Source organism: Mastacembelus armatus, chromosome 15, assembly GCF_900324485.2.
Source record: "Mastacembelus armatus chromosome 15, fMasArm1.2, whole genome shotgun sequence".
Classification (NCBI taxonomy): Eukaryota; Metazoa; Chordata; class Actinopteri; order Synbranchiformes; family Mastacembelidae; genus Mastacembelus; species Mastacembelus armatus.
In genome coordinates, this window is record NC_046647.1 from 22,628,475 (window position 1) to 22,699,792 (window position 71,318).

The 71,318-nt window shown below is 45.7% G+C and overlaps 2 protein-coding genes and 1 long non-coding RNA gene across 5 annotated transcripts; 2 read left to right on the forward strand and 1 right to left on the reverse strand.

The window, feature by feature from the left end:
- The first annotated feature begins 425 nt into the window (after positions 1-425).
- On the forward strand, positions 426-13,482 carry LOC113131669 (TBC1 domain family member 12-like). Its single transcript, XM_026309202.1, has 13 exons — positions 426-2,083; positions 6,410-6,545; positions 9,375-9,499; positions 9,699-9,781; positions 10,137-10,254; positions 10,349-10,455; positions 10,593-10,676; positions 10,756-10,850; positions 10,985-11,056; positions 11,310-11,438; positions 11,536-11,645; positions 12,542-12,800; positions 12,891-13,482. The coding sequence occupies exons 1-13, from the start codon at positions 714-716 to the stop codon at positions 12,960-12,962; spliced, it is 2,760 nt and encodes a 919-aa protein (XP_026164987.1). The 5' UTR covers positions 426-713; the 3' UTR covers positions 12,963-13,482.
- Positions 11,458-45,390, reverse strand: LOC113131670 (uncharacterized). Of its 3 annotated transcripts, XR_004463230.1 has the most exons (9): positions 43,693-45,390; positions 42,397-42,472; positions 41,427-42,292; positions 39,965-40,202; positions 17,535-17,904; positions 17,092-17,208; positions 16,153-16,188; positions 14,766-14,849; positions 11,458-13,086 (listed from the first exon to the last, which is right to left on the reverse strand). It is a non-coding gene; the product is annotated as an uncharacterized LOC113131670 (long non-coding RNA). The 3 variants fall into 3 exon arrangements; XR_003295834.2 differs by lacking the exon at positions 16,153-16,188 and having other exon boundaries at positions 44,917-45,390; XR_003295835.2 differs by lacking the exon at positions 16,153-16,188.
- A 9,247-nt stretch (positions 45,391-54,637) lies between these two features.
- cyp26c1 (cytochrome P450, family 26, subfamily C, polypeptide 1) lies at positions 54,638-62,252 on the forward strand. The gene is made up of 7 exons (XM_026310231.2): positions 54,638-54,830; positions 55,536-55,855; positions 57,444-57,668; positions 58,477-58,752; positions 58,880-59,038; positions 59,217-59,606; positions 60,441-62,252. The coding sequence occupies exons 2-7, from the start codon at positions 55,649-55,651 to the stop codon at positions 60,783-60,785; spliced, it is 1,602 nt and encodes a 533-aa protein (XP_026166016.1). The 5' UTR covers positions 54,638-54,830; positions 55,536-55,648; the 3' UTR covers positions 60,786-62,252.
- The last annotated feature ends 9,066 nt before the right edge of the window (positions 62,253-71,318 follow it).

Sequence of the window (71,318 nt, forward strand, 5' to 3'; positions counted from 1 at the left end):
GTCAGCTACCCAGCAGTATGGAAAGTACTTCAAATTCGAAGTACATAAGGTAGTTAACGTCAGCTACCCAGCGGTATATAAAGTACTTCAAATTAGAAGTATATAAGGTAGTTAACGTCAGCTACCCAGCAGTATGGAAAGTACTTCAAATTAGAAGTATATAAGGTAGTTAACGTCAGCTACCCAGCAGTATATGAAGTACTTCAAATTAGAAGTATATAAGGTAGTTAATATCAGTATATAAAGTACTTCAAGTATACCACAACATTTTTAACATCTTTTTTTGGGACTATTTCTTCCTCCGCCAGCGCTTTGTTTATGCCGGGCGCTGCAGTGACGCGGTCTGACCTGTAGGTGTCGCTCTAAACTCTTCAGCGAATCAAAACACGGCGGGGAGGGGGGCATGACGTCATTGTCGGGGCATTTTCAAGATGGCGGTGGACTGCAGCCGGATGGACGCTCGGGGTTTTCGTTAATCCTCCCGGTGCGACGTTGACTCCGCGACACGGAGGAAATATCGGTAATTCAGTCGCCAGTGATGAGCTCGGTGCCCCCGGTGAGTGTCAGGTAACGGTGACGTCTCCCGGGCTAAAATGGTAGCCCGTTCCTCCGAGAACAACAGAACCTGCTGCGGAGCTCGGCCCACGGGGCAGGGGGGCTGGTTGCAGGATCGTACGCCCGGGGCCGAGGCCCGTTCGGCGGACTGAGCGGTCATGGAAACGGAGACCGGAGTTTCGTTTTCTGTCGATGTGAACGAGAACGAAGAAGGGGGACCGGGAGTAGAGGGTCAGAAACCGTTAGCGCTGCCAACCGGTGTCGGCGGGGGTCGGGAAGCGGGGAAGGGTCATATTTACGGGACCGGTAACGGGAGGAATGTCAACAGAGACGCCCCGGTACGTCCTCGCCCACACATCATGTTGGAGAAGCTCCTCCCTGGCCAGTTGGCGGACAGATGCGTGGTTTCGGGGGTCTGCGTGGACCACGGCAGCCTGAACGGATATACCGAGTCACTGGGTCTGGAGGAGCCGACGACGGGGCCGCTGAAAGGAGGAGACCGAGGAGGGTTCGGACTCCCAGGGAACACAACCGCTTCCTGTCCAGCTGCGCTCGGGGCTCGGGTTTCAGCGGAGACGGACCGGGGGATGCGGCGGCACCCTGCGGGGGAAAGCGTAAGGAAAACCCCGGATTCTGACGACGTCACCCCGGGAGAAGAGGAGGCGACGCTCGGTGCCACGGACACCGGCGGTGTCACGACCTCTCTGCCATGCACGGGGACGCCCCAGCGGAGCTCCTTTGTGTCGGCTGTCTCGGATGTAAACATGCCCAACGGGGACCTCGACTCCGACAGCCCGGGACACGGCGACCACGAAGCGGACATCGCTTATTTCAAACCGACCGGGGCGTTTTCCAGCCGGTGTCTGGACCAGAGACTCGGTTTTTGCGACACCGGCTGCACGGACGTGAAAGTTTCCAACGGTGGGTTACACATAGTGAACTCCGCCAGAGCCACATGTGACCGGCCGGACCCGGACCACTCACCTGAGGACAGCACCCACATTCATTTCGACCTGCGGGCAAGGCCAGAAAACGGGCCCGGGTCGAGTTTTTGCCTGAGGGACCAAGGTGGCTGCAGCGGGCCCTTGGTCTTTCACTACCCGCCGGAGGATGCACCGGCCGAGATCCCTAATTTCTTTGACCCCTCCATCCTGGGACCAAGTGCCAAACCCCCCTCGTCCTGCCCGTCCTCCCCCTCCAGCCTGAACCTGGACAGCCCGCTGTCGGACGCCAACACCAGGGATGAGGAGGATTTCAGCGGCTTCAGTTTACCTATCAGGCCACACAGCTTGAGGACTAACCCCAACCCGGTGTCCCTCAGCTGTGACGCCACCCCGCTGTCCCCCGACGAGGATGGGGGCTTTTATTTTACAGGTGAGGGGTACCAGGAGGAGGACTTGAGGAACGTTTTGGAAGCGGGTCGCAGGCAGAGCGCCCCGGACAAGCTGCCGGACCTGAGCGAACAGACGGACAGCTCGGACCCCAAACTGCTGCCAAAGAGATTCGGCATCGCAGATTTCTTCACCAGGTAAAACCCAGACAGACACACTCAGGTGATCGTGACACAATCACCAACAAACTAAATAAGCACAAACCCAAACACAGAGAAAGAGATTTGACCTCAGGACTTTTCCCATCTTTCCTGAACTTTATACTAAAAAACAGCACAGTCAGTTTGGTGCATCTGTCCCTTTAACCATGTCCAACAAACACCTGCTGCTAAAGCTGCAGCTTCTCCTGTTTTTATACCAGGATCACAGGAAAACACTGATGTTGGCAGAGTCCAGACTCAAAACTCACAGGCTCATAGACAAGATAAAGTGTCAGATCCCTTTTTCCTCTCGGCTTCAGTGTGTGTGGACAGTTTTTAATGTAAACGCAACACAAACAAGCTGTGGTTGATTATTTTCTCCTGAATGAATCGATTCAACCTTTAGGCGTCTAAAAACATCACTGGGTGATTAAGAACGTGGAACCAGTTTTAGTGTTTTTGCTCAAACTGTGTTATTGATGAGTTTAGTCATGTGACCACTGCAGCCTCAGTTCTGTGTCTGTTGGTCGAGCGTCAGTGGAGGTGAACGGGCGATGGAGTAAATGTTTGCAAAAACCTGAACGGGTCACGGTCTGGTTGGGCCGTGCTGGGCTCACTACGGGCCTGGTGTTGTGATGGGGGGTCGTACGTGATGATATGTGAACATGTAGCTCTCTTTCTGTTTGTTGACCGACCTTTGACCTTGGGGCTAAAGGACGGGGACAGGGGTAGATCCCTTTTCCAGTAAAAGCAGCTGAAAGTCCCAAAACCAGGAGAAACGCACATTGTTGCACGTGAACTTGTGTAGAGCAGAGGAACAGCCGCGACTTTCAGATCAACTGAGTTTCAGAACCTTTGGATTCGTCGCGGAAGTGCAGAACCCTTGTGGGCTCTTAAACTCGGATCAGAACGATGTTGAAGTGCAAATCAGGAAAACAACATTGTGAAAGTTTTTTCCAAGAGTCAACACGACTGGTTCCACGAGATTTTCAGTGTTTGACTTCCAGCCACTGACACACATCCTTGTGTGCAGCAGAGGATTGAATATGTTGTGGAATCTGTTCCTCTGTGTGCACACTCCAAGCGCCTGCAGAGACTGTTCTGCATGCACAGAGACTTCCAGCTGTTTAATCAGACATCTGGGTTCAGTCTGTTATTCCTAGTCCCCTCACATGTTTCTCATATCCAGCGTTGACAATCACAAACATGTGTGTTTTTGTCCACATGAACCTGCAGGACTTCGGCTTCTTCTTGTTTTGTTTTGGCAGACTCGCTGTGGGTTGGACAGTTACCGTTGGTAAAACTGATCATCGGTTTTTGGCACAAAGGGATTAAAGAGGATGTTTTCTGGGTGGACTGGCCTTTTTACAAATATCTGTGTGTGTTCGTAGAGTGTGAGCTGCAGCCCGGGGCCTGTTGCATGTTAAACGTGCCCCGGCCGTGCACGTGTGCAGCGAGCGATGCAGCGGGACTCGGCGAACGGGGACTCTGTCCTCGGGGCCTAGCCCCCAATCGCTGGCCCTGCTGCTGCTCTTCTGCCTTGTGTTCCTGAGCTGATTCACCTCCGCACAGCTGCCGTGATGCAGCACAGAGGCGCCTCTGTCTGCTCACCGGGCATGAACGACACCAGCTTCTCTCAGTTCCTGAACAGTTGGTGTTTTAGACGCGTCAGGTTATCTGATCGCACGCACAGCTGGTCGGCCAAAAACATTTAGAAGTACACGTGAAAAACTCTTTGAAACTGACTTTTAGATATGTTTTCTGTCCTCAGACTAAAATATAAAGTGAATAAATGAAGGACAGATTGGTTTAATCACAGCTGTTGTCGTTAACTGATGAAATCTGAACCAATCACTGTATGTTGTGCTGATTAAACTGGAACTACTCTGCTGTTTATAAAACCTTGACATGTTCTTATCACTGCGTTATTGTAACTTACTGGACAGACCAGTATCAGACCTGTGGTTCACTGGGGACTAGAAACAAACAGTCTTCACTGAGCTGAGCAGGTTTGTTGAGGAGATCAAAGCGGCGGTGGCGGCGGCCCGGAGCAGCCAGGTCTCGGCCTGCTGATGTGAATTTGTTTCTGCTTTGTATATCTGCACTACAGATCTCCCACTTCCCCTTTTTGATGGACCAGTACAGACTACGGCCCCCTGGTGGGATGGAGAGGTATTTTCTCTCTCCAGGTGGAGAACGTAGGTGCTGGTTGGGGTCTGTGTGGTGCGTTCAAGGGACGGTTTTGGCCTAGTCGAAGGTGACGTTCAGGGACAGCTGGCCTTTCCCACCGTCGCTGGTTCTTTGCTGTTTGTCCGGTGTGTGTCTGCTCTCGGGCTGAGGTCGGCAGTTGAAAAACAGTGTGATAAAGAGTAAAGTGAGTGGAACAGTTCTCTGACAGTGTAAAATATATATGGGGAAGTGAAAGAAGCCAAGCAGAGGTAGGAGGATTCGGTTCAGAGCCAGAGAGGTGGATGTTTCTGTTTGGTTAAGTCCCGTCTGTCTGGCAGGTGTAGGAAAATGTGTGTTTGTTGAATCTGCATCGGGCCTGGTTTTGGTTTGGACGTGGTCCTCGGCAGCTGGCTCGAATGTCATGGCTTCTCAGAGGAAATCTGGACAGACAGAGAGGAACGCTGAGGAGAAAACAGGCCTGCAGGAAAACCTCCACGTTGGCTCTTTGGTCCACGGCTCTGACTGCAAAGCCACACAGAACACACAGAAATGCTGCTTTTTCCATCTGAAGCTGTTTAAAAAACACGTTTCACTGCCAGAGTTTGGCTCCTGTTCTCTGAACATTGACTGATTTTTTTTTTTTTTTTCTCTGGGATCATTTCAAGGTAAAATAACTGAAATTACAAAGCTCCAAACCTAATCAACCGTCTCCTCCTGCAATCACAGCGAGACAAAGCTGATGGTTTAATCAGCAGCAGAATAACTGAAATCACTCTGGGCTTTAGGAAACACATTATTTAGCTTCAGCTCCCTGAATAAAGAGGAAACTGCTCTGAAGGAAACACTCGCTCTTTTAATTAATGAAGAAATTGGTACCGATTGCTAACATGGCTCAGGCTGTACCTGCTGCTCCGCCTGTTGTTCAGGTGTGTGACTGATCTGCTTCTGATCTGAGGAGCCGCTTGATGTTCCCGACTCAGACTGAAGCTTTTTGTGTTTCGTTTATTTTACGCTGCGTTATAAATAGTGACAACCTAACCTGTTGCAACTCGGCTGCATTTTTCCTGCCAGCTTCTCCTCTTTGTAGAAGCTGGGGGGCCCCAGAGCTGGAACCTCAGGGGCCTCAGTGCACCAAAAAGTCCAACGTGTTGTCGATTGTGACTCATTTGAACTAAAGAGCCTTTAGTCAGTAAAACCAGAGCAAATGTGAGTTTCAGAAAATTACTTCCTCTTTCTGTTTTTGCTGTTTCATTCGTTGCTCTGCAACAACAGCAAGTGAGAACAATGGAGCTGAGCAGTGCATGCTGGGCTTCATGGAGGGCCATGACTTCTGTTTGTCTACTTGTGCCGCAGTCGTGTGTCTGGCTTTGCTCCGGTCCGTCACAGCTCCACTTCTTTCTAACTGATCCTGTAGTTCCTCTTCGTCCTTCCCCGTTTCTCTTCCCACCTGCTGCCCGGCAGGCTCTTCCACAGAAACGCACAGAAAACTGTCGATGTGGCAGCTTTGTTTCCTGCAGCATCACATCACAAACTGCTGCAACTGCAAAGCTTTGGCCACAGTCATTTTCCTTTGACGTCTTCGCTGTTTAGAAAAGCATTTGTGCCTTCATGTGTTTGAGGAACCGGTTTAGTTTCCACAGTTACACAAACGCCTGGAAATGCTCTTTTGTTTTTTTGGAAACCTTACTCTCATCCTGGAAACTGTAACGTTGAAAAAAACAAAGCATGAATAAAGTTTACTGGTGTTTTCTGTGGCTTTGAATCAAGGAGCTACAACTACAAGATGATTGATTACTTCACCAAAATAATTGGCAGTTGTTTCATTAATTTGCTTTGGGGCTGTTGGTAACGTGGCCTTCACCTTCACCTCGACGAAGGTCTGATGGTGTTTTCTCTGTTCTGTTTTAACAGCAAAGCGACTGATGGAGAATATAATCAGCTGAATGACAGATGAAGGAAATAAGTAGTTTGAGCTTTAGCTCCACATTAGTTTTTCTCTGATATGACAAACGCTGCATGTTGAGTTTCCTAGTGATGAGAACTGGACCCTGGGGAAAAGATTGTTGATTCCTGGGAAGAGCTTTTTCTCCAGCAGACACTGTTTAATTCACTATGAGTAGAAACACTGACAACAACCTTTGTTCTCTCTTTCAGGAGCCTGTTTTCTAGGAAATCCAAAGAGCCCAAAGCGCTGTCCCATAATGCAACGGGGTGGCGACTGTTTGGCAAGACTGCAGCGAGAGAGGACGATCTGGCTAGAGACCCCACCTGCACACCGTCCACACAGCAGGTTGGCTCCTGAACACACACGTTGACACCATCACCACACTGACATGTTGGTTTGTCTGAGAAGTGGCTCATCTTCTGCACCGACAGTCTCCACCAGGAGGCTGCTGAGCTGAAGCTCATGGGTTCTGCTCTGCCAGTCCAACGTTCCCATTGATTCAGTTGTTTCTGACGTGTTTGGCTCCAGCTCGTCCACCGTGACAACATGCTGCTTTTCTCTCGGCCCGTCCTGTAACTGTAAACTGGTAAACGGGTGTTTCAGACAGTTTGTCAGGCAAAAGAAGACGACGACGTCATGTGAAAGACATTTTCCTATTTCTGACTCCAACACTCATGAGTTCAGTCCCAGAAGTAACGAGGAGCTGAGTGTGTTTGCAGCAGCCTGCAGGGTAAACCCTCTCAGAGCGTGTCGAGTAGGTGTGACATCTCTGTTAGTTTGAAAATGAAGTCCAGATGCTGATTGTGTTTTTGTGGGGACGTCTTGCTGTTTAGTCGAGTCTTTCCACACACAGCCTGCAGCTGAGGACGCAGATAATTACCACCCACCTCACACACACACACAGCTGCAGTGTAGCTGGTGGTATCAGGACACACACTCCCTGCAGCAGCAGCTTCCTGCTCTCGGCTTGAATTTAAATCAGTGAGGTTTGATTTTTCACATCAAACAGCGAAAAGCGTCAGGCAGCAGTTGACCTGAAGCCTCGGTGTGATCCACTGTCGATCCTGCAGCTGTCGGGCTTCCTGTTCTCTGGGAAGACCCAGAGCAGACACCGCTCGCAGCAAACTGCCTGAGAGCCGTCGGCCTCTGCACTCTCTCTGCTCACATGTTGGCAGCCAGAGTCAGATGATTCATCGGGAAAAGGGGGCTGGTCACATGTGGTCTGGATCCAGCTGGGTGACACGTCACATACAAAACTGAGCAGGAGGGGGAGGAGGAGGGCTGACTTCACTCAAACTGCTTCCTTTGAATTCAGTTTGAGCAGCAATTATCTCAACCAGCCTTTACTGCCAAAATGAGTTGAGCATCCTGACTGTGGTCACGTGTCGTAATCCTCATTATCTAACTCCGATTCCTGCACGTTTCTCATCCTGATGACACTCTACTACAAACTCTGTCCTAAAAATAAAACTCCAGCCTGTTTCTGCCTCATTGGACGAGGGCTCCTCACCCTGTGGTGAACCAAACCAAACCCAACGTGCAGAAATACAATTTGGGGATTTATCTTAACTGCAAAAGCCTGTCACCCCAAACAGACGATCTAAACAGAGACCTCTGTCACCAGCATGATGCTCCAGGCACGTCTTGCTCTTCTGAAACGCAGCCTCATCTGATACAGAGGGACCCACATGAGCTGAAGTCTTTATGCTGCAGCTGGTTTTCATAATTTGGTCAAGGTCCCATATTTCCTGTGAAGGCAGATCTGTGTGCATCATCGTACCAGGATGCTTTATTGAATAGTGGCTGCAGTTTGGGGGGAGGCCTGCACGAAGGCAGCTCCAACCAGAAATGCTTTTCACACTTTGGTGTGGAAGAACTTGGCTCACCGGTGCAGAGCTCAGTGCCGGTGACCGGTGTCTGTGTTGGACCTCATTGACTCTCTTGTGGCTGAGTGGGAGCAAATCCCTGCAGCAGGTTCCACATCCAGCTGCTTCCAGTTAGAGTCTGGGCTGAGTCGCCTTGTGCAGACCACCGTGATGACTCACCCGCCTCACTCTGAATATCAGCGTATTGTCTTACCCACATGTGATGTAGATAGTTTAATTATATAGAAATCATTTGGTCACATTTCCTACCCCTCAGCTCTGCTGCTGCTTTCAGGACACTTTTATTAAAGTCAGCAGAAATATTATTATTTAGAAACCTTTACAGTTTTACTGATTCTGGTCAGAGCAGCTTTCCTGGTGCAGTTTACTTGGAGTCACCGGCTCGGTCACATGATTCCACACATAGACTTTCACTTCATGGTGAAACTGCTGACAGAGCTGTAGCACCTCAGCAGTTTGTCTCCCTCTGCTGGTGATGCTCAGAATCCACATTATAAAAGGCTTCTTGTGTCACTGACCCACAGCTGTGAATGAAGCACTCTTTGTTCAGGACACACACACACACACACACACACTCTTTAACTCTTAGACAGGGGCACAAACATTAACATTCATTAGCAGCCTGCACAGCCCTCATCAAAGTTCACATCTTCCCTCTATTTACATTAAAGCTTTGTGCTGTCTCCACCCAGCAGCAGGTTGTGGGTCTGAACCCAGGTGGACCCGGGGCCTTTCTGTGTGGAGTCTGCATGTTGTCCCTGTGTCTGTGTGGGTTTTCTCCTCCCACAGTCCAAACACATGCAGGTCAGGATTAGGGTCTGAACCCAGGTGGACCCGGGGCCTTTCTGTGTGGAGTCTGCATGTGGTCCCTGTGTCTGTGTGGGTTTTCTCCTCCCACAGTCCAAACACATGCAGGTCAGGATTAGGGTCTGAACCCAGGTGGACCCGGGGCCTTTCTGTGTGGAGTCTGCATGTTGTCCCTGTGTCTGTGTGGGTTTTCTCCTCCCACAGTCCAAACACATGCAGGTTCGGTTGGTTGGTGACTCTAAATTGTCTGTAGGTGTGTGTCAGCCCTGTGATTGGCTGCTGGTCTGTCCAGGTGGACCGAGTTTTTTTTGCTGTTGGTTTAAAAGCCGAGATCCAGTGTTCACCTTCATGTTGCTGCAGGTTGCAGCTACTCTATACGTATCAGTGAGCAGCAGACATGCTGTTTATCTGTGGTGGCCTGGCTCAGACAGGGACAGGGTTTCAGTTCTGTGTGTCAGCCTCTTTCTTTCCTTGTCCACAGGAGGAGGAGGTGAAGGACTCAGGTGTGTCTTCGTGCCCTCAGCGCCTCCCGGCTGCAGTGAGGAGGAAGAACCTGGAGTTCGAGCCTCTGTCCACCACAGCTCTCATCCTGGAGGACCGGCCAGCGTGAGTAGAGCTAACACACCCTCCGTCACTGGTCCAGTCTGATGACGACATACTAATTTTAGATTTTACTAAGCAGTGTTTTTAGGGCCATCATGATCGATTTTAACAGAAGATGAGAGTGTCTTATTAAATCCTGGTGTGCAGCAATTCAGTTTGAACACTAGTTCAGTTTTTAAGGTTCTCTGTCTCTGTCCTTCAGGAACCTGCCTGCAAAATCTGTGGAGGAAACTCAGAGGCACAAACTGGAGTATGAGGAAATGGTGGCAGGAGCCAAGAGAAGAGGTAGAGACACACACACACACACACATTTACATACACCACGCCTTAACCTTCAGACAATCCTTCAAAGTGTTCAAGTGGTGAGGACCAAAAAGTCCTCACAATGCAGGAACGTTATGGTTTCAAAGTGAAGTTGCTCCTCACAAACAGGATGCAGATACAAAGTCTTATTTATAACCTGCGTCTGAAATGATCTTTTCTCACTTGCCAAAAAAAACAGCAAAGATTTTCTTGGCAAGAACATTTTCATTTGTCGGCACAGAGCCATTGTCCTGCTTTGATTGGCCCAGGCTCACACAGACATACGGTGGCCAGCAGGGACAAAATTAATCTCCACCTGCATCTGTGTCTGTCCCAGAGTTGAAAGAAGCACAGAAGAAGAAGCGTCAGATGAAGGAGAGACACAGACAGGAGGACAGCATCTCCAACGCCATGGTCATCTGGAACAATGAGATCCTGCCGCACTGGGACACCGTGTACGTCTCCACAGCTTTGTCCTTCTTGTGTGTGTGTGTGTGTGTGTGTGAAAACCTTTTTATGTAGTGTGTTTATTTGTGTATGTGTGTGTAGGAAGGGGACGAGGCGGGTCAGGGAGCTCTGGTGGCAGGGACTTCCCCCCAGTGTCAGAGGAAGAGTGTGGAGCCTCGCCATCGGCAACGAGCTGAACATCACGCCAGGTACAAACTGCCTCAACGCATCAGTGACCAAATGTGGATTCATCCGCCACTGAAAATAGTCCTGAGGGAAACCTGATTTATAGGGCCCCCCACACAGGTACCATTTCTAACCGCGATGTGTTTTCCTCTTCGTGCAGAGCTGTATGAGATCTTCCTGTCCAGAGCCAAAGAGAAGTGGAGGAGTTACAGTGAAACCAGTTCAGTGAACGACAGCGAGAGCGGTACGACACAGCGCCCGTCTGATACGAGCTGTAACGCACAACACATGCTCAAACTGAAATGACCTGTGTTTTCTCATAGATGGAGGGGCGTCTCTCGCTGACCGAGAGTCCAGTCTGGACCTGATCAAACTGGACATTTCCAGAACTTTCCCGTCTCTCTTCATCTTCCAGAAGGTAGCGGACCACCTGTTTTCACGGCTCATATTTTCATCTTTAGTGTTGTGTCATCTTCATCACCTTCACGTGACTTTTCTAATTTTGTGCGAATGAATCCTCCATCCTTAGCAGTGTCTCTCCTCTTTCTGCAGGGCGGACCTTACCATGACCTCCTCCACAGTGTCCTGGGGGCGTACACCTGTTACAGACCTGACATTGGCTACGTGAGTGTTTTTTCTTTCGTAAGAGTTGACCCCCAAAATACTTATTTACATAAAGATATAGCCCACGTTTTCTTAAATCTTGAAAAACATATAAAATAATGGAGTTTAGCTCAGATGTAGCATGTGGCCGATGGCTGGTTTGATAAATACACAGTTTTTGGGCTCAGTATTTTAAAAATGAACGTCATACACTGATGGACACACATAGTCCATCTGTAATGAGGATGTGGCCTCGGTGTTTGTTGGGTTTCAGGTTCAGGGCATGTCTTTCATTGCTGCTGTGCTGATCCTCAACCTGGAGGAGGCCGAAGCCTTTATCACCTTCGCCAACCTGCTCAACAAACCCTGTCAGATGGCCTTCTTCAGAGTCGACCACGAACTGGTACACACACAACTCATAATTCATGTTAATTTATTTATTTCATTCTGTATCATCGTTACCGTAAATATTGATATTTTTTTAATCCCTCCTGTGGCAGATGTTGAAGTATTTCGCAGCCTTTGAGATTTTCTTTGAGGAGAATCTGCCTCGTCTCTTCAGTCACTTCCAGACCAACAGTCTGACCCCAGACCTCTATCTGATCGACTGGTGAGCAACCAAAGACCCTGATGGCTTTTTGAACCAAACAGAGACAGAAAGAGTGGGAGTAGAGAGTAGGATAGGTAGAAGGAGGTAAAGGAGAGGGGATAGACTGAGGGGGTGGAAAGAAGATAGAGTAGAGAGAGGTGCACAGAAGAGTCGAGAGGGGTTGAAAGAGGCAGAAAAGAGTAGAGGAGAAGTAAAAAAGAGGTAGAGAGAAGGGAAGAGAAGAGGTACAGAGAGTAGAAAGGTAGAAGGGTCAAAAGAGGTAGGAAAGAATAGAAAAAGGTAGAAAGAAAGGAGGGGATAGGTAGAGATCGAGCAAGGTAGGTAGATAGGGTTAGTTCAGAGTGAGGGGGTGGAAAGGAGTAGAGATTAGGATAGGTCGAGGGAGGTAGAGAAGAGTAGAAAAGGGGATTGGGAGGGGAAGAGAAGTAGAGATTGGGATAGATAGAAAGAGGGACAGAAGTGTGGAAAGAGTAGAGATTAGAAAAGTAGATAGACAAGGCTAGAGCAAGGGGTACAGAAGAGTCGAGAGAGGGGGTTGAAAGGCAGATAAAAGTAGAAAAGGAGGTGGGGAGAGAAGAGTGGAAAGCAGTAGAGATTAGGATAGGTGGAGGAGGGTCTATAGACGGCTAGAATGAGGTAGAAAGGTGGAGAGAGGTAGGAAAGAATAGAAAATGGTGAGGGGTTAGAAAGAAGCAGAAAAGTGTAGATAGACAAGGCTAGAGCAAGGGGGTACAGAAGAGTCGAGAAAGAGGCAGATAAAAGTAGAAAAGGAGGTGGGGAGAGAACGGTAGATAATGGTAGAAGAATTAAAAAGGGGTCGAGAGTGAGGGGGTGGAAAGGAGTAGAGATGGGCAGTAGAGGTGAAAGTAAAAGCTGTGCCACCTGTCCCCGCCCAGGATCTTCACTCTGTACAGTAAGTCCCTCCCCCTGGACGTGGCGTGCCGGGTGTGGGACGTGTTCTGTCGGGACGGGGAGGAGAGCTTGTTCCGCACCGGGCTGGGCATCCTGCGTCTGTACGAGGACGTCCTGCTGCAGATGGACTTCATCCACATTGCTCAGTTCCTCACACGCCTGCCGGAGGACCTGCAGCCACACACGCTCTTCAACGCCATGGCCAACACGCACATGATCAGCAGGAACGGCCGCTGGGCTCAGGTCCGTAGGTTCTGTCGTCTGGTTCTGGAGGCTTGAAAGCAGCAACGACAGGATGATGTTGAAACAGTAAAATGTTCTGTTTCCTTCCAGGTGTTTTCTGCGCTGATGAAGGATGGAAGCAAAGAGCTGGACAAGAACTCCAGCCCAGCTCTGAGAAGCTAACACTAGCTCACGTCCCTGCGGTGGCTACAAAGCTTGGAGAGAATCCATCCAGATGCTAAGGTGGGAGCTGAGGACCAGACTGTTTGGCTGAAGATGACCTGTTAGCCCGAGCATTTTCTGGAATCTGGAACAGATCAGAAAACCGAGTGGCTGGTCAGTATTTCCCCAGACAGGAGATGATCACTGGTTCTGTCTTTGACACATGGAAAACTCAAACTGACTTCCAGACCACGTGTCTGGGACATGAAGACCACTAACACCAAACTTTACGCCCCGCGTGACTCTCACAGACTGCAGGTCTAACGTTCGGTGCTAATTGTTTTCTAAAGGCTTCTGTTCTTATTGTAGGTCCTTGTGCTTTTGATTTCACTCTGATTAACGTGCTGCATCGTTTTGGCTCGAAACGACGGGACAGTCCACCAGCATGGCTGATGCTAACATACTGATTTAGCTGATCAATGAATTCTTCTCCCACTTTAACCTCGTAGCTTTTTAACTTTTCATCTGTAGACAAAAAAAAGTAGAACATTTGAGTGAATCTTAAAAACTAAAATAAGACATTTTGTAATTAGTGTTTCTAATCATTAGAAATAATACACGTTCCATCAGTGGAACTAATCGATGACAGGCAGAACCTAACATACCCATCATGCATTACTCTAATTCTTTTCCACTTGTGATAAACTATTTAAATATGTTTTTCTGAATCTAAAATCTAACTGGTACGAAATGAAGAAAATTCACAACAGGGAGGGTAAGAACAGTGAAGTTTTCAGGGTTTTTTGGCTTAAGGAGCATTCAGTGATATTTGTTGGGTTCCAAACGTCTTGTGGAACCACAGTGAGCCGACAGTAAACAGGGACCCACTTTAGTGCGGGCCCATCGCAGCTTTCAGTCAGTTTTTTTTTGTTTTTTGTTTTTTAAAGCAACCAGATTCCCCTCGGAGCACTTTATTCTCCCGACGCTGAGCAGTTCAAACTGAACTGGCTGCACTTCGACTAGTTTGGGCCTTTTAGCCTTCGCAGCAGAACTGAACTCTTTACTGTACAGAGCAGCAGCAGACTGGACCTTTGTCTTTGGGAATAATCTTATTGCACATGAAGAATTGTTGCATGTCTTTTTTTCCTCGACAGCACTTCTACACTTGATTTTAGCCGCACGTACGAGCCGACGGCAGAACAGAACATCTCGCTGACAGATCAGTAAACAGAACCCCATCCCGCTCTGGTTCTGACAGATCCGGTTTATCAGAGAATCTGCTTATCATGCTCTCACTTGTTTACTCTAAAAGAAAGTAGAGAAAAATGTGATTTAGAGCTTCCCAAAGCACAAAGTGATGTTTTCCCTTCAGAGCCGCAGTGACGACTCAGCTAATCAGAGAAAGAACTGAATTATTTTTGGAGTCGAGCGAACGTGGCTCAAGGGGGAACCAACAAACCAAAAGCCAAAAAAGTGAATAAACATATCAGCACTTCAGACCCGGTGTGTTCTCTGCAACCGGGACGGACAAAGTTCTTCATTTTACGGACTAAAGAATTACTTTAGAAAACAAGTGGCAGATTATCTGATGGTAAGAATCTGCAGCCCAACTTCACCAAAGCACAGTCCGATTGTCCCTCGACTTTAGAATCGTTTTTAAAATAGCTGAAGAAGAACAAATTGTCAGCTGCAGCTAATTTCTAAGAGCACACACTAATACTGTGCAGGCGTCAGCGTCACACACACACCAACGCTGTCAGTAAAATCAGGTGTGAAGTGCTGAAACAACAAACTTCAGTCTGGGCTGTTTCACACAGTACTCACCCAGCAGCACGTGAACAGGCCTCGAACACGTCGACCAGGCTGCTGCTCCGTTGTTGGGTTCTCAGTGGGAACTGGCTGCAGCTCCTGAGGAAAGGAGGGGAAGATGAGGAGGTAGGGAGGAGGAGACACAAGAGGAGACAAGAGGTCAGATGAAGGAAGTGACAGTATTTTAACTGGTGTAGTATTTGTACACTTTACTGTTTATAGCAAATCTGAAGGGAACGGTGGTTGCGAGTCAGAACGACGAAGAGCAGAACGTGTTAACGCCAAATCCCAGCCAGCAGCCACAGACCAGTACCCGTGTGTGCAGTGTGGTTTTTGGGTGTTGAGCTGCCAGACGATATAAAGAAGCATTTTAGATTCAGTGAGATCTTTTTTTTTCTGTTTCTGTTTCAAGGTCAAACTACAAGTTGCTGACATTTGTTCAGGCACAAACCTTCTTTAGGAATTTCAAACTATTGACAGGAAATGAGGTCAGACGCTAAATCTGAGCTGGTCACACAGGAGCTGGAAACAAATCAAGCTGCTGTTTCCACCTGCGTCACCTGCTTGGTTACCAGCAGCACTTTGGGTTTCTGCCTGCTCACTTTAACGTGTTACTGAAAAACTGGCAGCAGAAGCTTCACACTCTGCTCATGTCCTTAAAACCTGCAGTGGGTCCACACAGTCTGGATCATTAGGAATCCCAGCAGGCCAACTAGAAAACAAGACGAGCACTTTGTGGCCACGGGTACACTAATTACACCGAGTATCACAACACTCAGAGAAACATGCTCATTAACACACAGCAGATGGATGCATGTGATTTGAACTGATCTACTTTCTATGAAAACACTTTCAAGCCTTTTCTAAGCCTCATGTAAACACTGCACACCCTGAGTCACTGTTGAGGGCTGAAACCTTTACATCTCCAAACCGTGGGCAGCCTCAGGCGTTAGCACAGATTCAGGTCACAGAGGTAAAACACTTTAATTTTTTTTCTGTTTTAAAATCAAAATGTTTGAGTTTGACCAAAATTGAGTTAAAATCTGTTCATAGCAGTAAATTTAGTCTCAGGCGTTCCTTTAGGGACTGCCTATAGCTAAGGAACTGGGTTATTCTGTACATTATCAAAGTTTTGTTCTGGTATTAATATGCACACTATGTATCTGGGAACATGCCGATTCATAAGTATTCAGTTTTCACTGAAGTATTTTTTCACCATAATTAGAAAGTAGTAATTAAAAGTCGGTGTTATCAAGTGTTACCATCAGAGAAACTCACAAAAAGACCTAAAGACGTGATCAAGTCAAACACGTCCACATATGAAACCGTGTTCGTTCTTCTACAGACTCTACACAGTTTAGCAAATAAACGTGCAATATGGTTGTTGACAGAACGTAATTACCCAGAATCCTCAGCAGGCTGGTTTAACGTTGTCTCACTCCAGATTGTTGAAGAAATGTTGGGAACATGAGATTAATGTGACACTTCCATCTTGTCATTTTATTTATCGTTGCTTTCTTTGGTATTTTATACTTTCCTGTAAATTCATTTAGCTTTTGGTTTTTTTATGTGTTGTCTAATTTCAGTGTACAGTGTTTTTCATAATGCCTTATAGGTAATGTAAATATAAATTTCATATAATGGCCACTAGTTAAATATGTAAATAAATATCTCTGCAAACTGAATTCTGTCTCTTTTTTAACTGTTTTTGGACTAAAAATGAGACAAATGAAATGATTAAACAACAGGAAGATAAATACACACAAATTACTGTGAGCATTTTCATTTCACATTTTCACATAATGAATTCATCCTTAAGATCCAAAAATATAACATTTTCCTAAACGGACCAGGCTCCAACATGAGCAAAGTCATTTTACTTTACTGGTAGTTTAAGTACAGTAGATTTTGATACTTGTGTACTTTTACCCACAACAGTATTTTTACCTTGTAGTATTACTATTTTTACTTAAGTAAAAGATCTGAGTACTTCTTCCACCACTGTAAAAATGTAATAATCCTACAAAAATAGTAAGAATTCATAATTTAAACAACCTCAGTATTAGCAGTTTTACATAACTGGTTAATTATATGAACAGGTTCATATTTATTGCTCTTAAATAAAGATCCTCCTCTTGATTAGCTGTAGTTTATACAGGAAGTTTTGTACTGAGAGATAATATTTACTTGTTTTTTTAAATGTATTAATTTTAACAGGTCATTTTTTGACGTTTGCTCAGCAAAGTTATTACTGGAGTTCCAACATAAACATGAGATTTTCAGCATATAAATAAATGAAAAGAAACCTGAGAGCAGGCTCTGTTCTAAAGACGTTTCCCACCTCAGACCCACAGTCGGTGTCGGTACCGTGGGTGGTGGAATGTGCTGCTGTGCCCAGCTCAAGGCACCAGATGGAGCCTGAGGTCCAGCTTTATTCTTCCAGCTCTTCATTCCAGTCCTGGCACAAGGAAATGAAACGGTTCTGTCAGTGCAGCTCTACACGTCCACACAGAGAACCCATCTGTTCAGACCTACTGATGCAGCTTACATTGACTATGCTACGCTTCTTATTATCATTACTGTGAGTCAAAGACTTACTCTCAAAGCCTCATGGGAGTTGTAGTTATTGCACTCTAAACACTGCAGTTGTTTAATCTTTAATAAAATGAGGAGGTGTTTAAATGTTAATGTAGAACACTTGACTCTTCTGGAAAGAAGACTTGTACCTAAATTCTCAGTGGAAACACTGTTAAAGAATCAACTCTACAAATACAGAACACGCACCTTATGTCCGAGCTGTGATCCTTTTAGTGCCTGTTTACATCCAGGAACAGGTCAAATTCTGTTGCTAACATTTCGACTTCAGCACTGAAGTGAGCGTGAACATCTGTGACTGGATCCAGGCGTCACAGCCGTGCAGATAAGCGGGACCATACTGGGGGATCTCAGGTATTTCCGAGGCCTGTGGTGGAGGGTGGGACGACGCCGCGAGGGGCCTCACGCTGCTTCTGATCGAGGGGAAGAAACTGAGGTATTTGGCGGCGGTCTGGGGGCCTTCCTGTGGAGGTGGGGCTGGAGGGGAAGGAGCCTGGTGCCGGGGGCCTCTGGGGTACCACAGCAGGAGGCAGGGAGGCCGAGGTCAGGTCAAAAGACCCTGCATGGAGGGGAACAAACGAGTCTTTAAAGAGCCAAAAAACAGCAGCGGAAAGATGTAAATGGTTCGTCACAAGCACATTATCACATAAAACATCCAAAAACACAAACCAACTTTGAAAAAGATATTTATGTTTAGTATTAACGTAGTTCAAGTCTTTTAAAAGATGCACACTGACCAGATGTGATGCACTTTCCTGCATTTCATTTAAAACTTCCAAGAAAAAAAGGTTTTAAAATGCAAAACTAAAAAAAAAAAAGCCAACTTGTTACGGACCTTTTCTCCCTCACAGGGTTTGTCAGTCAGTCAGTCTGATCAAAACCTTCAAAGAAAGAAGAAAACTGTAGTTCTACTTTATTATTGATGATATTGATGCTGCATTTAAACCCCCGTGACTTTTTCATTCTTAGCTAGAAACTGCAGGGATGCAGCAAAGTGAAGTGCAGCAGCTGACCACACCTGTAATCACTGCACCAAACTACATCTGCAAATCAATTAGAACTTAGACCACATTTCTGACAGACACCATCATTGATAAGGCCCAAAGGTTTGGTTAACTATGACTGACCAATCACTGTTTATTAACTGAAGCTTCAGCCCATTGGTGGGAAACAAGTCAATCAGTTGTTGTGTTTAAAGCAGCTGCTGAGGAGGGAAAGGAGAAGCAGGAGGTGGTAAAAAGGTACAAAGACGGGGGAGGTGGTGCAGATGACGGGTCAACACAGCGTTTCCTGTCCTCCGGGACGTCTGGTAGCTCTGGATGACTGGATCACTCATCTCTCTTCCTGCACTCTTTCATCTGCCCTTCGCTCTCTGCCCCCTCCTGCACTCATCACTCCCTCACCACAGACTGTTTGGCTTCGGTCCACATTAACCCCTGGCCAGTCAGCCCCTCGCCGTTACCATGACACCCACACTGACAGGTAGAAACGGAGAGTTTACCTGTCAGCAGTTCCTCTAAAGACCGCAGGATCCTGCACCATAACCGGGGTCAGGCTGGTTCTTTTAAGTTGAAGACTTGGCAAACTCAAATACATTTTCTGAGTCTGAAGAGTCTGTTTTCAAATCCACAGGACTAACAACATCTGCAGCTGCTCCTGTTGGAGCCACTTTGTACCTGAGTCAGTCACCTGTGCAGGTGACATGACGTCTACTAGCGTCTCCCTGGGTTAGCGCTAGAAGCTGGTGGAGCAGTGGAACCAGAGACTGTAAACAGTGACGGCCGTTCTCAGAGTCTGGAGCTGGTTTTTGGAAAAAGACGGGCCTCCCATTGTTGGTGAGGAAGAACCATGTGAGCCAGGTCAGCGGTGTGGCTCCCTGCTGGGTTTTTAATAGTTTTTGGACAACAATGGAGGTCTACGGCTCAGACCGATAAGCTGAGCCAGGTTCTGGATGCACAAACATTACACTAAGGACACCACATTCATTGGTGCTGTCAGTCTCTGGATGGGATCTGGACTCAGGGACACACAGAATCAGCAGCTGCTGCCTTTAACAAGGATAAACTGATTCATTCATTTCAACATGAAAATTTGAAACCATGACAAGAAACAACAATTTCAGAAGACCGTAATCAGGCCTGCGTGTGGCTGGAGGACCTGAACTCAGGTGTGATAAACCACAGTTAAGTTTTAACAGGGGGGCAAACACTTTTTCACACAGGGCCATGTAGTTTTGGATTTTGTTTTTCCTTAATAATAAAAACCTTTATTTAAAAACTGCATGATGTGTTTACTTGTGTTATCTTTGACTAATATTTCAATTTGTTTGATGATCTGAAACATTAAAGAGACAAACATGCAAATCAATAAGAAATCAGGAAGGGGGCCAAGACTTTTTCACACCACTGTAGATGAAGATCCTCAGGTTTCAGGACTGCAGTTGGAACCTGGACTTGTGGCAGAGCTCAGAACACGAGCAGTTGCAGAAACATCCGAGCCGGGTGGCCTCGAGGCCAATTCTCTTTAGCTCCCCTTTCACTCCTCACACACCAAATACCGCGAGGTGGGACGGAGGGAAAGCTGCTAGGCGCCGAATTGCAATTAGACGCTCCATTATATAAAGGCATATTCAGATAACAGGGGCACCGATGAGGTCAGTACGTGCCTTTTGTTGTGGGATTAATGAGATTTTTAATAAAACAAAAAATGCTTCCTTTCTTATTGTAATGACCTAATGAGTGCGCCGGTGGCGCCGGGCCATGTTGGTGGGAAAGTCCCACCGGTCGTACCCGTCTCTTGGTGGCCTCCCCCTTCCCTCCGTCATTTCCCTGCACCTGCACCTCCCCAATGCTGCCCCGTGCTTTCCGGACTCCCTCCTCCAGTGTTTGTATTCAGAGCCGGGGACCAAACAAGTGTTTAATTACCATAAAATGCTATCGGCATCTAGCCCTGTAGTACAATGGATGGCAACATAGAGCTCATTGATGTTATCAACAAGGGGACCACTGGTCAATTGGGTCATTGATTTGGATTGTTTGACAGACCCAGAGCCAAGGCTACAGGAGCAAGCAAAGTTCAAAAATCCCCCTCAGTTGAATCGAGAACTTTGTCACAGAATCTGTTGGAAGGGGCTGTCAGGAGTGATTAGAGGGCATGAAAGGGCTCAGCGATCAAACGGGGCCTGTCCCAACGCTGCGCATTTAATTAGAATTTGCATGTCTTTGTTCCTGACCCCTCAGCAGGCATGATCTGATTACAAGGGTGAACAGTTAGCACCAGGGGAAAGGAGGACTCACAATGAGCGGCCGTGCTTATTTGTCTAACAAAACTGATCGGCTTGTTCAAAACGAAAACAAATCCCAGCCTTGATGGGTCAGCGGACGAGAAACACCTGGAGCGATGCTCAGGTTCAGGTGTGGCTGAAGCAACTTCCTCTGTCTCCTGCCTAATTTCTGTCTCCCACTGAATTGTGGGAGTTTGGGAAGCGTAAGGGGGGGGTGGTGAACTGCTCCCTGGCTCATTAACTGGGAGGCACAGCGCCCTTTGACCCCTATGATGCAGGGTGACAGGGCAAACGAGGAGAGGCGATTGGCTCGCAGCTTCAGCAGTTGAACATGCCACCAGTGGTGTTCCAGAGTGGAAAAGGGCAGCGTGGAAGAAAACGTCCTCTCTTGTTTTTCCTTCTTTGTTCCCTCGTCCTGTCGTCCTGATTTAAGGATTGAAACAGCAGAAAAACTTCACGGGGAGCAGATCTGACAGGCTGCAGAATCAGATCAGCACCAACTAGTGACACCGACTCTGGTTTTCATGACACAAACACATTTTTATATTCACAGGATTTAGAAAAAAGGTTTTCAGTTTGTTTTGGGTCTGTATCTGACCAGTAAAATATCAGAATTCACCCAAAACCTTTGGGAAAACTCAACGTAGAGAAATTTGTACTTACTCTCCAAGTCAGTTGTCGTCTTCACTTGAAAATAAAAACTTCAAACTTTTGTTCCTTTATCTCTGTCAAACATCAACCAACAGTGAAGTGTTTTTTATTTCTGCCATCCAGCACTGATCAGGTTTAACTTCTTTCCAAAGAGGAGATATTAGCCACTGTTTTAAAATTAAAGCGTCTTTACAAAGTGACTGCGGTGCTTAATTATTGGAGTTCAATTACACCTGGAAGCCACTGCTCCTCCACATTGAGAGGTGACGTGGCTCGGGCATCTGTTCCGGATGCCTCCTGGGCATGTCCCACCGGGAGGAGGCCCCGGGGAAGACCCAGGACACGCTGGAGTGACTATGTCTCTCTTCTGGCCTGGGAATGTCCCCCCGGAAGAGCTGGAGGAAGTGACCAGGGAAAAGGAAGTCTGGGCGTCCCTGCTTGGACTACTCTGATGTATCTGCCGCTTACAGACACAAGGTTGTAAATTAACGTCCACACATCGTTTTTCTTTTTTGCAAAGTTGGAAACTTCCTCTTTTTTGTTTAAAACTCCTTCATGCAGTGGAGTGTCGCAAAAACCACTTTCAGTTTCTGTTTCAAGATGATTGGCAGTTCTTGGCAGTCACCCCCCACTGCATTAGAGGATTTTTGCATAAACTTTGCCTTTCACAACTTGAATGTGGGTCCACTGTTGCACTTGGACTTCTCTCTCTGGCTTTCACTTGATTTCGATCATGGAAACAAACTTGGTCAAAACATGACGCAGGCATCTACGTCTTTGAGTCTGTCCTATATCGTCACAACTTCCATCTGGAGCTGGCAGTCTGCTGCCACTGGTCCACTGGCCCTCTTGTACTTTGGATTACATTGTGTTATAGATGTTTCACAAGAGCGAAAGACTGAATGTCCTGGGAATCACTTTATAGCAGGTCATTTTCCAAATGACAAGGACTGACGTTGGAATGACGGAAGTTGAAATGATATGATTTTGCTCGCAGAGCTCAGCGCACCGAGGTGGAAAACAGGCTTCTGTACTCTCTGAACCCTGAAATAATGACCCTTCTTTGTTCATTATCATCTACTCGGTCAATCATAACACATCAGAAATGGGTTTAGCATTCAGGCGCAGGACAATTGACTTTGTGTGCCCTTCCTCACCAGTAAGCTGTCACAGGGCTTCATCCAAATTGAGGCAATTACCTGCGATGTGCCTCCCCCATTAAGCTGAGTGTCTCCACTGTGTCCTAGTAACAGCGGCAGGACATGGCCTAATCGGCCACAGTGTTTCCCCAGAGTTCACGTCCACTCCGAGCTGCCACGCCGAGGGTGAGCTGAGGGCAGTTGCATCAGAGACAAAGCATCTGCAGCCAGACGGTGTCCAGAAAAACAGCTGCAGTGAAGCTGCGAGAGTCAAACTCAGACAAGTGCAAGAGAAACTTGAGGCTGGTGTCTGGTCAGAATTTACATTTCCCATCATTTCTCTCCAACACAACAACTCATCCTGAACATACTCTTATGTCTCAGTATGTCTGCTGTGATTAATTAATAACTGTCAACTGCTGAGCTGAAGACACATGTCAAGTGTAATTATGGTGCCAACAATTGTCCAGCATACTTTTATCTTCCTCCAATAAAATGCTCAATAAAATAAAGATAAATGCACAAAGAAAGAAAACATCAGAACCAAACTGATCCTATAGTGGAAGGTTGAGTCAATGCTGCATGTTGTTTCATATTTACAGTGGGTACGGAAAGTATTCAGACCCCTTTAAATTTTTCACTCTTTGTGTCATTGCAGCCATTTGCCAAAATCAAAAAAGTTCATTTTATTTCTCATTAATGTACACTCAGCACCCCATCTTGACAGAAAAAAACAGAAATGTAGAAATTTTTGCAAATTTATTAAAAAAGAAAAACTGAAATATCACATGGTCATAAGTATTCAGACCCTGTGCTCAGTATTGAGTAGAAGCACCCTTTTGAGCTAGTACAGCCATGAGTCTTCTTGGGAATGGTGCAACAAGTTTTTCACACCTGGATTTGGGGATCCTCTGCCATTCTTCCTTGCAGATCCTCTCCAGTTCTGTCAGGTTGGATGGTGAACGTTGGTGGACAGCCATTTTCAGGTCTCTCCAGAGAAGCTCAATTGGGTTTAGGTCAGGGCTCTGGCTGGGCCAGTCAAGAACGGTCACAGAGTTGTTCCGAAGCCACTCCTTTGTTATTTTAGCTGTGTGCTTAGGGTCATTGTCCTGTTGAAAGGTGAACCTTCGGCCCAGTCTGAGGTCCTGAGCACTCTGGAAGAGGTTTTCTTCCAGGATATCTCTGTACTTGGCCGCATTCATCTTTCCTTCAATTGCAACCAGTCGTCCTGTCCCTGCAGCTGAAAAACACCCCCACAACATGATGCTCCCACCACCATGTTTCACTGTAGGGATTGTATTGGGCAGGTGATGAGCAGTGCCTGGTTTTCTCCACACATACCGCTTAGAATTAACGCCAAAAAGTTCAATCTTGGTCTCATCAGACCAGAGAATCTTATTTCTCATAGTCTGGCAGTCCTTCATGTGTTTTTTGGCAAACTCTATGCAGGCTTTCATGTGTCTTGCACTGAGGAAAGGCTTCCGTCGGGCCACTCTGCCATAAAGCCCCGACTGGTGGAGGGCTGCAGTGATAGTTGACTTTGTGGAACTTTCTCCCATCTCCCTACTGCATCTCTGGAGCTCAGCCACAGTGATCTTTGGGTTCTTCTTTACCTCTCTCACCAAGGCTCTTCTCCCACGATTGCTCAGTTTGGCTGGACGGCCAGGTCTAGGAAGAGTTCTGGTCGTCCCAAACTTTTTCTATTTGAGGATTATGGAGGCCACTGTGCTCTTAGGAACCTTGAGTGCTGCAGAAATTCTTTTGTAACCTTGGCCAGATCTGTGCCTTGCCACAATTCTGTCTCTGAGCTCCTTGGACAGTTCCTTCGACCTCATGATTCTCATTTGCTCTGACATGCACTGTGAGCTGTAAGGTCTTATATAGACAGGTGTGTGCCTTTCCTAATCAAGTCCAATCAGTTTAATTAAACACAGCTGGACTCCAATGAAGGAGCAGAACCATCTCAAGGAGGATCAGAAGAAATGGACAGCATGTGAGTTAAATATGAGTGTCACTGCAAAGGGTCTGAATACTTATGACCATGTGCTATTTCAGTTTTTCTTTTTTAATAAATTTGCAAAAATTTCTACATTTCTGTTTTTTTCTGTCAAGATGGGGTGCTGAGTGTACATTAATGAGAAATAAAATGAACTTTTTGGATTTTGGCAAATGGCTGCAATGACACAAAGAGTGAAAAATTTAAAGGGGTCTGAATACTTTCCGTACCCACTGTAAATCACTTTAGATCAGCCGCTAACTCAGTCCACAATAAGCCAAAGGACGACTGGGGTAAAGGCAAAATTAGAAAAAGCAGCAGCTTCTGGTCATTTCCAGGTTAAAACAGAAGTAAATATCAGTAAGACTGGCTGCTGTTGCTTCAGCCACACCACACGTCTGATGACAACTCTGCTCTTCCAGGTGACACTGCACACACCTGTGTTACGTCCCGACATGAAAACACTGCTGTCCAACCAGTCCTTTGACAGGAGAGTATTCCCTTCTACCCTAACCCTAATCAGACTTTTTAAACCAGAAACAAGGAGCACACTGAAGACGGACCCACACAGACATGAAGTGCTGAGTCAAAACATCCTGTAAAATAAACACCTGTCGAAACCACAAATCACATACACCTGCAGAAAACCAACTCCCAGCTTAATCTAACTGTAGCTTGTTCTTACTCCGTTATCACCCCGATAGTCTCAGGAGGATGCAAGAGAAGAAGAAATGACACAGAGCGGTAAAAAGGTAAGATGAGCTTAAAACCTTGGCCATGAAAGACATCCAAACATCAGACGACAAGAAAGAGTTACAGAGCTTGTTGGTGTCCAAACATTGGTACCGGCCTGGTTTGTGTGCGTGCATGTCACTTTCTGTGAATGAAATAAAAGCTTGTTTAGCGCGCTGCTAACCGTGAAAAAGGCTAATAGGGCTGACCTGCCGCTCACCCTGCAGCAGCAGAAACAAAATGAGAAAGAAAAACAGAGGGAAGAGGAGCCGGTATTATTCTTGTGCATGAACGAGAAGGGTGAGCCAGGGACCGAACCAGCGCTGGGTGGCGGATTAGTGCAGGCAGTGCCCCCATGAATAATGGAGGCAGGAGGAGCGATGAAGGGATGGGAGGCTCCAACGTCGGAGTTTCTGCTCCACGGATTAATAATCCAGTGTTTTGTCTTTATAATCTTCTATCTGTTCTATTAAAAAGTCAATTAAACTGACATATTGAGAAAGTGCAGTAGAACAGCAGCTTATTTATCTCAGAGCTAAAGCTTAACCAAAACCTCTCATCTGCACTGTAACATGGAGTAAGTTATTCTCTTTCTTATGTCTTAGTGTATTCCTGATTTTTAACTGGTATAAACAGGGTTTCCATTTACAGGCTGGATCACCAAGGAGCTCATAAAGTTCTTCCTGACCCAGTATAGTCTGACACTAAGGGACACAGGGTTCTCAAGGATGTTGGGGAGGAGGATCTGGGAGAAAGGTTCCTTAGGACACCAGGGGTGAGGAAGGGACAAGTATAAGAGCGCACGGCCAGGATGGAGGGTTAACTGTCTAATGAGAATATAGAGTTTTAGGATATAGCCTTATTAGGGAATCACTTTGTAGAACAATAAGGAAGTAAAGACTATTAATTAAGTCTGTATAAGTATCAGCCTCAGCCCCCCCCCCCAGAGAAATACACTGAAAAAGAGTCATGTCTGCTCTCTCTCCATTGCTCATCCACCACAGGTCCTGTTTCAGCAGCTTCAGTCTGAGCTGGTCTTCCTGTCACCGTTTGTGTTCGTCTGTTATCACTGTCACAGGGAGGATGCACACACTCAAACATGATACTGAGGCCACACACACACACACACACACACAAACACACACACACACACACACTCCAGATAACAGCTTCCAAAACTACCAGCGACTGTCAAAACTGGACAGGTCACCGGTCAGATGCTTAAGGTGCTTTCAATACACAACACCGATGACCTCTGGCTTCCTATTGTGTTATTGATACAGATGAAACAGATCTATGAAGGTGAAAGTACGGAGAGGATCAGACGGACGTGTAACAGCAGGCTCAACTCCAGACGAGGCCGACAGGACGTCCTGCAGCTGTTGTGGATTTGTTTTTCTAATCCTGTCAACTCAACACACCTCAGAAGACGACAAGTCTCAGTCGCCGTGGAGATCCCAAACCAGGAAGTTACACCTTATAATAATCAGTGATAGGTTGTTGTGGAAACATGCTGTGGTACTTAATGATGGCTTCTCCCGCTCACTGCAGACTCTGTGCTGTCATCAGCCGTGAGAGACAAGCTACTAGTTACTGACAGAGCAGGGACAGCCTGAAGTGTGTGTGTGTGTGTGTGTGTGTGTGTGTGTGCAGACAGAGTCGCGGTCTGTGATTACACACTGATCGTAAACACACACACACAGGTCCGGAAACAGGTAGAAGCACTTTAAGTGTTGATGTTTCTGCCGTCACACTGTGGTTGAATCAATAAAACAGACAGCGGAGCCGCCTGTTGGACCACGGTGTGCCTCTGACTGGAGAAGGTGCAGGAAAGGATGGATTCTGGTTTGTCATTCAGATCAGGAGCAAAACGAACCGACGATGAGTTGGCAACGTCACCGGGTGTTTTTCTAGAATCCTTCTCCAGCCGAGCGACTCCGCTCACCACACACACAAACAGCACAATGTAATCTACAGCTTTAAAGATGATTCTGGACCACATGAATTAGGACACAACAGGTGTATGTCTGTTGGATTTGGACAGGACAAGGGTAAATACTGTTTCCTGTGTCACCTTCTAATGCAACACACTAAACAAGCCACAACAAGTGGAAGCAGGCCAGTTTATATGCTGAGCAGCTGATGAGGGAACATTACACGGGTGGGCGTGACCTCAGGGAAAAGTGTGAGGGGCTGGGGTTTCTGCAGGGCAGGTGGTTGTTGCAGGATTTCAAACTACAGAACAGCCAAATGCAAAGGCGGGCTGACAATGACTGAACTGTGTCGCACAAAACACCGAGTCAAATTGGACACACACACACACACACAAACACACACACCACCCTGGGGTTAGTGGGTACTGGACAGGTTTACTGGTGCGGAACAGAGAACCAGTGAGGAGGTCTGAGATGCTAACTGACAGGCCCAGTGTCTGATGGGGGTGGAGGCGGGTACTGGTCTTATTAGGCAGCGCTGCGTGGGCTTTGACCTCTCACACACTTCATGAGCTCACTTAATGAAGCCCTGAGCCTCGGAGTCTCGCTAGCCCCCTACAGCCCTGACAATCAGCAGATTGTTGGGATTTACTTTAGGCCTGACACCTGAGTGGAAAGTGGCCACAGCTGACCAGACATTTAGTCTCAAGGTCCAAAGAAACACTGCACAGCAAAGAAACAGTACAAATACACAGTTAGCTCCTCCAGTATTCCCAGTACTCACATCATGCTAATCCTTTTCATGTGTTGTCAGAGATAACCGTGACATTGACTCTGACCATTATTGACTGAACCTGCAGCTTCACACTGAGTCTCAGCTCAGTGTTCAGGCTTTTGGTTCCCTGGTTCTGGGCCTCAGGGTTTCAGCAGCTGTTTCCAGACCTGCAGCTGTAAAAAGCCACTGTCCACTACCTGCTCAGCGGCAAACAGCAGCTGGTGAACATAGTGGAGCATTTAACAGCTAAAGAGCCAGAGATTTCCCTCAGGAGGCGGTGGAGACCAAACCCAGAGCTCAAATTGAGGGAACACTGGGCTGAGACTCTGCAGCTGGACTCAGATACTGCTCCACATGGACCAGCAGAGGTTGGTCTGCAGCTGTTGGAGACCAAACCCAGAGCTAAAATCTCTGTTGTGCCATCAGCAGGAGGCAAAAAATAAGTAACTGCAGGTTTGAGAGATGTTCTACTTGTCCAGAAAAATCCTCAGAAATACTCAATTTGACTTTTGTGTCAGTATTAATGGGTTAATAAACACCAACACTGCTGTCACATTAGTGCATCAAAAACATCTAAACGCCACTGTACAGTCCCTGTGCAGCTCTGGTTCCAGGTCAGTTTTGCTCCCTCCTCTGTATCTCCTGCCTCGTGCTGTCAGGCTATGGCAGCTTAGCATTAAATTAGCTATGCTAAGTTAGTTTTCTCTTTATCACCTAACGAATCAATTTAAACTTACTGCATCAACGAATGAGGAATATGTTACGTTACTGCGGGCTGACGCAGCATGAATGTTGGTGACTGCATGATTACGAATTTGCTGTGAAATGTCTAATGTTACAAAATGTGGCTATGACAGATCTGCACAGGCGGATGTATGTAGCAACTGCAGGGAAAGTCCAGGGAAACGCATGCTGTTAATTTAAAGCAGAAATCAGTAAGAGCAGCAGCAGATTAACCTTCCAAACCTGCTGTTTGGACAGTAACAGTCATCCAGCAGGTTAAAAGTATTGATCTGAAGACTTAACCAGCAAACAGAGTTGAGACATGACTGGAATGTCTTACCAAAGCCACAATTTCATTGCTTCAGGGCAGCAGAGGGAGGGCGATAACCGCTGCAGATTACTGACGATAAAAACACTTCTGCCAGCTAAGCAGGATTGCACAACAGCTAAACTGCTGGAGAGCAGAGGAAATCTGAAACATCAAAATAACCAGATGATTAGAACCACAAAAGAGTGACGGGGCTTTGAAATATTCAATATCTGAAATAACAATAAAATCTGATTTATAGAGCCTGAAGGCAAATTACACAAAAGAGTTTACAGAACAGCAGAGAAATAAAAAATAATCAGAATCAGATTAAAACACTAAGAAAAAAAATGTGAAAATGCATAAAAACTGCCAAAAATAAAAAATATATACATCTATAAAAATGTTTTTCACTGAATTCCTGAAATTTACATCAGCAGCTTGTTGCTTTCTTACTTTTCAAAACTGCAGTTTCTTCTTCTTCAGTTTCACTCTGGAGCTCAAACCCGACACCACTGGGGTTTTATTCCAGCACTTATGGTAAAAACCCAAATAGAAGTGTGACATGAACGCACCATAAAAGCTCCTAAGGTGTCGCCACATTACACCTTCACCCTCCACCTTCACCTCACGTCAGCTGACGCCTGCGAGACTGAAAAGAATCCACCTGCAGCTTCACCGAAGGCCCATTGTCACTGCAGCACAACGCACTGACAACAGTTTCATACCATAAACTACACTGAGCCCAAGTATAACCTCTGATTTAGGGGACTTCATAGATCTTAGAAAGATCAATCATCACAATGAGAACCTTTACATTTACAGAACAATCCAGAATAACCATGTACACACACACACACAACAAGAACCTGATGCCAAAATAACTAAATAAAACATAAACAGCATAATTAACAAAGACTCAAGGTCCATGAACAGAACTGGAAGAAGTTCTCAGATCCTTTACTACAGCAACAGCAGAAATACCAGTAAAAATTCTCTGTTCCCAGTAAAAAGTACTGCACTCCATCCAAAAGTACCATCATCCAAATGTACTTGAAGTATCCAAAGTAAATGTACTCATTGTGCAGAATGGCCCATTTCACATGAATGGATCTGATATCACTGATGGATTATTGTGTTGATCACTTTAATGTTAAACCAACGCAATAACGAGAGAAACAACAGGTAACAGGTGAGCTCTTTACCTGGAGACAAGCTCACGTTGAGGTAGGCCGTGCTGCGTTCACGTTCCCTCGTTCTGTCGGATAATTCTGTCAACTCCACAGTTGATCGTTGGCTCCGAGCAGCGTCTCCTCCAAAAACCAGCGCGGCGACACAAACGTGAACTCGATAGTTTTTATCGTTTGTCGCTTTGTGTCTTTAAAACACCGTGTGGACAACGTGTCCTCAGTCAAACGTGAGTCCAAACACATCGAAGACAACGGACTAAAAAAAACAATCCGCGTGCTTCATGCTATCGCCCAAACACCTGCTGTTGTTCTTCGTCTTCTTCTGCTGCTTCTTCTTCTTCTTCTATGGTTTCTTACGGCATCCACCGCACCTGTCAGTCAGCCAACACTGCCATGATACTGGGTCTGTGTGAGCACACATGGATCCTGGTTAGTGACCACTGCAGTGTAGGTGTCAAACTATTTGACATGACCAGGGGACACAAAATGAGTGAAAATGAACAGCGCAGGTAAAACAATCACAGGTAGATACACTATAGAGTCAGGGGGCATCTGTCTCAGGCTGTTTTCACACCTGCTTTGTTTAGTCCAGTTGAGTCAAACTGCAGAGACCCTTTACTGGACCTGGTCTCAGCCTGGTCCCTGGCAAACTGTGGAAGTGTGTTTGCGGTGAGAACGTGATCTGAGCTCAATCTGGACCAGGTACGAGGAGAAACGTTCCTCTGTGTGCAGGTGAACACGCTGGAGTTCACTGATGTTCTCCGTGGGCCTAAAAATCAGCTCGGATCTCTTAGCATGTGACTGGACCCAGTTCTGTTTTTGTGTTGGGATCAGTGTTTGTGCTTACCTCACTTAGTGTGTTTGTGTGGGCTCAGATCTGTCAGCAGCGGGGTTTCCATCCCACGACTCTAGGGAGATTTGGTCCCAGGTTTGTTGACCAACCAGTAGGTCTTAAATCCCGCCTTGACCTTTGACCCCCACGCTAATTACACATAGCCCGAGTGCTGACGGCCATAATACACCCCAGGCTGGGTGGAAAGTCTCCCAAGGTTGTCTACAAAAGACACGGAAGCCGCGGAGCCAAAGACGCCTTAAAACCTTTAAGCCCGGACTGAAACCCACGACTGCGAGGAGAAGTGGTGATCACTGGAGGGACGGAGGCGTTTCCCGAAGCATTAACACGACCTTTGTCCTGCTTTAATCCCACAGACAAATAATCTGATGCCAGCGATAAGGTGGCGTTGGGAAAGTGACCGATGACTGTTCAGGATCAGAGGGGTCATGGGGGTCTCGGTCAGAAAAGATGTTCACATCCACGTAGAAATTTATAGACGGCAAATACTTTCTATTGTTGAGGCAGAAGTACACAGATAATTTACTGCAGTAACATTTAATTTTAAAGTTACTTCACCTCAAATACACAAAAATGAACACACATATACATGAACCTAGACTGACAAACGCTAAGCACAAAGCTGCTTCTGTAGTTGTCCCTAAACGGTGTAAGACACTAAGACAGCAACATGTTGGGACAATAGGTCATTAGGAAACAATCCCAGGTGTAGGTGTCTTCCCCAGCGATGAAAGCCTTTGATTACATTAGCTCGGAGAGAAATGAAGCTGTGCTCCAAAGTCAACACACACACACTGACTGGAAAACAACGAGGAGGAGAGAAAAAGGGCTGCATGAAAGTAAAAGAGGATAATTCCATCACCTCCGCTCTGTGTGTTGACAGATGACAGGCACCGCAGAGGAAGACGAGGGAGGGGAGGAATAAAGGTCGTGACCTCTCTGCAATCCAGCCAGGCTTTTTGCCAGGCCTGCCAAAGGTGTGAGTCATTTTTAAAGTGTTGCGTTTCATCCTGTGCTCATTCTTAAAAATTAGGACCGAGCACCAACCCTGCCCAGGAATGAATTAATGAATTTGCACCCACAGGCATTTTGACATTCTGTAAAAGTATTACAACATATCTATGTCTTTATACTACATTTAATACTATGAGGTTGGAAGTATCTGAAAAGCAAATTAACCCCAAGTTGGGATTGTTTTAATAATCCACCATTTCAAATAAGGCCAGGACTAAAATTTCATGTAGCTTTACGGCATCTGAGTCGACATTTAGCTGGGTTGTGTTTTACAAAACAAAGTGAAGGTTACTTCACCATATTATCTTAGATTGGCCACTTTTCACAGTTTAATAGCTATAAAAGCCTTAGACGCCTGTGAAGGTTTTAACTGAACAGTAACGATGAATAACACTTTCATCATCTCGTCTCTTCTCTCATCAGGGTTTGAGACACAGCTTAGACTGGTCCCTTTAATCCCGTTAAACTGGGGTTTAATGGGATTTTGAACAGTGTGGGGGCCACGTGTGACTGTCCCCTTCACTGTTGGTCCCAAAGAAACACTTGCACTACACGTGAGTGTGCATGTGTGAATGTGTGTCAAGGTTAATGTATATTCCTGAATGTGTGTCGCATGTTTGTGTGCGGCCTCCTGCAGGTATGCGTCTTCTGCAGGTAGGAACAAATCTGCAGAGTCCAGAGGAGATGTGCTGCCTCGGCACAAGAATCCTTCACATTCTTTCTTTTGTTGTGGCTGAGACATAAAAATACACTTTAAATCATCTTCGTGTCTCTGCAGGTGGCGCTGGAAGCAGATCTGTCTTTTGTTTGGCCACAAATATCACAGAACCTAAAATATTTAGATAAGAGCACAATCGTTTTATTCATTTTCGTTTGTTGTGTGATAAGTGAGCCAGAAGTGTGGAGACACCACGGATCGCACGTACCACACACCGACATTCACCCAGTGTCATCAGTGAAATACCAGACTGATGCACGTCATGAAGTGAACCCTGGAGCCTCAGCAGCTCTTTCAACCCTGTTGTATTCACTTTGCTCTGAGCTCTAACCAGGGAAATGCATCATGTCAGGTTACAAGTCAGACACAGAGAATAATTACTGCCATGTCTGGAGCAAACAAACACCCTGTGATGTGTGAATCCCATCTCTTCACTACATTACTCAGGCTTACTTAGGCTCTAATCCTAATATACGTCCCAAATGTGTCTTAAAGTCCATCTAAGACTTGGTCTTTTTTAATAATCATTACTCAGCTAAAACACTGAGCACACGGAGAAGATGCTACAACTCATCCAAATATTTCACTGTTCCCTGCAGAACGAGGCAGAAAGAAGCAGGTCTATGATGAGAGTGTTGGACTCAACCCGACATCAACTTACACCCCAACATCTGCTCCTGCATCCAAACCTACACTGTATTTTACTGTATGTATGAAATGCACAAGTTTTAATGGCTCCAGTTGGCCCCAAAAGCAACAACACTGCTAATTAGCACAGTTAGCCTGTTGTCACCTCATACTAATTGTACCAACACTTCAACACAACCAGCTGGGGTTTAGCCCCTACCTGTGTCTTCCTGTAAGTCCCTGAGCTACAGTCCAAAACACGATGGAGACACATCAGCCTATCGCTGTCCTGTCCTTCAAACACAACTCTGACGTGCTACACGCCATCCAGTCCATCACATGTCCATTCAGAAACAACTGGTCAAACTTGTAGCTCTAAGGAAACAAAGCTCCGGATGCTGAAATGAAGACCTTACAATGTGTTTATTAATGAACCTGCTCCGTTATATTTCCTGTGTAGAGTTGATGAGAAAGCACAAAGAGACGATTAGATTCTTGTTATTATGACGAACGTGCAGGAGAGTGAAGCTGAATTTGATCTGCTGTTATCTGGAGCTCAGGATGGAGCGTAAACACAGACAGCAGGCGATCATCAGTGCTATCAGCTCACTAACTGCTCTGATAACACAAATCACACACTCAGAGAGGCACCGGTTCACCAAAGAGACGGTCAATACTCACAGAAATGTAACGGATATTTATTGAACTGTGGACGCACCAGCTGCTCAGCACTAAAGTAAAATACTAAAAGGACAAGCTGAGGAAAAACCTACGAACACGTGACTTCAGTGACCCCTCACACAAAGACTCCAGTGAAACAGTGTCATTATCAGTAATTGGAGCAAACCCTCCTCAGGTGTTTGTGTCAGGTTTGGGTTTCACCTCCTCCACATTCACTCCCCATAATCCCTCAGTCAAACATTTAGAGAAGCAGTTAGGTCAGAGGGATTTGCATACGGGCCTGAAAAGGATCTGGAGCCTGTTGAAGCAGATAAGATTGGTGAGTATTTCAATGTCTCCTGGGCTGAAACCTGCCACTGAAACCACACAAACCATAATTAGGCTTCTGCAATTTACGTCTCACAGGGAACTCCAGGCAGGTATGTTGTAAACACATGAGATTATTCAGGTCTTCACTCAAATGTGAAAATGTATAGAAACGTGGTGACATTTATTTCTTTGAATATCATTTCTTACAGGCACTAACAGGGAGTCAGGTGACAAGAAGTGACAACACGTCTCTTTAAACTAATATGAACAAAATCAGGCTCGACTCCTGTGTCGTGATGTAGAGAACGACATCAGACCCCAAAGCTCCATGTATCAGAGCCATGTTTACAAGCTGAATACATAAACAGTGGATTGGTCCTTTAAGGGAAAGACTCAGCTCAGGTCACTTTACTTCTTCTCTGAACCAACACGTGTTAAACAAACTGCAGGGCAGCAGCTAAAGATATGACGAGTAATTGTTGGTAATTAGTGTGTGTGTGTGTGTGTGTTTGGTTAGAAGGAGCACAGAGACGTGGATGAGGATGAACTTTCTAACTTTTAACCTCTGTGCTGCACATCTGCACACAACATCTGTGTGGTCCTATAATTGTAAGACTTTCTAAAAACTTAGTCATTTTTTATTCTTGTCCTCACTTTCCAAAAAATGTTCTCACCTTCTACAAACGGCTTCACTCTTAAACAACGTCTCGTTTCTAGAAATGTCATCACATCCTTAAAACAAAGACCACACACACACACACACACACACACACAGAGTACCTGAGGCGGTTTCAGTGCCTTGATCAGAAGATCTAACCGTGCTGCTGTTATTATGTCACCTCTCATTAATCTTCACTTTGTCTTATCGATGTTATTATCATATCAGCTTCACTGAGGCCCTGGGCACAGACAGAGGGAGACAGAGACATGTTACACTTTACCTGACTCCCACTAATGGACCAATAGGAACAGATGGACCAGCTAGTGCTGGTGCCCGGAGGGAACCGCAGAGAAATCCTCTCTGGGATCAGATCAGACAGGAAGAGTCTAGAGCTGGCTTCATGTAATCGGTTGAATTGTCATTAAAGTTTTTCACAAGTTTATGATGTGGTAATTAATGGTGAGGAGAAACCTGAACACCCACAGTCTGCATATTTCGACACAAACCACTAAAACCTGAAAAGGACATGTGATTCTGTTGTTTCTGCACCGGTGGATGTTTTGCATGATTACATTTTAGGCTGCAAGCGAACGTCCACGGGACCTTTGTGGACACGAGAAGATGACGACCTGGAAATCATTTCAAGATCAGGGAGTAAAAACACACATTCTACTTTTCCATCCCTGAGATCCACTGTAAGCACATCTGTTAGCAGAGACAGACGGTATGGAGAGGCTGAAAGTTGTTCAATGGTTCTGATCAGACAGTGGAGTGACGTTTTTGTGTCCACAGCAGAAACGACAGTACCAAGTGTGTTTATGTGAGTCTGCAGCTTGTTGTGCTGTAAATCTACCACTGTAAAGTCCAGTGCTGTAAATCTAAACTTATCAAGTCAAAGTCAAAGTCAAAGTAGCTTTATTGTCACTTCAACCATATATAGCACACGCCGTACAAAGTGAAGCGAAACAACGTTCCTCCTAGACCACTCCTAGACCACTTATGAGATAATTAAGGAATTTCCAAGTGTAAAAACTCAGAAATGAATTTTTCCTGCATACAAGTGCAATGAAAGCATTACTTACTATTCTAGTTTAGTGGGACTATAGACACATACAGACGTCTTCTCACACAGACCTCCAGACTCTGGCTAACATCAGCAGTCGTCCAGTTGGCAGCCTCAGGCGGCTCCAGCCGTACGGTTGACTGGAGGGCTGAACCCGCCACACCGCTGGGCTCTAATCCTGTTAAGGAGGAAAGAGACAATTACTCTGCTTTGCTTCGGTTCAGCGCTCAGATCCGTTCCTGCTGAGCGCTCAGAGCAATAACAGTCACCTCCACCGCCAAACGGCCGCTGGGGGGTACACTGTAAAAACCTGCTCTGTTTTCACCCCTGCAGATGTTGGTTCTTCTTCTTTATGGCCTTAGATCACGGATCAAGTTAGAAAATCACATTAGCTCAAACTTTACTTGCTGATAAAACACAAAATCTGCACAACGACTCAGAACGTTCACTACACAAACACGCTTCACACAAGTACGCAGACGATAGCGACAACATCTGGTCCATAGTAAACAGGCGCTCACGTGGAGCGGGGGCCACGCCACAAGGGGGCGATATGAGCCGGCTGACGCTCAGAACGTTTGCATGATCACGGTTTAGAGACGCAGTCATACGATGGTGTCGCACAGTGTTTTTAAAGAAATAATCAGGAACACAACAACGAATTGTGAACATGTTCCATTGTTTTGTCACATGACTAAGTTTCACGTATGGGCGACCCATTTCCTGGGATTTTTGTACATGATGAAAACTATTTGAATTATTAGTTCTGTTGTAACCGTGGTCATTTAGTCATGTACTGCTATTTCAAATGATACACAACTGATCAAAGCTCGAACGCTGCGGGGGAATGTGTGTTGTTTCTGTTTATCAGGTCGATGAGCATCGATGCTCAGCTAAACCTCAGAGAGGAGGCTGAACTGAAGGCACCACCATGTCTAGTTATCTTGCCTTGACTGCCCATGTTAGCAGAAGGTGGAAATGTTGGCGGGATGATCGGTTCTTCTCAGAAAACATGTCCAGGAGGAGAAAACAGACAGATCCAGATTCCCTCACTAAAAGACTGACGTTACCAACACCGCCCTCAGATTATCGAAAGCATTTCCCTGGTTTCCATTTATTGGAATATCTACACGGTAAAGATCCTGTCTGAGGTTTAGACAGTATTGATGACTATTACCTGGTCATGGTTGGGAATACAAACGTCTCCTCCCTGTGCCCACCTTTTACTCTCCAAAAATGTGAAAACCTGCTCTTAGTCTGTCAGTTGTGATCAGAAAGGATTTCACTATGAGATCATGTATTTTACCTGCTCAAACACACTCCTTACACAAACAGCTTGTGTCGCCCACACAGACCTACAGTCAGACTCTGGTGTCTGTGGATTACAGGCTGAAGATGTTGGAGACAGACTGAAGGTGAAGCTTAAAAACACAAACGCTGCTAATCACCACGTGTCACAACTCAGGGTTTAGGTTTCAAGAAGCTGCGTGTCACTGCATCAATCTCCATGATCCCCAGCTCATCTCACCTCAGCTTCAAAGCCCTGCACTCCCCTGTCTGTAGGTCAGTCTGTGTCTCTGTCTGCAGGTCTGTCTGTCTGTCTGTAGGTCTGTCTGTGTGTCTGCAGGTCTGTCTGTCTGTAGGTCAGTCTGTGTCTCTGTCTGCAGGTCTGTCTGTCTGTAGGTCTGCAGGTCTGTCTGTGTGTCTGCAGATCTGTCTGTCTGTCTGTAGGTCTGTCTGTGTGTCTGCAGGTCTGTCTGTCTGTAGGTCTGTCTGTGTGTCTGCAGATCTGTCTGTCTGTCTGTGTGTCTGCAGGTCTGTCTGTCTGTATGTCAGTCTGTGTCACTGTCTGCAGGTCTGTCTGTCTGTAGGTCTGCAGGTCTGTCTGTGGGTCTGCAGATCTGTCTGTCTGTAGGTCTGTCTGTGTGTCTGCAGGTCTGTCTGTCTGTCTGTAGGTCTGTGTGTCTGTCTGCAGGCCTGTCTGCCTGTAGGTCAGTCTGTGTCTCTGTCTGCAGACCTGTCTGTCTGTTTGCAGGCCTATCTGTCTGTCTGTGTGTCTGCAGGTCTGTCTGCAGGCCTGTCTGTCTGTGTGTCTGCAGGTCTGTCTGCAGGCCTGTCTGTCTGTGTGTCTGCAGGCCTGTCTGTCTGCGTGTCTGCAGGTCTGTCTGCAGGCCTGTCTGTCTGTGTGTCTGCAGGTCTGTTTGCAGGCCTGTCTGTCTGTGTGTCTGCAGGTCTGTCTGCAGGCCTGTCTGTCTGTGTGTCTGCAGGTCTGTCTGCAGGCCTGTCTGTCTGTGTGTCTGCAGGCCTGTCTGTCTGCGTGTCTGCAGGTCTGTCTGCAGGCCTGTCTGTCTGTGTGTCTGCAGGTCTGTTTGCAGGCCTGTCTGTCTGTGTGTCTGCAGGTCTGTTTGCAGGCCTGTCTGTCTGTGTGTCTGCAGGTCTGTCTGTCTGCGTGTCTGTTTGCAGGCCTGTCTGTCTGTGTGTCTGCAGGTCTGTCTGTTTGACAGACTACGCTGTGGTATCATCTGGACATGCAGGACTCTAAAAGCTTCTGGTGAACCCCTTGATACAGGATCTCCCAGAGCCTGGCATTTGTGCACAAAGCTGCATTTCAGCCACTGATAAACAAAACATGCTGTGGGCTCAGGAACATGTGAAGGCTAAGGTTCCACACATCAGTGCTCTGCTGCAAAAAGATGGATCCCAGAGGGCTGGAGTTCTGGTCAGCTAGTGAGCGGCCACCACGGTCCAACAATGTAACGTTGGTACAGAGACAGTGACGTGATAAATCTTTCAGAATGAAATTATTTTCACGTAGGACAGTGCTCCACCAAACACCACTGACTGGTTGATGATGCGACTGTACTGAGGACGACACGCAGACACTACACAACAGCTTCTCAAACACACAGCACAGACTGAGCATCCAGCTGCAGGAACAGGACCCTCCTCTAGAGACAGCAGGTCTACACTCAGACCAGAGTGAACCTTAACCACAGTGTGTGTGGAAACAGGGTTCAGTCCCCACAAAGTGCCAAAGAGCGCCAGGTGTTACACTCAATTAGGCTTGTGCCATTTTCACATAATTTCTAGGACTAAACAATATGACAGGCAGACACGCAGCAGCCTTGTTGGAGTGTGTGTGTGTGTGTGGTTTATGAGCCCAGTGACCAATGATCTGTGTGCATGTGTGTGGGAAAAAGAGTGTGTGAGAAAGAGAGAGACCAGTAGGGGGACGGCACCCTAGTGCACATTGTTAGAATGATTGACAGCTTTAGGAACCCAACTGGCAATGAAGTGCCAGCCGTGGGGCGCGCACACGCACACGCACACACACACACACACACACACACACACAGCCCCCCCATGCCTGTCTGGACCTGTCAATCAAAAGTGTTTCGCAGTTGTCAACTCTGCATCTTTTGCTCCAGACGTTTGTTTCAGGATGGATGGGGTTCTCTCTCTCTCTCTCTCTCTCTCTCGCTCACAGCTGCCTGCCAGCTCCTCTCTAGGCGGCTCGATACTAAACAAATTAGCAGATAGTAGTCATATTTCTCATTCAGAACGCGCTGGTTGTCCCTGAGCGGCCCATTAATCATACGGAATGACAGGGCGGCCCACGATGAAAGCTACCTGTCACCCCGTCCACTTGTGGTGGTCAGAAGAAGCCGTTCACTTTAACTTCTGCTCTCCTTATTTCTTCTTCTCTTTCTGTCTTCTCCTCTTTCTTCCAGGGTTTTTGTTTTCTCAAGCTTCCGCAGCGCCGACACCCCCACCTCCACCTCCCATAAGAAGAAAAGAAATGAAAGGAAGACAGAAGCTCAGGGGGAAGGAAGGAATGCATTGAGCGAGCGTATGATTGACCCCTTCAGTGCATCTGCATGTGTCAGCAGAGTCGATGTGAGGAAACGAAACACTGGTCGTCACCGAAGAAGCTGCAACTCTGCTTGTTTTTCTTTCTCTTACCTGAACTGAAAGTTGACCCGCTCGTCTGCCTGTTGAGTGAGTTTCGTGACCCGATCAGACCTGTTCAAAATCCCCACAAGGCCCTCGGCTATAAAGTCGGCTTTGTAGTGCGCACTTTGCTGATGTGTGGTTTCCCTGCAGACTCTTTTTCCCTCTGGTTTCCATTTTGTGTATGTTGTTAAAACGTTCCCCTTCTCCTAAAGTGGTTCTCTGAACATCATCAACTTCAGAACTGCACCTTAAATAGAAGGAAAGAAACAAAAAAAGAAGTGAAATACAAGACAGAGTGAACGTCCCACATTTTCCTACTGTCATAAAAACAAGTTATCAGGACTTTACATGGACTAATATTTTACTGCACGCACTGTGTGTGTGTTCGCACACACTGAGCTGTGTGTGTGTTTCTATAAATGAGTAACTTGTGATTTTACTCAGGATGCAGAGTTTCAGGGAGGTTCAGCAGGTCTTGGTACCGGGGCTTGTCCAGATTTGAGAGGCGGATTTTCAGGGGTGCTGGGGTTCATCGAGGTTAGAGGGACAGATTTAAAAGGGAGTCCCGGGGTCGGGCTGATGGGGGGGCGAGGTCGATGCTGATCAGGCTGGAAGGAAGACACAAGTTGTGTCTGACAGCAGCAGAATCCACTGAGCAGAAGGTCAGAGGGTCTTCAGGAGGACAGAGGAGTTTTCTTTTGGGTTGACCTTTTGACCTCGGCCTCCTCAGACAACCGAGCGCTCACTGACAGTCTGAACAAACAAAAATGGCCGATCAGCAGTTGGATGGAGCAAAGAAGTTGATGATTTGTTTTTTTTCTTTTCTTTAGGTCTCGGTTTTTTTAAAATCTCTTCCTGCGTTCTTTTTATTTCGGACTTTGGTTCCTTCTGCTCTGCCACAGTTTAATTCTGCTGCACACATTGTCTGACCACGCTTGATTAATTTAGACAATAAAACACCCTCTGTGTGTGTGTGTGTGTGTGTGACTGATTTCCTAATGTGTTCTTTAACTTTGTCTGACAGACGATTCATCAAACTGCTTCGTAATCACGTTACAGCAGAGTGGAGCCAGAGGTGAGGCAGAGCCGCCACTGCTCTCAAACCTTTGATTTAATCGAGCTTTTATCCAGACACCTTCCAGTCCCATGAGCGCATAGAAAGCAACTACGGTGGCCCCAGAGGGACTTTAACCCGCTCTAATCCTGACATTACTGGTCTGTTCTGTCCCCAGTTTAACCCCAGTTCTCTGGAGAGTTTGGGTCAACACGTAAATATTAAAATTGATTTATTTCCTGCTGCAGAGTCCACCTCTTTATGAGCATCTCCTCCAAGCTGTGTTTTGAATATGGTGTGTTTTCAAGCAAACTGACTTTGCTGCATGAACAGCTTGTGTTATATGTGTGTGTGTGTGTGTGTGTGTGTGTGTGTTTGTATGACTGGAATAGTGTAAATGCTGAATAAATCAGTCACCTTGACAAACGGTGAGACTGAAGTTCAGAAGACTCTTATTTACCACTTCAGGTTTTTTATGACCACAATTCATGGCTTGATACTACTAGAGGTAAGTTATACACTATGTCAAGGATGATTTATTTTCTCAGCCCAGAAACTCTGGACTCCAGTCCCACATCCGAAAGTCTCTTATTCCAGGTCTGAGGAACCATGAGCGACAATACACAAGACCATCCTTTGCTATCAGAACTCAGTTGATGATTGAGGCTGCAGATGGAGGCTCAGCCACAACATCTCATGTGTCTTTCCACGATTCCCTTTTTCCTCGCTTCTTATGTGACACAACAAGATGGGAGTCGGACCATCGGTGAGCGTCTCTTGGCCTATACTTTGTGGTCCTGCTTTTCAGCCTCCTGCACATGTCGGACTGGCAGTGGATTTTGTTGTTGGGAGAGAGATGATCTGATTGGCTGTTCTGCTCAGTGTCTCAGTGTGATCTCCACGATTTCACCAATTTGCTGCAGTTTCACCTCTTCCTTTCTTCGTCCAGCTTCTTCTCAGACGACGAGAAGAGGTGATGCAGAAAACAGCAGCAAACAGCAAACGCTGCTTTGGTTCCACTTTGTATATCTGCACCATAGGTCTTCCACTGCCCCGTTTTTGAATGGCCAACACAGACTATCGCCCCCTGCTGCTGTGGAGAGGTATTTCCTCTCACCAGGTGCAGAATGTACCAGCTGGTTAGGCGTCGGCTGGAGTCTGTGTGGTGCGTTCAATGACACGTTTTGGTCAAAATGAAGTTTCGGGGACGTTCGGGGACGAAACAGTCGGCCTTCATCGCTGCTGGTTGTTTGCTGTCGGCTCGGTGTCTATGCCTTTAAACACTAAGCAAAGACAAGTGAGAGAAATGAAGATGCAGTTCGGGGAATTGGGATATGCCCATAGTGAGGTGGTGAGAGAGAGAAAATCCATCCTTTATTTTCTGCACCTGCTCAGCCTTTTTACAGCTTAATATCCTGTCAGGGGGCAGGAGGCAGGTGCACCCGCAGGTGTCGGGGAAACAGCTGTAAAACACACAAATCCAAAAAGAGACAGGTTGTAGTTCATGATTATGATGGGATAAAAAAAACAGTCTGCATTTTGACAGAAAATTTAGGAATCAGATTTCACTGTGTATATATACCAACACACACACACATACGTGGACACACACACTTTATTTGCTGTCAGTCAAATGTTCCAGTTAATCTGTCTGTCAGTCTCTGAGGGTTTTTACTTTTTCATTAAAGCAGCTTTTATTGTGCTGCCCAAACTTCCTTCCCCCTCTCCTTTCATAGTGATGCTGACCTTCCCTCACCCAGCAGGGGAGCACACGCACACACACACACACGCACGCACACACTGAGCCTCTCCAACACAATTACCATGGAGGGGATTAGGCAGGGCAGCTCCCTGTGCATTTTGCTCGCTCATTGTTCTTGTCGTTTCCCTGCAGCTCGTCTCATCTGTTTGTGTCAGCCTGAGCCGAGCTGGTGCTCCGTCCTACCTGACACTGCTTCATACAGTTAACCTAACTATCCAATTAACGTATTGATAAGACATCAGTGTGCTCCTGATGGAGGCTGTTGGAGAACCAAATCTACTTTTAAAGAGTCTCAGAGTCTGAGGCACAATCTGCGTGATGATGCAAACAAAAATAAACTTACAAGTAACTTACGTTCCCATGAAACTAAACAAATCCAGCTTTACAGCTTTGTCGCTTTAAATGTTTTTACTCTGTGTGCTGAGAACTTTCAACAATACATCAGTGGTTTTGCTGCATTCACATCAAAGATTTCTAAAAAGATTTCCGACGTCTTTAGCAGACAGATTAGCTTCAGGAGGTTATATGTCTTTTAATAATGCTGGTGGCAGCCATTGAAACGTGTGTGTGTGTGTGTGTGTGTTGGTGTGTGAGGGAGAGGTGGACTGTAGATAGAGACTGAGCTCAGTCACTTAGAGCAACGCTGTGTTTAACCAGAGGACAGGAGGGTTTTAAAGGCAGCACATTAGATGGAGCTGACTAACGTGTTGCTGTGTAGGGGTGTACTGTTATACACATATACACACACACAGAGGTGGTTCTGGACCAGACAGCATTAACCTAAAGGGGCAGAATGGGGACAAATATCTGTCAGATGAAAAACTGTGCAGGTGAAGAGCTGAACTGCATCATTAACAACAAACTGAGCTCGACTGGCTGCTGCCATGTGTTGCAGGCTCACGTTGCATTTAGAGACCTCACCTGCTCCAAATGTTATCACTCTATCCAGTGGCCTTTATCAGGTGTTACTGTGTCCACAGATGTAGGTTAGTAGGATCCTGCTCTACCTCTTCACCACCACTGCCACATTAATAAACATGGAGGCCTTCGTCTGTTGGTAGTGAGGGGGAAAGGAACAGAAAGTGGAGGAGAAGCTGCACTAAATTGGTGAAATCATGGAAAGTCAGTTCACAGTGGAAAAACTATCACAAGTGTCCACAAATGGTCAAATGTAGAAATAATAAACAATAGCTGTAAATACTATGTGAGGAGGCTGCACTTTGTCATTTTAAATGATTAATTGTTCATCAGAATTTAACTTAGCAACAGTTAACAGGTTAATCTAATGCAAGATCAAGTGACTGCAAAGGATCATGTGAGCTGACTAACATATTAAAGCGACGACAAGGCAGTCACTGCCAAGGCAACAGCTTTACAGCACACACACTCACACACCACGAGGCAGGTAGCACCTTAGTTGATGGATAGAGGTCAGAGGTCAGTGGACAGGAACCGGAGAGCAGCAAAGAATGTAGAGGTGTGTAGGTGTGTGTGTGTGTGTGTTATAGTCAAGGTTTATGTGTGTGGGCGGAGTACAGGTGTGTATTCACACACTCCATCTGACATGACAGTGACATGGCATGACACTCAGGTTTAGTGATGAGAACGTTCTGGAAAATAAGACGATGGATGATTTTCTTCGACCCAGAGACAGAGGAGCAAGTGCTCACAGATCATAACAGATGAAACTGGAAATCTGCTCCTGGATGACCACACTGAAAATATTCTCAAATACTTGTCCATCCGCTCTACGTTTTGTTGGAGCCTTTCAAAGATTTAAGGATTGTTGAACCTTGATGGTCGAAAGGCTCCAAACAACCAGTCGTTGAAACGAGTTTGAGAAGATGAACAAACGATCATTGCCCCAATCAGACAAACTTCTTCTTCTTCTGTTCTATTTCCTGCAGATTAAACACTTCACAGCAGGTGGAGCCACTTTGCACATGTCATAGTTTAACCTGAAGCTGTAAACACACATCTGGTCAGATGTTTTAAATGTTTAAATAAAAGACATGGTAGAAAATCAGTCCAGAGAATTAACTGTATATAATTTGCAGAACAAATTAGAACCAGTTGATTTGTCACAGCAAACCTTGTGGAATATGTGTGTGTGTGTGTGTCGGGGGTGGAGCACAGATAACTCACCAGTGGCAGGTTGCTTCCTACTGTAGTGATAAATGGATTAGGGAGGAGAGGAAGGCGGACACACTGCTGAGAGACACTTTGTCCTCACTAAATTAGAATTTCACCGGTTTTCCTCACCCACAGAAACAGTCTGCAGGGCCTGAGCCCTGATCAGTGGAGCCGGGGCTGAACAGTCTCATGGCAGCAGGCTGGCACTGTGCATGAGATCACCTTTAATAAAACCTGATCTTAGTTCTGGCACAGGTTTCTGATTTAGTCAGACTGAGGAGAGACGCTGGATGTTGAAGTGGACGGTGCACAGAGAGCTGACAGCACCCGACCTGAAACACACACACACACAAACACACTGAAGTCAGGTGATTGTCCAAAAGAAGTTTTTTGTGTCTAATATTTGAATATCTGGACAGATTTGGATAAAATGTTTTGGTCTCCAGATGGTGAAAAATTCAATTCAAATTTATTTGCATAGCACCAAATCACAATATAATCATCTCAAGACACTTTACAAAAAACTAACAACCCAACAAATCCCTTATGAGCAGCACTTGGTGACTGTGGAGAGAAAAAACTCCCTTTAACGGAAGAAGAAACCTCCTGTGATGGACTGGTGACCTGTCCAGGGTGTTCCCCTGCCTTCCACCCAAAGAGAGCTGGGATAGGCTCCAGCAGATCCCTGGGACCCTGGTTAAGGAGTAAGCGGATATAGAAAATAGATGGATGGATGGAAACCTCCAGCAGAACCGGGCTCAGTCTGGGCGGCCATCTGCCTCGACCGGTTGGGGTGAGTGGATAGAGCAGAGAGAAAAGAACAGCAACAATAAACAACAAATAGACACTGCAGGTTGGTGGGGCCAGTAACTGCACATCAGCAATATACAGCTCCAGGACCAGGGACACCTGCAGAAGGTACAGAGAGAGAGAGAGAGAGGGAGAGAGAGAGAGAGAGCACAACCCTTCAGATCCATTTTTACTTTAGTGAAAACAGAAATAAAAATAGTCCACTACAAATAAAACACTCCAAATGTTACACAAGTACAAAAGTATTATCAACAAAACACACACACACGTCCCTCATATTCCCAACCAGAGATCAAGCCGCAGGGGAAAATACTTACCCTGTGGTTCAGTGTGAACATCATCTCAGCTTGTAAACTTTACACACACACACACACACACACACACCTTAGTTGATCGACCTCAGTGCTGAGTAGAGTCGTTGCAACAGCCACAGTGTGTGTGTGTCGTGTGTGTGATTTGTGATCGTAGCCTGAGGACACTTCTCTATTACCAAAGCCGTGTGTGTTTGTATAACAGGTGGTCCCACTGGGTGTGTGACTGCAGGGCTGGATGGACACTCTTCCCTCACATAAAGACCACTTCCTCTCTCCTTTGTTTACTAACTCATCAGAGTAAACAAAGAGAGTTACCTCCGACACACACACACACACACACACACACACACACACACACACTCAGGTAGGCAGTGAAGGGGTCATTTCCCTCTGTCAGGTATGTCAGCCCTGAGGCCACAGCAAAGGCTCAGTGACATGACAGGAGACGTCCCATCGCCACAAGTCAGCTCAGGGAGGCAGGTGGATTTTAACTTCCTGACGTTTGTCATTTTCAGAAGCTTCTGGACCAAACACTCAACCTGCTTAATGGATCTGAATCCAGCAACTAAAGCTCCATTCACAGCTGCACTGACTCAGTCCTGATGTTCCCACAGTGTGAACAGACCAAACCAGATGTTCTCAGATCTGATCTGGTCCACCTTCATATGTGGTCCTAGATCCGATTCCTGTCCGATGTGTGAGTGTGCGAGCGCCATCAGAACGATCAGATCAGAATTCATGTGGTCGTTTTAACGTCTCCCTCCTCTGCACATGTCGCCTGTCGTCATCATTCAGTGTGGGAAACACCAACATGGAGGAGGGGGGGCAGTGGAGAGACCAGGACGCTTCACATTGGTTGGACATTTATGGAGAAGCTCCTGATGGAGCCAAACTGGAAGGAACATATGGGAACCCAGCAGCTTTGGAGGAAACTGAGCACAAATGATGTTGTTGTTCTTCACGTTTCAGTTCAGTCTGTGCATGGTGGCAGTTTAGGAGTTCAGGGTGGAGCCTAGTCCATGTCCCTGACTGACACGGATCAAAGGAAGGCTAAGGACAAAGAAAAAAATCCAGCTATCCCGTTCACAAACCAGGGTCTCTACCTCAACTAACAAACAAAAGCTGTGGTGATATTTGTATGAAAAACAACGTAAGGGAGGTCGAACTATGCAGCAACAAAACAAGTGAAGCCAAACTACGTGGTTGGAACCGATAGAACTGGAGACCGTCACAACATGGAGCACATGGATTAACAATGTGCGCACACTACACGTACACATGCATAAACCAGTTACCACACATCAACTTATACTTTTTAAATTCATTGACGAAGTGTGTGGTGAAAATGTGCACACAGGTGGTCTGGATGTTTTTCTAATGGTTCCTGTTGGCTGCTTCATTATTAGAAAGTAGATTTAAGTCTCTGTGTGACTCTTAATATACTGACATTATTAAACTGAGGTCGTGTAAATAAATATCTGTACTGGTGCTAAATGTTCCCCTGATGCTGAGCTGGGTGGTTTTAAGGATTTAACTGTTCCAACATAAAGACTTTCCCTGTGTATAAAACATTCGACTTGCTGCCCCCCCACCCCCCAAAATGAAAACAGGCATCTCTTTTAAAAGCTCGAGTGGAGCAGAACAGTAGCTCTTGTTCCCGACAGAGGTCACGACCCCTCGCCCCAGCCCAAACTCGATACCCTGGCCTGCCGGCGCGGCGGGACGCTTTGCCTGAAAGATAAGGAAGTGGACCACCGGTAGTCCTGGTGTTACCCCTCACCCACGGGCTGCCCCCCAGGGGTCAAACTCAGTTTGCCTCCTTTACTCGACGTCGACTGTGTCACGATGTCAGTGCTGCATCAGTTGGTTGTGAGGCAGTGATGCTTTGTCCAAAAATGAGAAGAAGAAAGTAGCAGCCACACCTTCTCAGAAATTACCCTCATATGTCTACAAGATATATCAACACTGCAGCCGTGTCTCTTAACATACATGAGCCCTCACCCCACTGGTGACATCTTTCAGTCGAACTGAGGAGACGCAAAACGACCAGACACGTCCTCAGTGTGGAACAGCTGCAGGTCGGCACACCCCCACTGCCACCCTCTCCTCGCAGGGAGCGGCTGATGACAGGTAGCGACTCAGACAAGGAGAAAGGAGGAGAGAATCAAAGGAACAAGGTGGGGGAGGAGGAAGAGGAGGTGAAGTGAGGCTGTCTGTATTTGTCCTTTTAAAAGTTGAGGTTAAAAAGCTCAGTAGCTGCTGATACAGGGACAATTTTTTCTTAATATTAACTGTTCACACGGAGCTGATCTGACCAGATGTGTGTTTACAGCTTCAGGATAAACTTTCTGACATGTGCAAAGTGTCTCCACCTGCTGTGAAGAGTTTAATCTGCAGGAAATAGAACAGAAGAAGTTTGTCCGATTGGGTCGATGCTTCGTTCATCTTCTCAGACTTGATTCAACGACTGGTTGTTTGGAGCCTGACGACCATCAAGGTTCAACGATCCTTAAATCTTTGAAAGGCTCCAACAAAAACGTCGTGTCAGCCACAGACCAGTTTGGCTTTGGCGCCACCATGTTTCTGTCCCTCCAGGAAACACGTCCCATCACCTAATGTTCCCCCCGCGTGGGTCAGACATGAGCAGAATGAAAAACGATGGGATCAAGTGTTTCCATGGCCAATATTTTCCTATTGATCAGATCATTAAAGTTTCACCAGTTTCAATAAAACAGATGAGTGTGTCCTGATGTGTGTGACAACAGGCTCCTCCTACAGGTGCTTTTGTTTTATTCCCAGTGCTAAACATCACCACATTAAGACAGATTCATACACGGTGACCCACGTTACCTTGTTATCGCCCCTGTCGTGCACTTTTTTTTCTCCCCCTCATTCATCTCGTCTCGTCTCAGGGGTCTGAGTGAAAACTTTCTCTCTCCTGCCTCCTGCTGCTCGATGGAGTGTTGGGTTTCCAGGAAAGACGGTGTGAAATGTCCGACCGCTGCTTCCGCCGTAAATTGACGGGCGCTCCCTGACTGGCAGCTCTGTAACGGGACAGGACGTCTGCATCATCAGCTAATAATGAGTCAACCCCAGTGACGACAACAACAAAACACCACATTTTCTTTTTCACACTGCTCACTTTTCTATAAAATTCATTTTTACTTAATCGAAGACTATCTGCCTCGTAATATCAGACACTGTGAGAAGCTGCAGACATGAAACTAAGAGCTTTACACAGTTTTTTTGTTGAATGTGATGCAGCAGTAGCAAAATACTTCCCACAACATGGGAATGTTACGATCCTTTCAGTTCATCTCTGAAAGCTCTTCACTGGTGTCGGCAGTGCAGAGCTCAATATGAAACATTTATCAATAATTAACATACAAAGAAAGGAAGGTGTTTTATTTTGGGAGGTAAATGACACGTTGTCCTGAAAAGTTTCCTGTTACACCTTATGAGATTAATGCAGGAATTTGACCTGGTCCTGCTTGTTTGTTTACCAAAGTTTTTTACTTTAGATGCATAACAAAATCTGTAAATCTGTGTTGGGATGAGAAGTGTAGTGTGTGTGTGTGTGTGTGTGTGTGTGTGTGTGGGCGTCAGCCTCAGGTAGCAGCAGATTTTAGCGCCTGTCAGATTTTGTCGGCATCAAACCTGAGGAGACACCCTGACCCAGAGAGGCACACAGCTACGCTAATTACACACACACACACACACACACACACTACACTTCTCATCCCATTTACATTTGTACACACACTCAAACAAACCACATCAGTCTCTCTCTCTCTGACACACACACACAGACACACACTCAGTGCAGCTCTGCCTCAGGCTGACAGCAGACACAGCTCATCCGGTGTTTACATTACAGCACTTCACTCACACTCACACACACGCACACACACACACACACACCTGAATTATTGTGCTGTAAAAACTGCAGCCTGTCTCCAACCTGCAGCCTGTCTTTTTCATGTTGTCATGTGACTTTTTACCAGTCCTGGGTCGCCAACAGTAGCCAATGGGAAGACAGGATTGGGAGGTCAGAGGTCACAAGATGCAGAGGGTAGATAAAAAGCTAAACATGCACCAGGGAGGCAGACCTTACAGTTGGTAGGGAGTTGTTTTGAGTGAATTTGTCCTTTAGATTTTCTTCCCTTTGCTTAAAGGCCAAATATGAAGCAGTTTCAGTGGAAATGTGGTCGACGTGTTGTTGCTGTGGCGCATCCACACGTCTGTGGATCTGTGTGTTCCTGTGCAGCATGCTCCTACTTGCCTCCCCCAGTCTCTGCTGAAATTAATAACGGGAGCTGACTGAAGATTTCTGACATCGACAACGTCCCACCCAGGACAAACACACACTTTCTGCAGCCCCAAGGACTGAACCTCGGTTAAACCCCAGCCCTGAAAGTGTCCTCACACTGGAGAACTGGAGAAGTGTCTGTTGTTGTGTCTGCATCAGTTTATGATTTATGACAAAGAACAGGCTCGTCTCACACACTCTCACTCACACACACACACACACACACACACAAATTAAAATTCAGCTTTTCTTATTTTCACAGCATTTTCATTTTTAAATTTGGTCAATAAATCTGATCCATGGACCATAAACTCCACAGGTGATCACACAGTAAGTACTAAAAAATATTATACACAATTCACATCTTAACCCGTTAGAACCCAAGATGACTCAGGTCGTACAAATACCACAACTTTTCAAAGGATGTCATGAGTACCCAAATTCACACATGGTCACTGTCCTACATTCCAAATGTTACTGTAGTAAAAGTCCAAAAGTACCATCATCCAAATATACTTGAAGTATCCAAAGTAAAAGTACTCATTGTGCAGAATGGCCCATTTCACATGAATGGATCTGATATCATTGGATTATAATTATTGATGATTATTGTGTTGATCACTATAATGTTGGAGCTGATGTTAACTACCTTATATACTTCTAATTTGAAGTACTTTATATACCGCTGGGTAGCTGACGTTAACTACCTTATATACTTCTGATTTGAAGTACTTTATATACCGCTGGGTAGCTGACGTTAACTACCTTATATACTTCTAATTTGAAGTACTTTATGTACCGCTGGGTAGCTGACGTTAACTACCTTATATACTTCTAATTTGAAGTACTTTATATACCGCTGGGTAGCTGAGGTTAACTACCTTATATACTTCTAATTTGAAGTACTTTATATACCGCTGGGTAGCTGACGTTAACTACCTTATATACTTCTAATTTGAAGTACTTTATATACCGCTGGGTAGCTGAGGTTAACTACCTTATATACTTCTGATTTGAAGTACTTTATGTACCGCTGGGTAGCTGACGTTAACTACCTTATATACTTCTGATTTGAAGTACTTTATGTACCGCTGGGTAGCTGACGTTAACTACCTTATATACTTCTGATTTGAAGTACTTTATATACCGCTGGGTAGCTGACGTTAACTACCTTATATACTTCTGATTTGAAGTACTTTATGTACCGCTGGGTAGTTGACGTTAACTACCTTATATACTTCTGATTTGAAGTACTTTATGTACCGCTGGGTAGCTGACGTTAACTACCTTATATACTTCTGATTTGAAGTACTTTATGTACCGCTGGGTAGCTGACGTTAACTACCTTATATACTTCTGATTTGAAGTACTTTATATACCGCTGGGTAGCTGACGTTAACTACCTTATATACTTCTGATTTGAAGTACTTTATGTACCGCTGGGTAGCTGACGTTAACTACCTTATATACTTCTGATTTGAAGTACTTTATGTACCGCTGGGTAGCTGACGTTAACTACCTTATATACTTCTAATTTGAAGTACTTTATGTACCGCTGGGTAGCTGAGGTTAACTACCTTATATACTTCTGATTTGAAGTACTTTATATACCGCTGGGTAGCTGACGTTAACTACCTTATATACTTCTAATTTGAAGTACTTTATGTACCGCTGGGTAGCTGACGTTAACTACCTTATATACTTCTAATTTGAAGTACTTTATATACCGCTGGGTAGCTGAGGTTAACTACCTTATATACTTCTAATTTGAAGTATTTTATATACCGCTGGGTATTTTGGGAATTTCCCATCAGGGATCAATAAAGTTTGATGATTAGTGATTTATATTTTGTTGGATTCATCTGCTTCACTGCCTCAGTGATAGAAACTGCCACGTCAGTGTTTTATCAGCACGATGCATCGTGTCTGTTCTCCTTGGATTTAAGCTGCATCAGATTTATTTTGGTTCACTTTGGTCTCCAGAGTGTCTGAGGATGGAACCACAGATGTTTGGGAGGAAGCGGCCCGGGGCACCAGGAGCAGCGTCTCCGTTACAGGAGCTTTTAAAGGCTCAGGATTAGGATTAGTGGAATGGCCCTTTAAGTTGTGTGGAGCAGAGATGCACCGACAGGCCAGGAAATGTATCTTAGGAAGTGTGTGTGTGTGTGTGTGTGTTTTACAGAAATGTACTGAATCTTTTAAACATTTAAAAATGGTTGTTCGTGTTTATTCCTCTGTGGTTTAGGGTGAGTTGTCTATTAATTTCAGCTCACTTGATAAATCTGTGACAAAGTCAAGTTGATTTTATGTTTTAGTTGATTTTCTGTCACTGCAGAAGGTTTGAAATAATAATAATTGCAAATAGATCATTAATTCAAATCAATGCAACGAAACTATCAGTGGCTGCCCACAGGGGAGAAAGTCAAACTGTGGCCTAATGTGTAAACCTGACAGTCGCCATGTGACCTGAGCACCGAGCTGCTCTTCCTGCTGCTGCTGTTAATGGTCAGATCAGTCGGCAGCAGGGAAGGAGGGAGAAATAATGAGGTGCTGTGGATGAACAAAACCAGAGCTGCTTGTTTTATTGGTTGAACGTAACTAAAGGCAACAACAGACAACTGAAGCAATTTGAGTCAAACGAAACAAACAAAAGAAGCAAATATTCATCTCCAGCTCATATCAGATTCATTTCAGGAGGTTTCACTGAAACTAAAGACGTTTTTCTTCACTGTATCTGTCATTTCATTCATTATGAACTCTAAACAGGGCTCACATACAGGAAATTATATTAAACGCTAAAATATTATTTATGTATTAATGCAATGACAAAATTAAACTGGTAACTGGGTGGTTCACATGTGCAGCACAACTAACTAAATTAACGAATTAATCCTAATATTTGTAGGAGGCGACTGTTCTGCCCATGATCATAATTATGTGTTTACTTTATAAACAAATTCATATTCCTCATGTCCATTCATCTCCGTGTTTGACTTGAGGATGATCATATAATACAAAGAAAAAATATAAAACAATTAGAGCATTATTAGAACAGTTCAATTGTTTTAGATTATTAAATTGATATTCAGAAAACAGTGGATGCGTCATGTTCCAGCTGTGTCACTGCAGCTGCAGCGTTTTCTTTAGGATTTTTTTACATGACACAAGCAGAAACTCAAACTGATCTCAGGGGGTGATTTTTTTTTTTTTTTTTTAACTTTACTTTCACACCGAAATCATCGTGTTAATTAAACGTGTGAAAACCAACAGTGTGGCCTGCTCGGCTGGAGCTCATCCACCTCAATAACTCGAGTTTAGACAAACCAACAATTCCCCGATCGTCCCCGGCCAGATGTAAACGCTCCTCGCTGGGAAAACACACTGGTAACAGCTGGAAGCGATGGCTCTGACGATACAAATCCAGCGCTAATGGCCAAATCTCTGCTGCAATTAACTCACAAATTCACAGTGAATGTTGATTTTAAAAACACCTCCGCCACACGCGTTCAGATGGTACGTGGTGACTGTCGCCATTAATGTACCCGGATTAGACTTTTTATGGTCAGATAAAATTATAAAATATCACATTTATCCTCTATACCGGAGTCTGGGACGCAGAAAACACAATGATTTCGGTTTTAACGCACAAAGCGGCTGTTGCAGCTTTAGGCCTCTCGGCTCAGGTCTGGGTGCATATCCATCTCATGTGAACCTGGGCCTGTACGGGGTTAAAAATAATTTCCTCTCCCCCCAGGAAGCCACAGAGGGTAGAACGGCACCGCCGAAATCTGGGCAGGAATTAGTTTTAAAACATCACCGGGTTGGACCTGGATCTGTACATGTCTGCCAGTCCTAACACGGGTGTTAGGTTCTTTTTACGAAGAAAGGGGCCAAGAAAACAACAAACCTCTTTAAGTCTCCGTTTAAACTTAATAATATTAATATTTTAAAAACAGGATTTTTAGAAATGTGTTTTTTGGTGTGTTTCCATGAAATAAACAAACAAATAAATAAAAGCTGTTCTGAAATCTCTGGAGGCCGCTCCTGCGTTATTTCGCCTGATGCGCGCCAGGCTGAGTCGGATGCGGTGGAGTGAAGAAGCAGCTCAGCTGCAACACAAAATAAACTGGACTCGCTCCCGAACCTGCGCCAGAAAAAAAGAGTCCCAAGTCCACTGGCTACCTGCGAATTTCCTCCATGAGCCGCAACTGCTCGTCTCCCTCACCCGGTCTGAGAGCGCACCGCCGCCTCTCCAAGCGTTTTCCTTTTTTTTAATCCTCTCTCCGGGCTGCTCTGTGAATGAACGGGCCTCTTTAACATATTCAGAACAACGTCATCCTCTGAAGGTGGATCACGCCGTGCAGCCTCTTCTATAAAACCCCCCGCAGCCCGCGCAGCGCGGACGAAGAGTCACCGGTGTGGCAGAGAAGGAGGGAAGGGAAGAAACACTGAACGGGATTTGTCTCAGCGCCGAAGACAGAGGCTGCTCCGAGGTAAGTCCGTAAAATGAAGAAACTTCCTGGTACAATATCACACAGAGAATTATTTATAGGAGTGTTTACAGTTTGTTCCTGTGTCGCTTCCTCACATCTCACCTGTAGTTAATCCGCCCTCTGTCTTCAAACCACAGCTTTTCACACGCATTTTCTTAAAAACCTGATTTATTGCCGTGGCTCTATGAACCTCGGACCTCCCGGGGGTTGGCGGAGTCCCGTGAACTGAACCTTTAAAGGCGCATAACCTCACAGACAAGCCGGCGCATGTAAACCTGGAAAACTATTCGGAATAGTTGACAGCTCCGCATGTGAGGAGCAGAGGAGCGGAGAGGCACGTTTCTCATGCACCTCATCCACACGCAAATATGAGCCTGTGCAGCCGCATCATCCAGGCTGACGGCGGCTTTGTTTGCTTAGGAGGCGCGTCAGTCTGCGTTTAAACCTGGTTTTAAATAATTACAGGCTGCAGGAGACTGACTGCCTTAATCTAAGACTACACAATGATTTGTTCTGATCTGGGGGGCGAGAATAATAATTAAAATAAATGCAGGTATCAACCTTGAGTCGGTAACTATTGTTATTGTTATTATCGACTTCAATACAAATCCTCTCATCCTCAGGCGGACTCCAGTTCAGATTCTCTTTCTTTTCTGGTAAACGGACCCAGACCGAGCTAACGCAGTGATTTTTTTATTCCAACAGGCAGAAGAAAGAAAAGCACACGGAGGAGAAACTTTACGCGCCGCCGCCGGACAGTTTCCACCGGGAGAGAAGCGCATTTACGCACAGACACAGGTGGATGCTGGGAAGCGGAGATGTTCTCTCTGGCACAGTTTGGGGTGCTGTCGGCTCTGGCCACCGCGCTCACTTCGGTTCTGTCGGCTCTCTTGCTGTTGGCGCTGACCCGGCAGCTGTGGAGCCTTCGCTGGAGCCTGACCCGGGACAAAGAGAGCAGCCTGCCGCTGCCGAAGGGTTCGATGGGCTGGCCGCTGGTCGGAGAGACTTTCCACTGGCTGTTTCAGGTGAGAGGAAGCGATATTGATTTTTAGCTCACGTCCAAGATATCGATTATTGCGTATTTATCGTTATTTCTTCTGGCATGTCTTATGGGGTCCGTACAATCTGACCGTTATGATGCAGGGCTGCAGGGTCCAATAATCACACCACTGATACTTGGAAGAGCGCGGGAAGCTTTGAAAACCTCCGCGGATTCTTGTGAAGGCTGAGTTCGGTTGTTAATGCGACATGTGCGGACTTGATACTCGGTGCGTAATTCCTTGTTGCGGAGCGAAAACAGACGTTTTCTGTTCGGTTCTTCCAGTCTCTCCAGGAATGAGGAATGCATCCATCTCCCCATCCGTCTCTCTGTCCCTATAACGATCCATCCCTGGCTCTGATTTGTTTTTATGTCGCACGGTCAGCAGGGCAGTGTCTGACCTTCAGAAACACATTTGTATGTCAAAATCAGAAGCACCAGTTCAAAGTAAATACAGAGTTTAACAACAACACATGGCCAGACGTATGTAAACACCAAATATTATTGAAGTATCCTGTTAAAATTATGTGCAGCAATAACAGGCACCACTATTCTAAAAAAGGTTTTAAAGCAGGTCGCTTGACAAAAAAAAATCCTAAAGTGCTGTTTTAGGCTGCAGAGTAGTAATAGAAATATTCGCAAATTTTAAATCTGCAAATAAATTTAAAGTTCCATCATGATATTATTTTTGTCATTTAAAAATAAAACAAACAGGAAAATCTCATGTTTTTGGACTCATGAAGTAACTGATTACTGTCACAGCACGTTGGTGTTGTCCAAAAACGGGCACAGGAGTGGGCTGATATAGGCGGCTAATGAGGGTATGGGGAACAGGTGAGCAGGTTGGTCGGGTGAATCAGGTGACTCAGGAGACCAGCTGGCGTAACTGCAGGTCAGGTGACTGTGGCAGAACTTTAAGCTGTGTCTACATCCCAGGCCTGAGTGTTTCCATCAGACCTGCTGTTTGATCCATGTCTGTCAGGGACATGGACCAGGCTCCGGTGTGAACACCCTGAGCTCCTAAACTGCCACCATGCACAGACTGAACTGAAATGTGAAGAACAACAACATCATTTGTGCACAGTTTCCTCCAAAGCTGCTGGGTTCCCATATGTTCCTTCCAGTTTGGCAGTTAAAACGACCACATGGATTCTGATCTGACCTCCGCCCTGACGGAGCTCACACACTCACATATCGGATAGGAATCGGATCTAGGATCACATATGCAGGTGGCCCAGTTCAGATCTGAAAACATCCGGTTTAGTCTGTTCACACTGAAGGAACATCAGGACTGAGGAGCGTGTCAGGTTCATGCAGAGGAAATGGTCAAAAGAAAAAAGGAATAAATAAATGAATGAACTGTGATAGTTTCCATCTTTTTGAGATCTCCTACAAACCAGCGAACAAACAAACAAACTGTCACCTGACCTGCAGTTACCCCATCTGGTCTCCTGAGGCAAAAATATTTGCTGAATGTTCAAACAGTGAAAAACGCACTTTTAACATTTGACATTCATTGTGTTTCTGCTGAAATGTCACAAACCCATAATCCAGATTTCCTCTTTGCACCACAGGGCTCCAACTTCCACATCTCACGCCGACAGCGTCACGGCAACGTGTTTAAGACCCACCTCCTTGGGAAGCCTGTCATCCGGGTGACGGGCGCTGAAAACGTCCGCAAGATTCTGCTGGGCGAGCACAGCCTGGTGTGCACCCAGTGGCCCCAGAGCACCCGCATCATCCTGGGGCCCAACACCCTGATCAACTCCATCGGAGACCTGCACAAGAGGAAGAGAAAAGTAAGGAGGGGAGACGCTGCCAGTGCTAGCAGGGTTTGATATGAATCAACTGGCAGAACAACACAAGCACTGAAAACTGTTCCTGCTCATAATTTAAAGCCTGATTCTATTTATTGCAGAACTCATTCAGTCCTCGCACTAATTCCAATCCACCAGTTTTAATGCTCATTTTAAATTTCCACCCAAAGTGAAAATGTTGAAAATGTCTTAAAATATCACAAAAAAAGTTTTAACACTTGGCTGAGGGGGAAAAGTTGGTGTATTAGGAAAACTATGGAAATATGAAAAAGTATTTCCATCGTGTTTTCTACTTTATTTTAACCATCTCAGCTCTTTTCATTTTCTTATGACTTCCTCTGCACTGGACTGGAAAATTAGCTGGTTATCTTTGCAAACCAACTTCTAATAATCGTATAATATTAATGAGCATAAATGCACACAAATTAAAATTTTCCTTATTTTAAATTCAGTTCATATTTTTGCTTCTTAGCTGCTGAACCAGAAGGTCAATTATGAGTTAACCTTTGTGTTGTTTGATGAAGAGTCAAAGTTTTGAAATGTTTCACATAAAACTGGTTAAATTTATGAGGAGACTAATGCTGATGTGTTGAGTTGAACAAGTAGTTATTAAAACAAATCTCCTTTATTTTTCTGGCCCAATCATTTCTCGGTTCCTCACTTATCTCCGATCTAATTTCGTTCCTGTCCTGACCCACCCCACCCTGTCAAACTGAAAGGTGTTGGCTGCCGTGTACCAGGCCATAACTTTTTATGACTCCTCTTTCTTTGTCTCCTCAACCCTTTCAAGATCCTGGCCAAAGTGTTTAGCCGGGGGGCTCTGGAGTCCTACCTTCCTCGGCTGCAGGACGTCATCAAGTCTGAAATCGCCAAGTGGTGCTCGGAGCCAGGCGCCATCGATGTTTACAGCGCCGCCAAGGCCCTGACTTTTCGCATCGCCGTCAGGGTCCTGTTGGGTCTGCAGCTGGAGGAGGAGCGGGTAGTGTACCTGGCCCGGATCTTCGAGCAGCTGATGAACAATCTGTTCTCACTCCCCATAGATGCTCCGCTCAGTGGCCTTCGCAAGGTAAGAAATCACGAGGACGATGTGGGACGGAACTCGGAGAGAATCTCATGACGTAAAAGCGCCACACAAGCACTCTCAAATAAATTGAGTCTAATTTGGTGGTTAAATGACTCTGTTGTGTGTCCAGGGGATAAAAGCCAGGGAAATCTTGCACGCCAACATGAAGAAAATCATTGAGGAAAAGATGGAGCGGCAGCAGGTGGAGCAGGAATATCAAGATTTCTTCGACTACATGCTGTCCAGTGCCAAAGAGCACGGCCAGCAGCTCAGCATCCAGGAGCTCAAGGTACCACGGTGAAACAGACCAGGTGGCTCAGGCTTCCTGTTAGAAATGCAGGGGAGTCTACAGCAGCTGAGCTTCAGGCTAAAAACACTTCATTTTGTTTAACCGCTTCAAATAAAAAGCATTTAAATCAGCAGACGAATTAGAGCAAACCACCATTTATCCATTCTCTTCTTTGCAGGAAACAGCAGTAGAGCTGATCTTCGCCGCTCACTCTACCACAGCCAGCGCCTCCACGTCGCTGGTCCTGCAGCTTCTTCGCCACCCGGCGGTGGTGGAGAGGGCCAGAGCCGAGCTGGAGGCAGAGGACATTATCTGCGAGACCCAGAGCAGCCCCAGTACGAACGAGGGGGATGCTGCCATCACAGAGACCACCTGCCTGTTGAGCGGAGTGTGTCACCATTGCAGTGATGAGGATGGTTTCCCACGGTCCTGGTTTCATGTGCCGTACCTGAGCCTGGACAAGCTGAGCCAGCTCCACTACATGGACTGTGTGGTCAAGGAGGTGCTGCGCTACCTGCCGCCAGTCTCCGGTGGTTACCGGACTGCCCTGCAGACGTTTGAGTTAGACGTAAGTTCCAGTCACAGGTGGGAATAATGTCGGCCTTTCATTTGGGTTTTCATGACAAAACAGATTCCCATCAGCTAAAAAGGGACTCAAATCCAGGTGAGCAACCTCACATGGAGGAATCAGCAAAGACTGTATGTTAAACTCAGAGTAATAGAGCCAACTACATTGCAGCAACAAGGCATCTATTGTTTAAGACAAATCCCAACCACCACTCTAGGAATACTTCAAAAGATTTTATAGGAAACAAGGTAGACCTTGTAGAATGTGAATCCCCTGAAACCAAACTGAGACAGAAAACATGATGATATGTTCAATGACCTGGGGTAAATTTCATGTACTGTATCTAATCTCATAGCAGTGTAATGGTAACATTGATAATTCCTGCACAACTCCTCCTCCACCCTGACAGTCACAGATTAAGGATTCGTTTCATCTTCAGGTAATTAAACTCCGTTTAGGTCCATGTGTCATGTTGCGCCCCTGGCAGAATATTGTCACATGTAGAGCTGTGAGTCCTTTCACTGAAAAACTTCACTCTTCCCTGCAGTGTCCTTTCCCTGCCCCCCCGCCCACAACTTTCTGTGATTATTGTGAAAGGACAATTAAACTGTAAAGGGGCTGCAGAGGAATTCCTGGAATTCTGTCGTACTTCACTCGCCTTTTTCTCAGGATATAAACCCGTACGGCAGAGGCGCAAGTGCAGAATTAAAACAACCCAACTCTGCAGAAAGAATCAGGATTGGTTATAAAAAAAAATATTTTATTATTTTATTTTGAAGTTTGAAGTTAATACTGATTTTATGATTTTTATGGTTTTCTGTCCTCATGTCACAGGGTTACCAGATCCCCAAAGGCTGGAGTGTAATGTACAGTATCCGGGACACTCACGAGACTGCAGCAGTCTTCCAGAGTCCAGAGCTGTTTGACCCAGACCGCTTTGGCTTGGACCGGGATGAGAGCCGGGCATCTCGGTTCAGCTACGTGCCATTTGGTGGTGGTGTGCGGAGGTGCATAGGCAAAGAACTGGCGCAGATCATCCTAAAGACTCTAGCTGTGGAGCTGATCGGGACTTGCAAATGGACTCTGGCCACGGAGAACTTTCCCAAGATGCAAACAGTGCCGATAGTGCACCCGGTGAACGGGCTGCATGTGCGTTTCTCCTGCCGCCACCCTCTTTAGATACAAAGACGAACTTTGCAGATTGACCTTCAGTCTGCTTCTGGTAAAAGGAGACACAACCACCTTCCTGGTCCTGATGGTGCAGCTCAGTCCCCCTGTCATTTCTGTGGACATGACGTCAGGATTCACATTGCTAGTTTGGAGCACTTCATCATTTTGTGGTCTGGTCCAAATCTATGAAACCACTTTCTGAGTAGCAGAAGTTTTCATGTATGCTGACATTGTTGTTTCCCCCCTCTCACTGTCTTCTACATGCATTTTGAAGTTCTCGGTGTATCACTAAGGACACAGGCCTGTAGCATCGTTACTGCGTACTTTCCAACAGGAGAACTGCATTTGCCCACTGAGTGGACTGCACATAAACTTCAAGTACAGGTTTCTTTTCAGAGCTTTAGTGTAATCAAACAGTTTTCTCTCACTCAGCTCTTTAATCACCTGCTGCTCCTCTATAGTCTGTGAGGTCAATGAAACACCAGGCATCAGAGTGAGCTGGAGAAGTTCTGTTAGACCTGCACCCAGTAGGTGCCTTCTGAACCGACCCAGAAGCATCTAACTTACCTAAAACCTACTGGATGGAAGGTTTCTCCAAGTATGCTGGAGCTGACAAAGCTCACTTATCTAATAAGGAACACGCAAACCCATTAGCTGTGACAGAAAGAAAAAATCCACTCAGCTTTGGTGCTTTAACCTTTTGCAGGTAGTTTTACATCAATGAGCGTCAGGAGGGACGTAACCAGGAGCTGAGCTGAGCTTTGCAGGTACAGAAATGCAGGGAACTCACCTCCACTGATGATGCAGACTCAACGAGACCTACAGACTTTTAAACCACTCCTGTTCTTCACTTGCTGAGCAGCCTCCGGTGCCTGGCAGCTCTGTGGAGCAAACAAAACAAACAGTGGGATTGTTCTCATCAGAACCTGAACAAGATCAGAAATGCAGTGAAAAGAAGTTCTCCAGTACAGAAACACTTGGGGGAAGATGTGTGTTGGACTGAGGAGACACTGGACTCATGTCTACTTGTTTTGTTCTCCGTCAAGGTCAAAATACATTCAAGCTGTTGTGTTTAAATATGAATGTGATATATATCCTTAACATCGCTATCATGTCTATCAAATGAAGTAGCATTATGAATAAGCTGTATTTAAAATGCAGATGGACCATTTCTGTTGTCCTTTTATAACAATATTTGCTGTAACTATGAGTAGATAGAGACACTAACCTGTAAAGTAAAGGCCTTGTTTCACTGCTAGAACCTAGAAGACTAATTGTTTAGAGCAGCATATATTGAGAGTAAACTTATTATTATTGTTATTATTGGTCTAATTCTAGCTCAGTTTTCTGTGTTGATCTTGAAGCCTGACAGATGCGCTGTGAAATTTTACGAATGGATGGATTTGTGGAAGGAGATAGCACTTTCTCTGCTTTAAGGAGTCTGTACAGATGTGTCCTGTTTCTGCATTCACTGTGTCGGACGTAGCTGATGTACAGTTGGTGTAAAGAGTAAACTGGAACAAAGAAAAGCAGCGTGCTGTCGACTTTATCTTTTTTTTCCCAGCAAAGACCAAAGTCCTTTAGTGTTTTAGCACATTAGAAAGCAGCTCACATTCCTGTGGTTGCACAATATGTTTAGATTACTTTAAATATAATGAAGACATACAGCAACATAATGTCCTGACATGCTGGTGGTGTTAACTTTGGTTTTATATGACCAGCTCACAATAATTTGTGGCACTTTGCATTTGAGCAACACAGCAAACATGATTTTATTTAAACAATACTCCACCTCCATCCTGCCTTGTTCATTTTACCGTATTTCTAGAAAACCTGGCTGCAGACAAGACCAGGTTTAGGCTTAGGGCTCCGGAAAAAGTCGATAACTTCCAGGCGAGGCTGATAGTCCCTGTGTCTGACCACACGTGGTTCAAAACCCTCAGCCTGTACGTCCAGGGAAACACAGCAAGAACCACTTTTCAAACCTGACCAATCAGAAAGCTGCAGACACAGAGAGAGGTGTACTCCATCATTGCACTGTTCTTCACCACCGCTCCACTCTGTTTACCTAAAACCCTGACGGACCTGTTTCACACACTGCAGATGTGTTAATCTGAGCGCTCAGCTCACACTCCACAGCTGGAGTCACAGCACCTGAGTCACCTGAGACTTCTCCTCCATCTGGTCGAGAACATGCATCATCTAAATATATTTATACTGGTTTGCTTTGAGAGACATGAATAAAAATGTAGAAAATTCAACTACTTCCTGTTCAGGCTTATATCCACAATATAACACTCCGACTGAATGTGTCATTACAGACAGTGAGGTCACTGCTGAGGTCACTGCTGAAGTCATCACTGAGGTCACCGCTGAGGTCTCCACTGAGGTCTCCTCTGAGGTCTCCGCTGAGGTCTCCCTCCACCTGACCGCCCTCATTGACAGGCAGAGAATAGGGTGAAGCTATGTGGCAGAAAATGAATGGGGCACAAACAGCCCGGCCTAATTACGCTCCCTGCAGGGCCCGTAGCTCTGCCAAGGTCGTTATCTGATGGACGCTCAGTCACTGTGAACTTGGCGACGCTTTGAACCAGAGTTCACTCCAGTGCCACTGGCTGTGCAGGTCAGCGACCGGTCAGCCGGTGGGTGAGGGGTGCATGGGAACCAGAGAGGGGACGCGAAATAACACAACACAAAACCGAACTGTCAGTGCGTTACACAACCACCACGACAATGCCTGAAGCCGCAGTGCTACAGACGGCTTCACCTGGTCAGAGATGTCCCACAATGCAATGAGAAGCAAAGGCTGAGCATCAGCTCACAGAACCTCCACGTGTACACACCATGTGCACGTCAAATGAACACATCAATAATACACTTTATCTCCTTATTTCCTGTTGGTTCGGAGCTTTACGTTCACCCGGTATCAAACACAGCTGACGTCAAATTTGCATAAACACCGAACAGAAATTCTTCTGGTTTTTGTTACACAAAAAAAGACGAGCGTCAACCTGTGAAGCCTCTTTGTTGCTTTTCTCACCTACACTTTAATAACGACATGAATTCAAAGCCTTCAAATTAGCTCGAGGGCGGGTCGGGGTCAGCTTGAGGTCACTGGGGGGTTGTCCTGACATTACAATGTTGAGGATGTGGGTGTCTTTTCATCTTCCCTCCTCTCTTTGTGAAGACAGATTTGGTTTGACTGAAAGATTTGAGAATCCACGTAGAGTTTGAATCCTAATTGTTCATTCTAACTTTGCCTCTGTTGGATTTTTGTGCGACTGACGAGCGAGAGAGCGAACAGGAAAGAAAACATTTTGAAGCCGACTGCATCTCTTTATCCATCCCATGAAATGTATTTTTTCTTTTCCTCTGAGCTAAAAAAAAAAAAATCTTTCCACTGCACTACTCCGGCCTCCTCCTCTTATTTGTGTGTTTTCTGGTTCAAAGGCAGTTCTCGGGCATGATAAGGACACCGATTTGTGAAATGAGGGTGAAAACGGGGTCAGATGGTGACTTGGATAAAGTGCTCAGTGGCCACCATCGGCTCCTGGGCCCAGCCAGTCCAGATATTTTACCTCCAGTTTGTGTGTTTTCTTTAGGGTTATTTTCATCACAGCTGCTGTCACAGGAAAAGCCACAACGCTGCAATCTTGGTGGTTTTTCTTTTTCGTACTTGTAATTTAAAGTTTACGTTGCCATATATGTGCCGAGTCAGTTTCAGCGACGCTCGGGGCCTCGCTGTGTGACTTCAGGGGGATAAATTCTAGCAGCTGTGCAGGATCACCAGTAGTTCATCACATTCACTGTCTTACTGTAAAATTAAAACGCTCCATCCAGTGTAACTGATATTTAACTGGTTACTCCTATGTTTTCTGTCTGTTGTAGTCCAAATATATCCCGAGTGAAACCTATTTTAGCCTTCATCTAAATCTGTCTGAAAACACTGTACATGCACCAGTTTATGGTCTCCCATAAACAACAATAAAATGCAAATCAGTGAGCCGTCGTTCAGGCTGTGTCCAGGCAGCCTGTCAGGACCGTTTTATACTTTTTCTTACTTTTAGCTTGAAAACATCTAAACTTCGCTGACATTCCTGATCCTGAAAAGGAATAATTCACCCTGATCACATGATCTGACACACAATACTAATATTAATAATAATATGTTCAGTTTTCATTCAAAAGATATTTTAAAGTCATTGTAAACTTAACTGGAAGTTATGGATGCAAGTCATTTATTTCTTTTGGGGCTTTAACCTTTAACCTTTGTCAATATCGGTCCCTAAAACAGAAAAAAATGCTGCAATTCTTCATTTGCGGGAGAGAAAAGCCACCAGTCATATCCACACAAGTTAAATGCAGCATGTGCACGTTTCGTTTACGGATTTGCCAGTCTATTTTTTGAGTTTTGTTATTTCTGTGGAGCAGCAACTACTGTCAGTCACTGCTGCAGCAAAGTTTTCTTCAAGAGGCCGATTTACTGCAGCGAGTAGAGACTGATAAAAGTCTTTTATTTTGGAGTGAGAGCTGAGTGGATGTGGAGCACGGGGGGAATCGTTTGCAGTCCTGAGAGGAGGATTTGCTTCACCCCAATAATGATTTCTCTAAACGTCTGTTCCAGGTCAGTGGGCGACCACTTAATTATTATAATGAGGTAAAAGAGCGGTCTTTGGAGAAAAATGAACTAACTGGTCCAGGCCAGTGGTGCGTTACTGCATCAGGACTATTTATAAAAAGCTTTCGAGAAACAAGCTCATGAAGGAAAGTTTGATAATGAAAATGACAGATGATGAACTGCTGAGTTAAATATTCTTGCTAACAATTAGCGAGCTCTGATGTTTGTTCCACGACTTGTCTGGAAAACGTTGAGCGGTGCCGTGAAACGCCACAGAGAGACGACGAATTGTTTTAAAATGTGAGTGAACGTTTGTCACAAACGAAAACAAGAGAAGCTCAAACCAAGTTTACTTCACATCTGGACTATGACAGCAAGAAGCTGTCCTGGTGTTTGGAGGGGGGGGGGGGGGGGGGGGGGGGGGGGTGTCGCTCAGCTCAGCTCAGCTCAGACTTTAGCCCGTCAGGTGCATGAATTTGAATGTGACACTTCATTGCAGACAATTATTACTGAGACTATATTCTAAAATGGTCAAATTGTGTTTTCTTAGGCATATTAGAGGCGATTTACAGTGGGTACGGAAAGTATTCAGACCCCTTTAAATTTTTCACTCTTTGTGTCATTGCAGCCATTTGCCAAAATCAAAAAAGTTCATTTTATTTCTCATTAATGTACACTCAGCACCCCATCTTGACAGAAAAAAACAGAAATGTAGAAATTTTTGCAAAAAAAAGAAAAACTGAAATATCACATGGTCATAAGTATTCAGACCCTTTGCAGTGACACTCATATTTAACTCACATGCTGTCCATTTCTTCTGATCCTCCTTGAGATGGTTCTGCTCCTTCATTGGAGTCCAGCTGTGTTTAATTAAACTGATTGGACTTGATTAGGAAAGGCACACACCTGTCTATATAAGACCTTACAGCTCACAGTGCATGTCAGAGCAAATGAGAATCATGAGGTCGAAGGAACTGCCCAAGGAGCTCAGAGACAGAATTGTGGCAAGGCACAGATCTGGCCAAGGTTACAAAAGAATTTCTGCAGCACTTAAGGTTCCTAAGAGAAAAGTGGCCTCCATAATCCTCAAATGGAAAAGGTTTGGGATGACCAGAACTCTTCCTAGACCTGGCCGTCCAGCCAAACTGAGCAATCGTGGGAGAAGAGCCTTGGTGAGAGAGGTAAAGAAGAACCCAAAGATCACTGTGGCTGAGCTCCAGAGATGCAGTAGGGAGATGGGAGAAAGTTCCACAAAGTCAACTATCACTGCAGCCCTCCACCAGTCGGGGCTTTATGGCAGAGTGGGCCGACGGAAGCCTCTCCTCAGTGCAAGACACATGAAAACCCCCATAGAGTTTGCCAAAAAACACATGAAGGACTCCCAGACTATGAGAAATAAGATTCTCTGGTCTGATGAGACCAAGATTGAACTTTTTGGCGTTAATTCTGAGCGGTATGTGTGGAGAAAACCAGGCACTGCTCATCACCTGCCCAATACAATCCCTACAGTGAAACATGGTGGTGGGAGCATCATGTTGTGGGGGTGTTTTTCAGCTGCAGGGACAGGACGACTGGTTGCAATTGAAGGAAAGATGAATGCGGCCAAGTACAGAGATATCCTGGAAGAAAACCTCTTCCAGAGTGCTCAGGACCTCAGACTGGGCCGAAGGTTCACCTTTCAACAGGACAATGACCCTAAGCACACAGCTAAAATAACAAAGGAGTGGCTTCGGAACAACTCTGTGACCGTTCTTGACTGGCCCAGCCAGAGCCCTGACCTAAACCCAATTGAGCTTCTCTGCAGAGACCTGAAAATGGCTGTCCACCAACGTTCACCATCCAACCTGACAGAACTGGAGAGGATCTGCAAGGAAGAATGGCAGAGGATCCCCAAATCCAGGTGTGAAAAACTTGTTGCATCATTCCCAAGAAGACTCATGGCTGTACTAGCTCCAAAGGGTGCTTCTACTCAATACTGAGCACAGGGTCTGAATACTTATGACCATGTGATATTTCAGTTTTTCTTTTTTAATAAATTTGCAAAAATTTCTACATTTCTGTTTTTTTCTGTCAAGATGGGGTGCTGAGTGTACATTAATGAGAAATAAAATGAACTTTTTTGATTTTGGCAAATGGCTGCAATGACACAAAGAGTGAAAAATTTAAAGGGGTCTGAATACTTTCCGAACCCACTGTATTTAAAAGCTCGAATTGGCAGTTAAGATAAAAGTGTAATTTTCACTTGTTGGTAGGGGCACAGTGGAAACGCACTTGGTGAAGCAGCCTGAGGAGGTGGAGGGGGATGTAGAGAGGGAGGAGGAAGAGCGGGTATGGACATACAGCCGTACAGCAGATAATTACTGGTTTTGTCAGACAACATCTGTTATGTCAACATTCCAGCAGTCAGCCTGGAGCAGCTAAAGACCGGCTGCAGAGGTGTTCAGACAGACGGACGACAGACGCACGGGAAGACAAAACCCTGCGTTCGCTTCGGACACCGGAGTTCGCCTTCTTGTTTACGTGAGTCTAAACTTTGAGCCTCAGGGGCAAAAGTTCAAATCACTGTCCGCCTGGAGGCAGTGCCCTTGACCAAGACTGGCCCCCGTCCGGCTGACCATGACCTCTGACCTTCCTCGAGGGTTCAGGACATGTTTCCTGCAGTGATCAATAAAGCAAACATTTGCCTTCTTGAACATTTTTACATGGATCTGCTGAAACATTTGAATCACTCACTCACCCTAAAAAGTAAACTTCGACTTCTGGCCTATACGTGTTATACATGTGAATCACGTGGGGATTACAAGCAGCCTCCAAACCAGCAAACTGAAAATTGGTGTTTCCAGTAATCCTTTTTCCAGGCCAGTGGAAAGTGTATTTTTGGTATCAAAAGAAGAGGCTCAGTATGTTTAGTAGAAGTTAGTAGTAGAAGTGCTGGCTTGAAACTCCCTTTCCAGCAGCTGCATCTTGGTGAGCTTTGTTCCTTCTGACTGGAGACGGTCCGGCACTATCAGTCCTCTTCCTGCGGCAGCTGGCCAGGTGTGCGGAGGTGTGACGGGGTAAGCGTCACAACTTCTGGCACTATTTTCATGTACAAACTGTGCACGGAGGGCAGAGGCTGTGCTAAAGTGTCTCAATGCGACACATCAGTAGCGTCAAGACGAGCATCAATAACAACATAATACAACACGAGTGCTCCAGTGTTTCGTCTTCGTTATGTGGGACAGACATGAAATGAAAAAAATACTGTGTGAACTAGGGATAGCGAAGGTCAAATCCATGTTGGGGAAACTACTTTTCTCTTCGCTGGTTTATTTTCCTCCTTTGCAAGAAGATCAGAGGACTCGGTAGCAGACTTGTTAAGACACATTTTCCTGTTTAGTTTGACTGACTGGATGTCTGACTGTCTGTCTGCCACATACCAGAGTACAGTTCAAGAGTTCAGTTAATTCATGAACTCTGTCAGGGCACCACACCCAGCCAACGGCACATTAAAGCCCTCTGTATTTGTGCTGTTGTATCCTCATGCATTAGTGACTCCAGTATGTGTGGAAGTGTTTAAGTTTGCCTGTATATGAACGTGTTAAAGCTCCTACACACGCACGGTCCACCCACACAGGTGTTTTCACTTATTCTGCCTGATCAGACCTCAGCGCGTTACAGCCGTGCACGTATGAAGCAGAACAGATAAACCCCGCAGCACTGATGTCTACATGTGCACGAGTATTTCTTAAAACAGCCTCTTCTATGCATTGTGGCCTTTTGTCAACACACACTTGCTGCATTTCAGACCTCTGCAAACCTTTGGAAACCTCCTTCCATCCACTCCACTTATCATGTCTTCTATAACTGTGACCTTTGACCTCCTGCACTGTGAGGTGCAGGTCACAAACAGTGGCTGTCTGAGGGAATTAACTGTTGGTTCAACGTGTACAGGTGTGTACAGGTGTTCCTCCCGCTGTCAGATACTGACACTATGTGAAGGTACCCTCTAGCATTGGTTTGTGACTGAAGTCCACAAAAACAAGGTGGTTAGATTTAAGCACAGATCTACGTGGTTAGACACTTTCCTCTGTGTCTCCTAGAGACGCCAAAGGCAGCCTTTACAGTCTGACGCAAAAGGTACTTGACAAGGCATTAGCGTTCAGCACTGTGGGAATGTGAACGGGCTGGATCCTCGAGCGAAGGTGTTCCAGTCTGCCATCTTAAAAACTGTCTGAAAACTTTTACTTGTAGTTGGAGGATCAAAGGAGGATCCACGAACGAAGTCGTCATAGTCCAACACGCCCTTTTATTGGAAATGAGATGGAGACTGAATGATTCAGATGAACAACCAGAGGAAAGGAGGCCTCAGGTCTCTTTGAACGAGTTTCCTTGAGCCTTCTGTGTTTTCCTTCCATCTTAGTCCCGCCCACCTAACAAGATGTTATTAGGGGAACTGGGATTTGCCCTTATCCTGCCCTTATACTCTGGCACACACACAAGCACGCTCATTATCATAAGCCACAGAAAATAAATGATATATAGAAAGAATCAATAAATTTACTGCATATACAGAAAAATATGAAACACAAAAATCACACAAAAAACATCACTATCCACAAACGACAAGACAAAGTGTGTTTGCACTTCTGCAGATTACTGGGCAAACACACACACACACACACACACACAGGGTCACGGTAAGGTCTGTGCCGGGTCAAATGGGCCGAGGCTGCATTCCTCTATGGAGGTTTGTGTTGGTATGTGCGTCGCAGTGCCGTGTGGGTGTCTGGGCTCCCGGCCTGCGAATCCAAACACGGAGGGGTCGGGACCTCGCCATATTTGCTTAACGCCGAGATAGGTGTCACCGCGGCGCGGCTACAGCGAAGTAGTGCCAGGCATAACTGGCTCCGGAATGACAACAAACACAGTCCGACTGTTGTTCCTGCTAATTTGCTGCTGTTTTCCCAAAGCCGGGGCTCAGCTGACAACACAGGACGTTTAACTCGATCAGTGTTCAGTTTTTTCAGGTTTTATTTTTTCACATAATGTGTTGTTGTTGCTCCCAAGAACTTAACCCAGTCCAGCTGAGCCTGGCCCATCAGCCTCAAATAGCTGTGCACCGATGGAGAAACTGGGTTTTAACAGATGTGTTTTGTCTTTTCAGACACAACTGGAGGAGAAATGACAACATGAAGTTTCAACTCCTTTCACATACTTAATTGATTCTGAATAACTGATGTGTCAACACAGTCTGGTTTAACAACTGTTCTTTAACCATTTATTTTGCTCAGCTGTTGGGAACCTTCCAGCTGTGAGGCGGCGCTTTATGTCACAGCAGGTGCAGGTGTTTTAGGTGCGGCAGCTGACGGCAAACGCCCTAATATTCCTCCAGCAATGCGAGTAAAAGCCCAGACAGAACCAAACCGCACCGGTCTGCCCACCTCAAGTGGGTTCTAAAGAACAGCAGAGATGCAAAAGGTTGTTCCTATGACATGATGTGGGTCCATCTTGGTCGTCTTCTGCTGAATTTGCTCAAACGTTCGTCTAATCTTCATCTGTTATATTTCCTGTGCAAACACACATCAGGTAACAAGTTAACATGTGACGTCCCGTCTCATTGATGAAGGAATAATTTCCAGTAACTGCAGATACTGATGTTTTTGTTTGTGTAGGCAAACATGCTCCATGTTGCTCCACAGCAGGAGATGGTGCAGAATAAACTCTGCCTTCCATTCTTTTCTCTGGCGTGTTGTGAACGTGTATGAACAGAGCGCTCAGGCCTGATCTGATCGTACCGACATTTTTTACAGTGTTTCTGTCTGTCCCTGCTGTAAAAGCAGGGCGCTGTCTGTGTGTCTTTGTGTCAGTGTTGTTGCTGAGTGCAGTGACCTGAGGTTACACTCTGTTCCCATTAGGGTAAATATCCCTCTATTAGCAACAAG

What these genes read in the sequence shown, in the direction of transcription:
- LOC113131669 (XM_026309202.1), top strand. Translation starts at nt 714, where the DNA reads ATGGAAACGGAGACCGGAGTTTCGTTTTCTGTCGATGTGAACGAGAAC. An exon ending in CTGCCGCACTGGGACACCGT is followed by an intron (nt 10,255 to 10,348) that starts GTACGTCTCCAC and finishes ATGTGTGTGTAG; the next exon opens with GAAGGGGACGAGGCGGGTCA. An exon ending in ACAGACCTGACATTGGCTAC is followed by an intron (nt 11,057 to 11,309) that starts GTGAGTGTTTTT and finishes GTTGGGTTTCAG; the next exon opens with GTTCAGGGCATGTCTTTCAT.
- cyp26c1 (XM_026310231.2), top strand. Translation starts at nt 55,649, where the DNA reads ATGTTCTCTCTGGCACAGTTTGGGGTGCTGTCGGCTCTGGCCACCGCG. An exon ending in CTTTCCACTGGCTGTTTCAG is followed by an intron (nt 55,856 to 57,443) that starts GTGAGAGGAAGC and finishes TTTGCACCACAG; the next exon opens with GGCTCCAACTTCCACATCTC. An exon ending in TGCACAAGAGGAAGAGAAAA is followed by an intron (nt 57,669 to 58,476) that starts GTAAGGAGGGGA and finishes AACCCTTTCAAG; the next exon opens with ATCCTGGCCAAAGTGTTTAG.